Raw genomic sequence first — 72,089 nt, forward strand, 5'->3', positions numbered from 1 at the left:
TATCTTATACCCATTTTCTGCTTATTTTCCAGTTAAATTTAGTTAGAATTTAGTAAGTTTAATTATTCTTTAGCGTTAAAATCCTCTTTGGATGCTACATTGAGTTGTTTTGGTATTTTTATTATTTCAGGTAAAATTCAGATCAATTTGACAGAGTTTTGAGCAAAAAGGAGAATTTATAAAGATGCCGCTTTGGGCGCTAAACGCCAAGCTGGCATTTAGCGCCAACAACCAGCGAACTAAGGAGGGCTTTCTGCCCATGGGGGCGCTAAACGCCACACCTGGTGTTTAGCGGAAAGCAATTCAAACTCAACCTCATCAAAGGAGCATCTTTTGTTGGATTTAGCTCTTAGTTATTATCTTACCTTTTATTTTTGTAATTTTTATTTACAAACAAAATCTTTTAGGTTTAGAATTTAATATTTTATTTTAGTTTTAAATCAAATTAGGTTAGATATAAAAGGGAAAAGATTCACCCTTTAGGAGGATCTTCTCTCTTCGACACTTTCACACTTTTCAGAACCCTTGTTTTCTCTATAAGTCATGAGCCACTAAACCTCCTTGGTTAGAGTTAGGAGCCCTATTTATTTCTATGGATTAAGACTGTTGCTTTTCTATTTTAATTAATGTATTGATTCAGTTTCAAGGATTGCTTTCGTTCTTCATCGTATGAATATGGGTAGAATGACAGTATAACCCTTATTCTATATGTGTTCTTGTGATTCTCGACAGAGTTATCTCACTTGAACAACAGCTTGAAAGCAAATTCCTCCTAAATTGCTAATTACTTGAACTAATCGGGATACGTGACATATAATCCTCTTAGTTTTGGGTAATTAGGGTTTCTGTGGCCATAAACTAGAATTGATCTTAACCCTCTAATCTATATTAAGTGACCAAGACATTGGTAGTTGATTGGGTTAGAGGAGACTAAATCACTAAGACATTAGGGTTTAGTCAATTACAGTTTGCTATGAAACGAATCTTGCATGATTAAAATAGTTGGTAAGAAAACTTAATTCGAATGAATAAACAACTCTGAACCCTTTACTATTTCTCTCACATATTTCACACCATTTTTATTGTTTGCTTTCCAATTCTCTGAATTTACTGTTTAATGCGTTTTACAACCCTCAAAACACAACTTTCTGCTTGCCTAACTAAGTGATTCATTCGACCATTGTTGCTCAGTTCATCAATCCTTGTGGGATCGACCCTCAATCACTTGAGGTATTACTTGGTACGACCCAGTGCACTTGCCGGTTAGTTTGTGGATTTTGAAAATCTGCATCAGATTGCTAAATATTCCATAACGTCAAAAAAGGATGGAAGGAATATCCTCTCTAGCTTACAAAGTATGATAGGAATGTTCTAGTCCATAATTGTGAGATAGTTAATGCTAAATTTCATAGCACACAACTTCCTAAAGAAACACTTATTTTTGTGAGGGTTTCCAGATATTGGTTGGAAGTTCTTTGAATGTGACAAGAAGCAAAGATTCCATGAAGATGTGGCAATCTTGACTATTTAACCTAGCAAGCCTACCCTGTGACACATTTGCACACCTGCTCAAGTTAGATGTGTAACTATCAAAAAACATTAATCCTTTAATTCATGTACAAATATATTTTGTCTCTCCTCCTTCATTAGAGTGAACACCACCTTTGGTTTAGCCCACCGCCCATTATCAAGTATCTTTAAATTCAGATCTGGCCACCTGCAAATGTCTACTACGTCTTACCTAACCTTATTGTTGTCCTTTGTTCGCTCATCGTCCATTACTGTGTGCATGATATTATCAAACACGTTTTTTTCAGTCTAGGGATTAAGGGCAAGTAGTGCATCCGTTTCATTGGAATTCTCTTTAACTGGCGTTTACGAATCTGTTCTCTCTTGACTTAGAACCTTGGTGATCTACAAAATCTGCATTCAATTAGGTCTGCATCCGTCTTGTAGTACAATATACAACCATTCAAACAACAATCGATTTTCACTGCATTTAGACCCAATTTTAAAACTAGCTTCTTTGCTTCGTCGTGGTTTCAGGAGATGCCAATGGATATGACGCATACCAGTTTGTTGCAAAGGATGGCCACTTATCAAAAATATTGGGTATGATTTGACTCTGACTTAATACTCATCATTCTAACACATGCAGACAACTCCGAATGAACGCACCCTTCAAACAAAGGTTTCACAACATATTCTAACAGATGATAAAATTTCTTTACCTCTGGGTTAGGCTCTTCTTCAGCCTCTTCCAATTTCGTAACACCTGTTGCATTAAATACCATCTCGTTGTATCTTTCTTGGTTAGTCTCCCAAGTTATTTCTTCCATGTTTAGGTCTCTCACAACCCGAACCTTCATTGATTGACAATAGAACCTATTCAAATTAGATGCAGACCGGTTAATTCCTTACTTGTCCACTTCTCTGTGTTTCGTGCACATCCAATACTCATCCATGAACCTGTTACGATAGAGGTGAAGCGTTATGTCTGCAGGTCTTAACCACTTAGTCAACCAAAACTTTTGATACGGACACCTAGATATTCCTTCAGACCTAAATTGTTCCATGCTGAAGGCATGCATGACAAACACGTCAACCCTATCAAAGAATTCAGGTTTTAAACTCCCCCGACCACCATTATCCCTCTCATACATCCATAGACGATGACTAGGAATCATAATGAAACACACCCCCTATAATTATTAAATTTTTTAGAAAATTATGCAAAGTGTACTCTATAATTAGAATCACTCGCCAAATATAATTATCATTTTCTGACAAACCAAACATATTTTAAATAATTTAAGTGATAATTTGGCAGAATTTCTCCTTAATTCAGAGACATCCATCAAATAAATATAACAGTTTTCACAGAGAAAACATCTACAAGCATAAATTATAACATACACGCATTCAATAAAACATCAAATCCTTACCGTTCTAGTACGCAACCCCTTATAACTCCACAATTTTTCAGCAAACAAGGGTTTCGAGAAGACGCCATTATGCGACCTTCTCCCACTTCCGTCTTAAAGCTCTATCCTAGGAAAAGTAAGTTCAACATAAAATTTAAACAATTCGTTATATTCAGAGATAAAAAATAACCTGGAATATTACTGCACAAACAACAAAAAAAATAAACTCCAACTGATCTCAGAGAAAATAGTACCGTCCTAATAAAAAGAAAAACGTATTAAATTTACAAGCTGAAACTAAATCAGAAACTAATTTGAAAGAATAAGTAAAACTCATTATTCCAATTAATTAAAGTCTAATTCTAATTAATTTCACCAAACTAACAAGAGATATGACAAAAATAAGCGACATAAGTTTAATGCAATTGAAAGAAACTAATTCACTAAACTCTACTAAAATCTTCTAACAACTCAAGCACTCTTAATCTCACCTAACCTAACCTACTCTAACATTATTTGATTTTTACATCTATTAAATTAAAACAACAAATCCTAATCACACACTTCGTTAAACAAATTTAACCACTGAGTTAACTTAAACCCTAACAAAATGCTAAAGTCATAAATTAATATGTAAAAATAAAATAACCCTACCAACAATAAATCCGATGATAGTGGCTGTAGGGTCTCTTTAACGTGGTGGTGACAGAGACGGTAGTGATGGCGGCGTGAACGATAGCCACGGTGGAGGATGCAACGGGGACAGCAACAGCAGCAGAATCGATGAGATGTGTAGCGACTACTTCAATGGGTATTTCAGGCGGCAGCAATGACGACGACGAGCTCCCGGCGGTGGCGACAGTGACGATTCGACGGAGAGAGAGAGAGAGAGAGAGAGAGAGAGAGAGAGAGAGAGAGAGAGAGAGAGAGAGAGAGAGAGAGAGAGAGAGAGAGAGTGTGTGTGTGTGTGTGTGTGTGTGTTTCGAACAAGTGAAGGGGGAGGGGTTCTGTGTTTGAATTTTAACCCAATTTTACCATTGGATTTTTCCGACGGTAAATCACCAAAACGACGCGTTTCTTTAAATCGTTATACCGGCAGAATATCCGACAGTAACATTAGCACTGTTGAGTTATATTTTCGCACCAATAATTACCATCGGCTTTAGCAACGGAAAATCTCTTCCGATGGTAATCTTTTATGGCGACAAATTTCTCCTCCTTTCCATCGAAAAATCTGACAGTAAATCCGCCGATACAAGTCGACGCTCAATCCGACGGTAATTCTGAAGGTACTCAACGTTTTTCTTGTAGTGACATAAAAAATGCGAGTGTACAAAAATATAACACGAAATCATATGTATTTTTACAAATAAACTACCATTTATACCTATGAACTTTGCGAATACGGACAAAAGTACCCATCAAATAAAAAAACTAATGTTGTACCCATATCATGGGTTTCGTGTGACAAAAATACCAAAATCCTAATTTTTATTGACTTCTTAATAAAATTTTCAAATTACCCCCATCTTTTATCTTCTACCCCAAAATTTAAACTTTCACAACAACCCTCACCACCACCAGCACCTTCCTTACTACTACCTCCCCTCCTCTCTCCACAAAATCTCATTTTCTTGTGGTCGGTTACGCACTCTGCTCCAGTCTCTCCACTATCATCAACAAGTATGCTATCACCCAATTCAACCACCCCGACCTCTTAACTGCACTCCAGTACCTCACTTTCGCTCTCGGCATCTACCTTCTCGACAAATTGGGGTTCCTCTACCACGACCCCTTCATTGTTGACACCGCCAAGCACTTCTTTCCCGCCACACTCGTCTTCTTCCTCTCGTCATCTTCACCAACACCAACCTCCTCCGCCGCGTCGATGTCGACACCTTCATCGTCTTCCAATCTCTCACTCTTCTCCTCGTCGCCCTTGTGGATACCGTCTTCCACCACTTGCCTTGCCCCTCCAAGTTCACATTTTTCTCCCGCGTTGTTATCCTTGCTGGCACCGAGGTATGTCGCCATTGATTCCGCTTTTACCTTTACTATTTATTTTTGGGTTTTTGCTTATCTTATCACAATCACTACTTAGATAGTTTACGTCAAGCACATGATCATGAATTTAGGATTGAACTCTTGGAGTTTTGTTTTGTACAACAATTTGTTCTCTTTTATGATTGCGCCCTTGTTCTGATTTCTTACCGGTGAGAATCTTGAGGTTTTCAATGATTTGAGATCTGGTTCCAGGTTTTTGTTTGATCCCAATGCTCTTATAATTTTGATTAGTTACTTACAGCTTAGCTCACAACTGCTCAGAGAAAACCTCCAAAAAAAAGGAATGATGGTGTTAAAGGGAGATGATGGTGGTGCTGGTGGTGTTGATGGTGAGTGGTGGTAGTGAAGAGGGAAAGGGGAGACGGTGGTAATAATCAGGGAAAGTGTTGGTGGTGATGAGGGTTGTGAAAGTTTGAGATTTAGAAAAGATAATGGGAGTAATTTAGAAATTTTATTAAAAAGTCAACAAAAAATTATGATTTGGGTACTTTTGTCATACCAAACCCATTGTTTTTTGGTACAACATTAGTTTCTTTATTTAATGGATATTTTTGTCAACATTCACAAAGTTTATGGGTACAAATGATAGTTTATTCTATTTTTATATATACACACGTGTTGTGTTCTATACATTTTAAATATAAATCCCCTAATTCAAACATATATTTTATGCCAATAATTGTTTTGATAGTTTTTTTTTTCCCTCATACATAGCATGGTTGAAAACTACATCATTAAATAAAAAGAAGTCAAAGCTGATATTGTGCAAAAAAATAAAAATCTTCATTATGCATTCATTCAAACAGAAATTTCATCACCCTTTTATATCATATTAATTTTTGACTTTTTATCTTAAAAATTCCTTATTTACTAATTTATTTAAAAAAAATAATTTTTGCTTATTATTTCATAATTTTATTGGCAATCTAACTTTACAAGTTCGGATTGTGAAATTAAGATAGAAACCAATTTCACGGTCACTATGAAAAATTGGTCATGACATTAATCAAACACATTAACACAATTTTCGCATTCGCTGCATGTCTTGGAAATAAAGGCGTTAACGAAATTTCGCAGTCAGAAAAAGTGAAATAGAACAATATAAGGTTTCCCAATTTTGCACGTAGTGCCTGTGAAATAGCAAGAGATCAAGGAAAAAAAAAATGACTGGCCTACAAATACTAAATCCTAATTTCTAAATAATTCATTCGTTAATTCTAATGTATTCTCAAGCTCAAATTCTAGTGAACATATAGTTGTGTTTATCCAAATAAAACTATTATATGTAAAGATGATAGTGCATGTCTTGTATGCAATTATTCCATTATTATGCTTACTTGGTGGTTGTAATATTTGATAAAGCTTAAAAGTTTTATTCTAATGTATATCGAAATAATTGGAATTGAACACATAAGTAGAATATCAATTTCTTTCATTGGATGACAGCTAGTGTCCGATATAAAGGAGCGTGATATCCAACAAGTAATAGAGCTTTATATTAAGTTTGTGGATATGGATGGTACTTCTTTGGGGTGACAACATATAGGGTTGCCAACTCGATTCGCAGTGGGTAGGATAGGGTGCGGATATGGTTTTCGTGCGGGTCAAGTAGAGTGCGGGTTGTGTCTCAACTCTATCCAACCAACTCGCACCCTATATATGTATATGTTATATACTTATATAAAAATATATTTTAAGTGGATGTTGAACTAAAGATCTCTCACTAAATGCAAAAGATCTCTAGTCATTAAAAGAAGATCATTAATTGATAATTTAATATTTTTTTTACATAAAAATCAATTTTATTTGAAATTATCATCAAGTTATATAATAATGTTACATCTTTTTTCGTAACCCGCAATTAGGTTGGATATCCGCGGGTTAAGAACGGGTAGGGTTAGGGTTGAGATATTCTCAACCCGCAGGTAAGGTTAAAATTGGCTCAAAACCCTACCATATCCTATCCATTGCTACCCCTATACTTCTTCATTATCGTTCCACCAAGTTTTACCGTTGGGCCCATGTGTAGGACCAAAGAGTTCATTCCTTAAAATCCTAGCAAAACATCATACCCACATCTCAAATATAACACATATTTTATAAAAATTAGGTACTATGAGCTCTAATGTCATGTCAAACCTGAAAGCAGATGCAAGAAAGATGTCAAAAATCTGCTTAAGGTCAGGACTTTATCTTCTTGCCTTGCTTGCCACCAGTCTGAAAGCCTAATTCGCAGCTCTCTAAATCATTCCGAAATAAGTTTGAGGTAGGGGTCTAGCTCAGCTCTAAGCCTAGGATAGGACCACCTTGTCAAGGATCCAACTTCTTTCTATTTGAGTATAATGAGAACGGAGTCTCAGTAAGCCGGGCAAAAACCCACCCTCTAGTCCTAAAGTCAAGGCTTTTTCCAGATTCATCTCATTTTTCAAGCTTTAGGAGAAATTTCTAATGGAACGTAAGAATGAAATGCTTAAACATGATGCTTTTGAAGGAAGTGAGAGTTGAACCCACAACCTCTCTTATGTAATGATATACAATAAGTGAACAACCACTACACTAGTTAGTTAATTTAGTAATTTAGTGCATTAGTTTGTTATTTTTTATGTTATTAATATATATATAAAATTTGAAATGATTGAATTTTATATTTACTTTGAAAAAAGTTGATATTTATGCGGGTAGAATAGGGTAGGATTTAGAACTTTAGAATGCGAATAAAGTTAGGATTGAGAGATTCTCAACTCATGGATAAGATATAGTAAAATTTAAATAAAATTTTCAACCCGCGAGTAGAGTTAGAATATGCTCCAAACCCTACCCTACCCTACCCATTGCCAGCCCTAACTCCAAGTAAGGCAAAGAGTGAGTCTAAACTATCTTCGATAATGACAGCACAAGGACACAAAGTTCGTCCTAACCCAGCTTTATTCCTTCATCACGAATTATCTTACCACCACTGTCGCCACTCCCTAATCATTTTCAAGTTCCAATGACTACTCGATATTCGACCTTAATGCTCTCTATGCAAGAGAACCCGATGCCTTTTGGGCCAGGAGTCCTCAGGTCATCGGTGTTCTTAGTCTCGAGCCAAGCCAAGGAGAAAAATTTTAGGGTGATTTTTTTATCTGCAACACATTGAAACCATATAACTAAATACATGGTTTTTCACCATGAAAAAACATAAAAAGAAACAATTAACCAGAACGGACTCGTTGTACCCGTGAGCACCAAGTTCACATCCAAACATTCTGTTTTTGGATATACATATCAAGTGACGCCCCCACAGAGACCATTGCTCCAATTGGCAGAACCGAAGCTTCAACAATACAACACATAAGAAGCAAGACTCTATACAATTTATAGAATCAAGTTATGATAACTATACAGACCGAGCAAAAATCGTTTGGAATAGCATTACCCATTACAAGGATTACAGGCTATCAAAAAGGGAATTGAACGACCAATTATACAATCAAATCAAACGTATATACAAAAGCATCCCAAGACAAAATTTGTGTTTCTAGCAATCAAACTACAGATGTCAGAATATCTTCTCTCTAGAGTCAACTTCCAAGGCAATTTGCCATGTTTCAGGAATACAACAGTTCGAATTATTAATCGCACAGCGAAGGCCAACCTTGATGACCTCTCCAAATCGCATCGGAAGATGTATTATGATAAATCTGCACGGAACAATTATCACTTTTCCTATGGCTCCAAGTTCTTTATACTAAACTCTAAATCTAAATATTCCAGATTCAACAAAGTACAGATGGTACCAAGAAAAAGTACCAGCAAAAAGAATCCGATTTGATCTAAATCAAAACCGGACAGGAACTCAGTATTCCCTGCCAAAGTTCCTTATCAACTGTTGAGTATTCATACCCCATTTCTTTTACCAGAAAATTCAAAAGAAAACTATGGTCTGGCCGCCAACCCACAGGAGAGAACTCCAAGTTTCCAGTCACAAGTAAACAGGCTTAACATCATTAGCCCCAAAGCTTGTGCTACACTGTGGACATTTGCGGTGTCGACTCCCAGATACTTTCTGGATACATGTACCGCAAAACAAGTGGTAGCATTTTGTAATTACCACCTGACAAAAAAAAAAGGAAAAAGAAAGACAAGTTTAGTAAAACACAAACCAAAATACAAAAAACTAATGTGTATTCAATAGTTACTAGAGGAAATTCTAGTGTTTTCTAACTCCAAGAGTTCATATAATTCTCCCCTCTTCCTTTTGTAGCTAACTACTAACAATTTACCCCACATAATATCCCACCTTGTCCTTAAGGTCAGGACAGATGGACCTACTATAGTGGGCTGCTAATAAATTTTAGCAGCTGCTATCGTTTTCATGTCCATGTTGTACACATTAAATAACCCATTGACAACCCAAAAATCCTAAAACCTTTGTTCCTTTCAACATAGATAGACAAAAAATATTTAAATACTCTTGTACAAAATAAAGCTCCCATCCTCGAATATAAAGCCAAGGAGCGTCAAAGATGACTTCAATCAAGTATTTACCAGCTATAATAGGAGACTATTCTATCCAGCATGTTCACAAATTTTACCCAACATAATAGCTCACAATCCATTCAGAAAGAGGAAGAAAAACATGTACCTCTTTTGTCCGGTCTTGGCAGATACTGCATTTAACAATTTCCCGGTACTCTGCCAGTTCCTCTTGGAGTCTTTCAATCACCGAGCATCCTTCATTCTGTTCTTTAAGGCGCGAAAGCTTTCTCCTAGAAACCTCCAGCTCCTCCTCTATTCTTTTCTTGGAAAATCTAGAACAAGAATGAAATGGTGTATAGAAAGAGAAATTAATTAAAGCATTCCAATCAATCTGTCTAAAGCATACAAATACCGAAATATTTACATTATGAAATACCTTTCTTTCTCAAGTTCAACATGTAACTCCATACAAGTAACTCGACTACTACCAGATTTAGATTGCACCTCTGTAACTGTATCCTTAGCCTGTTGAGATGATCTTCTAACATCCAACAGCCTTCTATGAGTGTTTTCCAAAGTGACAGAACTTTGCATCTTATCCTCTATTAGTCTTTGAATTTGATCTGAACAAAATTTCAACTGCATAGGAACTAATAAGACATCAAGTCTAAATTCATATCTGAAATTCAGTTTATATCAAGATCTATGTACCTGGTCCTCAATTCTCGCAGCTTTTGAATCATATAAATTTCGGGTTACATTTGCTTGCTGGATCTCGTGTTGCATTACCCGCTTTTCCATGACCAAAGAATCTTGCTTTTGTCTTGCCCTTACACCTTCTAAAACAAGCTGCACCATAACAATATTAGCAGGCACCCAATGCAAGCCATGATTTCTTCATACATGCACTTACTAATATTAAGATAGAATAATAAAAGAAAAGATATCTAAACATTTTAATATTTTAAAACTAAAAGGAAAAACATGAGGGGGAGAGAAGTTAAGTTATGCTATGTGCATTGATATGAACATGGATGTCGGTTTGCTATTTTATTCGCAAATGTTGAATATATACAAACTAGTAGGACAAAATGGGTAAGATAGTGAACGATTTACAATGAATAGGACATCATCTTTTAATTTAGAAAGTATTGGCAAATGAAATTTACCATGTATTAATCTGTGACTGACAAGTTTTTTGATAGACAACATATTGAAGAAGTTTGTTCTGAACCTACAGATTTAAAGATTTAGAGTCAACATGTACCAGACTCGAATCTAATTTTTGACTTTCAGCTAGTTCAAAGTAAGCATTCAATGATCCATTTACTCAACAGTCAGCAACAAATCTCAACCCTTGAATTTTGGAATAAGATAAAATATGCACAACCAATTTTTTACTAGAGTAAGAACACCAACAATGCTTTTGTTCTTACTGGCATTGTCAGTATCCGTAACCAAACCATTTAGTGTACACAGATATCTAGTTATGTAGCGCCAGAGATAGGGCTTCAAATTTTGAGTTTTACATTTCTTGGGTCAGCTTTTTAGCTTCAAACTCTTCTCTGTTAGTAATTAGATATTTGGCCGATTAGTAATGAAACCCCATTATATTAATTATTATTATGCATCCAGCACTCAACAGACCTAAGTAAGTGCTCTTATTTGGCACATGCTAATCTTATCTTTGATGTAAAAAAACATTGCTTCAGCTGAATGAGAATAAGAGTTTCCTTTAGAGCCTCATCATTTATGGATCAAGTTATCAAGAGTATGGCTTTGACAAAAATAGATGAGATGCTAATACTGCCACCAAAGCTACTCATTCTAGCACCCAGGAATTCTACTATACTACTTAGGGTAGGTAATGGTTGGTTTAATTGTTGGAAGAACCATTGGGTCGGAAAGCACTCTAATCTATCATTTCCTCACCTTTATTGACTTCCATTACACAACTGACAACACTCCATTCCAACAGTGCAAAGGATTCCAATAATTCCTGGAGCCTCAGCCTCTTTCATAACTTCGATAAAAGAAAGTTCTCATAATTGTTGTTTCTTTTGAGCATCCTTGAGAAAGTGTCCCGCAACTTAAATAAGTGGTCTCTTGATCATTTTATATATGCAAATTCTATTCAGTTCCCAACTCATTCCCTTAATACAACCTATTTGTACATTGATAAACTCATTTTAAAGTCCAAGGCTCCCTCTGAAATCAAATATCTGTGGACAACTATGCATAAGAGAAATATTACCAATGATAATTTGCAATCTTGAAAGCCATAGAAGGCTATTTCCGATGTGATGTCTGTGTTATGTGGAAGCAAATCCAGAACCAATATTAGATTTGATTTGAACTGCCATCTGGTTGAATCTTTATGGAATATTTTTTTGATATCCTAGGTGAGTGTTCGGTCTGCATCAGTTTCCCATTGACTAGGTTCCCTGTGTTTGGGAGAAGGACAGAGGCCAAATCTGTGTCACAATGTTCAATTTACACCACTGTTTGGAATATTAGGTTGGGACATAATCCCTACATCTGAGTATCACAATTCAGACTGAGAAGTTCATCTCAGATTTACAGAATTTGTTTCTTCTTAACTTGATACTAGATCTATGGCAAGCTTTTGCTTGTATGGAGATAACAAACTAACCTTATTAAGTTATTATAATGTTGAAATTACATTTACATAAAACTACAACAGATTTCAAGACAGAAGAAAACCAAGTTACCTTAATATTGTAATCATCCCTCTCAGTAATCTGCTGCAGCATATGCTGGTTTTGAGTCTGTTTTTCATCATATGCTTGCCCAATAGACTGCAGAAAACTCATAGCACCAACAAGAGACCACGTTAACATTGTAAGAGCTAGACAAATTTGGAAACTGAATTCTAAGCAACCATTGTCCTATGCGCAGAGAATTCCATTCTACCACTGAGACAAAATAGCTGACCTCTATTTCAGACAAGTAGGCCTCATTTTCTCCATTTTTTGATCTTAATACAACAGACAGTTCAGACATCTCCCTGAAATAATAAAAATATTACAGATGAATGAGTAACCAGCTCTGAAATTCTAAAATATCAGAATAAAGAAATTTCAATAGAGCACAGAAACAGCTTTATAGAGCTCCTGTCAATGGCATTCACATGAAACATTTAATTCCACCCTACTGACATAAATAATAAGGAAATTCATCCAACTGATTGAAAAAAAAAATAAAAAAGAAAGCCTTAATCCTTGCAAAAGAATTCATTAAGAGAAGTTAGAAATTAGAAATGAAACATCAGAAGACAGAAAATAATTAAAAGGAAACAAATTGGCAAAATAGATAAATAAATATTCAGAGAATAGCAGATTTCAATAACTAATCAAATAAGAGATTAACTTTTTAGAATCTTCTAATTTCTGTCTCATGGCAGCTATCTCAGCTTCAGCAGCAGCCAGCCTTTGTTGAGATTTGGCCTCAGCTTCATTTGCTGTCTTAACACGCAGTTCTAAGCCATGCTCATCAAGAGAAGTTTTCAAACTTTGAATATTTGCCCATGCTCTGTATTCTGCCTCACGGGCTTCCATGATATCCCTGCAGACACAGATCAGTTAGTTTTCCACGTATTCTGTTACAAGCACTAATCAGACCAAGCATGCCAATAACCCACAATAAGAGGAAAGCTCACAAATTTTCACTGTTATGATGCAACCAAATATTGAACATAGTTGTGATGCATATGTTAATTTTTCCAAAAGAATTTAAATTAACATAAATAGTTTTTGAAATCATTCAGCAATGAGTCAATACAATTTGCAAGGCTTCAATGAAATCCAAGTTGACTTGATCTCTCCACTACAAGCCTGGAATTCTGACGTGCTCCAGGAATATCACCTACCTGTTCACTTCTGATGTGACTTCCGCCAATATGATTACCGAAACTTTACAAAGATAAAATGATAATCAACTGCATTATGTTTTTGTCCTCTTAGAGAATATGTATTTAATGCACAGTGTGCTTGCAAGTAGATTGTCAAACCACACCTTTAGACTGTGTTTGTGAGTTAAGCTTTTGGAGAAGGGAAGGATTTGAAATAACTTGTACTGAACCTCAAAATAAGCCCAATACATACAATGATACAATCATATCACAATATCTTGTGCGCTAAAAAAAATAAAATTTCTAACAGCTGCCTGCCTTTCCTTTTCATCTTGGTGGTCAATGAAGTCGCTTAATATCAAAAGCTGCTGTCAATGTGCCTGGTTAAGGGTTCAAAGGTCGGTTTTAAAAAAAGCACATTCATAGTGTCAAAGCACAAACCACTAGCAGCTAAGTGCTTTGACAATTTTCCAATGACATTCTAATTCTTTATGGAACATTCTCGAAATGTTTGGAAAGTTATTGTATTTCAAAATATTTTGTTAGAACTCTACGAAACCCACTTATGCGGCAATCTTAAGATCTGGGTCACATACATAAGAATAATGCAATAAAGAACCCCCCCACCCCCCAAAAAAACCACCAAGAGGGGGCGACCACTCCTACTCTGAAATCCCTAATAAATAATTCAAGGGACCCAAATCCTTGTTTTGAAATTAAGGTTATAGGGACCTCAACCCTTGAGTGCCAAATAGAGGTAACATGGCATGAGCATTTCACCATTCCATGCCCCATACCTCCCTCCATCCCTCTCCACGTTCAAGCAACAGAAAAAATCTCGCAATACCTCTATCACCCAGTCTTCTGTGCAGTTTTCTGCAGTTTGCTTTTGCAATCTGCTTGCCAACTCTCAAGTGGAGTCTGGCTGACTGGCTCACAACATTTTTTGATGGCTCATGTCCTCAACAGTCGCCAATGGCGAATCCAGAAATTTTATAAGAGGAGGGCCAAATTAAATACAAAATAAATTAAAATATAACATAACAAAAAGTCAACAAAATATAATTTATAATATATAGGTCAAAATTAATAATTATATTATATGGAAATCAACGTTCAACTACATACTTTAGGATTTTGGTATTTTTAAATTTGTTCTGCGATATTTCATATAACAAATTATTAATTTACCATCTGAAATAAATTTTGAAGCATTCTCTTTTTCAACATATACAATCATATAATCTGCTAAAAATTCGTCTTCCATCTTGTTTTAAAGTCTTGTTTTAATAATTTTTATTATACAAAAAGTCTATTCAGTTGTTACTGTTGTCATAAAAAGAGTCAAAACAAGAAATTTTTTTATAGTTGTTCCTTTTTTACATTAATCCAAACCTATTTTTTTCAATAACTTTTCAATTACTAATATATTTATACGCTTTTTATTGTTTTTTAAACCTATTTGTTAATTGCTACTAATATATTATAATACACATTATAATTTATACATATTAAGTTACTAACATAACATGTAAATTTTTTTTGTGTAATATACTAAAATATATTTAATCTATAATATATATATATTAATTATATAATAATAATAATAAACTAATAGTACTTATTTTTTTAAAAAAATTGGGGGGGACCATGGCCACCTTAGAGCCACCCTTAAATCCACCGCTGCCAATCACTGTTTGATGTCAGTCGATGGTAGTCATAAGTCGGCAATAATTGGAGAAACAAAGGGGGGCACAGAAGAATATTATAGGTGAGTGTACAAGCTTACCGATTGTGTATGAAGTAAGAGCATAAACCATTAACTAGGTCTAGTTAGGTGGTTGTGGTTTTCTTCTTCCAATTAAAAGTATGGTGAGCATATGAAAATTGTCAAATTACCCATGGGACCAATATCTCCATTGAGCGAAGGCATAGTCACCATCCAAACGGAATCACTTTGTGGGGTAGGGGGCATTTACTCCCCCATCCTAATCCCCATGGGGAAATCCCACATTCAGCCCTCTGTGAGGATTGACACAAATTTCTCCATGCACAGATCCCTACTGCCATCCCTAGTGCTAAACATATAGGTAATAATCCCATTTATCAAATGTTACGAGCATATAGACACATAAATTTGTTCCTTCTTTAGAACATGATAATCTCACATAATTTTATTACTTGTATTAATCATTTGTGTCATTCAATTTATTACAACTTAGAGAGATGCACTTGTTTCTGAAAATATTCATGCGCAAATTCTTCTCATAACGCTAAAACAAAGTTGACAAAAAGATATAAACCATATCAATCATAATAGACCATACAAATTCAAGTTGAGAATTTGAAGTCGAACCTTGAATCAATGGATTCACGTCTAAACATTTCCAGTATAAACTTCAAATCCCGCTCACTCTCTCTCAATTCTTCAACCTACATCAAAAGGAAAGGAAGATGCATTTTTACAAGAAAAGAAAATTGTTCACCTTACATATGTGATCCTATCCAATTTATATGACCTTGTGCATTTTGATGAACCATCTCACCAAAACCTAAAGCTACTAGCACATGAATGGAATTATATATTAACATGCCACCTCACACTAGTCTATAGGGCGAATGGCACTATATATAACTTCCCACCTACATTAGTAGTAAGATGACAGAATGGAACGAAATCAAAATTCAATACCATTTGGTTATTGAAACTACGATGCTATATCATCTCAACAGTTTATGATCTTGGATAAAGACAAGACTGGTTTTATATCTTAACCAATACATTTTTCATACACATCAAACTGATTATGTCCAAGGCAGAACTAACAATTTAATCTATATCTTGCATGTGATAATTCAAGTTAACAACCCTATTATTATAAAAGTGAAATGAAATGGGAATAAATAATACAAAGAACCAATAATGAGAATTAGCATGTCCTAATTTATTTTAATTTCCTTAGTAAACATGTTCCACATAGGACAATCTTGATAATGTATCCTGCACTATCCTGCACCCACTTTATGCATCTTATGGCCTGGTTGGTTTCTGTTTTCATTTTCCATGTTTCCTATTCTCCTTCAGAAAAATCTTTAAAATAGAAAACAATGAAAATAAAAAATGAAAATAGTAATGCTCCTATGTCTTCCAGCCCTGATAAAAGATTGTGGTCACTTGATACATCTGATCAGTATACTTGTGTAATCTTATTTCAAGTCTCTATCACAATCCTCAACAACACCACCTTTCCTTCCTCCTTTATAAACTCCCATATGGAAAATGGAAATCCAAATCTACCTCCAAAATCAAATCCTTTATATGCACAGTTGTGCTTAACAGAACTAATACCAATGACAATTTGCAGGTTAGGAGGCCACATGAGGCCATTACCCCTTATGTGCGCGTGTTGGGTTTGGATAAATTCAGAAATAGTCTCACGTGTTTTTGCACTGCCATTTGGCTGATTCTTTGTGGAATTCTTTGTTTGAGGCTTGCAGGTTCTGGGAGAAAGAAAGAGGCAAAATCTTAGTGGCAATGTGCAATAGATGTCACTATCTAGAGTATTTGGCTAGAGGCTATAGCGCAATTTACACATTTAATGATAGATACCCAGGAAGAGTTGTTTGGAATAGAACTAGGCATTGAGCATCTATCATGTAAAGCATATGGACTCTGTAGAGAACTGTCCCTCTCAGACGTGATCAGAGATTGTAAAGCCATAATTCACTGATGTTATGATTTTCTATGTATTCTTTTAGTTTGGGAGATTTCTTTTCCTCTGCTTCTTTGTATTCCTCTATATATTAATGATTTTTTTTTATCAATATATGTATTTGGTGCTCAATTTCTCTCGCTTTATCTTCTTGGAGTGATAGTGACGAGTGGGTCTTACTGTGAGATACTTTCACGTGTTTCATTTATTTTACTGCTACTTTCACCTTAATTTAGGTGCACCTCTGCTCACACCCATTAAGTATAAACTATTTAAAGCAATTGAGGTGTATAGAACTCTGATATTTATAACAGTCCACTCTTCGTACACATTCTGTTGGTTCTCAAGCCTAAGACATAGTAAATTTTAGTTAGTTCAGCAACACTCCCAAACAATCCTAGCTCAGACACACGTCCGGTCCCATTGACCCACTGATCAAACTATTCACCTAGGCCCCACTCCTCATTGCTCTTCTTAGATGTTAACTCGATGTAAATTTGTTGCAACTTCCCCAAATTACCTACCTTAATGCTACTTACAACTTTGGAATGTAACACTTGTTCTTAAGCCCTGTAAAATCCCCAATGGAAATCACCCATGCAAGCTGGAACTTATGCACAATAACTCCACGTTGTCAAGTTACCTCATAACAAGTCGGCCATTGGCTATATAAGCAAGTATTTTGCATCAAATAAACTCTGATGGATCTACCTAGATTATCTACTAAGAATTTGGCCATGCAAGGACATACTATCCTGTTTTTTTCTTTATTTGATAGATAAGGATATAGTTAGATGGGAAGAATCCTCAAATAGATACAAAAGAACCAGTTAATGTCTGAACAGATAAACCCACTAACAATTCATGCACCAGACTAGGCATTGTTGACTTCTCAGTATCTCACCAACCCTGAGTTAGCCAATATTTTTTGTTCATACAGTACATAAGCAAAGCACTTCCAGCAGTGGAGAAAAACATCTGCCAAAACCGTCAGCAATCTTTTTCATCATGGCTGTTAACTAGTCTAAACTACATAGGACCTGGTCTAGGTACCATGGCATAAACCCTAGTATAGCTTGCCGGACAACATGACTCACCAAATAGATACTTCCCTTGTAATGATTCATTCAAATAAGTTCTGAAGTTCTACCTCAGTTTTCTAAATTCGTCTTTTTTTTGCTTTAACTCTCCCTCTCACACACACATACATGCACACATTGTCTTCTACTTTCTAACCTTATGAAACACTTCGAACAAGAACTGGAAGAATACAATGTCATGTCAAGTAATTGCTCATTATAGAGCACAACCTGAATGAGACGAACTAAAGGACCACACAAACCAAAAGCAGCTAACATTCTTTTATATCAAGTATAAGTAACATACCACACCAAGCAGCCTCTTTATTTCAGCAGCTTGACCAGCAGCCCTAACAGTGAAAACATCACATTCCTTTACCTGTCATTATTAAAGAGGGCAGAAACATTTCAGGGCCCTTGATTTATGCAGCCAAAAAAGTGCAGTTCATAAATAAACTAAACCAACCTTCCTGTCAAGAATATTAGAAATAGACTGCACATCTGCACGCAGAGAATGGATATCTGAAGCTGATTCTTTATACTTGCTTAGTTGACTTTGCATAGATTCCATTTCCTCAGGAAATGAAGAAAGCAAAGATTTAAATTCTCCTATAACTTGATTCCTTCCTGAAGCAAATAGAAATTGATTACCATTTATGAACAATTAAACCACACAACAATAACATTGCATGCTTTATACAAAGGAAGTAGCCAAACCCGGTTCTCTTGCTTCCTCATGCAGTTTATTTTCAATCACATTTCTTTCATCTATCTTTTTCTGTATCTCAGACCGTAAATCAGCCACTCTAGAATCAGCAACTGACACTGATCTTTGAAAAATATCTGCTAAGTCATTTTTAATGTACCATTCCCTCTCCTTCCACACAAGATTGTCTTTCTCAACCTAGAGGCATAAGCAAAATGCAATAGAAACAAAAGGGGGCTATCATAAGAAGCACATCATACCTCATAGGACAATGTCAAAATATCTAAATCTAAATTAAATAAATAAGTAACGACCAGTTACAACCTGTAGTTTCTCGAATAAAGCCTGATACTCGTGAACTTCGGCTTTTGACTTTTCTATCTGATCTCTAACCAATTGGAAGCAATGGGAAGAAGTAATACAATCCAAATTCTTCAACGTGTTCTGATGAAATAATTCCAAGTCAAACATTGTAAGAGAATACATTTAAAACATAGCCTTGCAAAACATAACAGTAGGAAAATACCAAACACATCATAGGTACAAACAATAAACGCAACCTGTAGATCGCACAACTGCTGCAATATTCTTATTCTTTCCTCGTGAAGACCTTTCAGTTCCACTAATCGAGACGAACCTTGGTCCTGAGAAACTAAATAATTACGGTTTGATATCCCAAGAATTTTATAACAGGGCCAAAGAATTCAACAACATTACCAATAGGTCCTTCAGAGTAGATTCCATATCTTGCAAATCCTTTTGCTTGTCTCTGACTTTATCACTAGCAACATGCGCAGTTCCAACATTTAAGACAGGGAGAACTGCCCCCTTTGCTGAATCTCTCTCTGCTTTAAGAGTTAAAAGTTTGCTATTGCTTTCTTCCAGTTCTGCAAGAATGCGTTCAAGCTCCCCTAAACAAATAACAGCAAGACAAATAAATTGCATGTCATATCCCAACCTTGGCTGAATACAATAAAGGGTAAATTACAGTGAACCTCAGTTACTTTGAACCCCAAGACCTTGAAGTTTAGTGTAATTCTACACTCACCTCCCCTCTAGTTCTCCAGCTTACATTCACGACTCCATTTATATAGTGCCGTTAAGATTCTTTCCTAATAAAGTTCGATTTATTTCTCAAATGACAATTGTCAAGATTCATTTCTTAAGTATTGGAATAATTCTTTAATTTCTTCCCCACAAAATTACTTCTTTACCCTTTTTTTTCCAGGTGTCCTTTTCCTCAAATTTTCCATCTATTCTTCTATAAAACTACATCATACCAATGAACCAGGCAGTCCGATTTCCTTCTAAAAATTAAAAAAAAAAGGGCAGCCCCATTGATGTTTTAAAAAAGCGGTATGGCGGCGCCATAATGTTATGGCATGGCGGATTTCTTCCTTGCCGCCATACAGTGGTTACCGCAATGAGTTTTTCACGGACGGCGAAATGGCGACCGCAATTGCAGTGGCAACATGGCAGACCCGCAATAGAAATGGCGGAAATTGCAGGGTTTTTTTGGATTTTTGAAAAAATTGAGGATTATTTTGGTCATTTAGGAAACCCTAAAAGGTTACAACCACCTTCCTCAGCATCCTTTCTTCAGAAAACTGCCTCTTCCTCTCTGACGGTCCAAAAACTCTCTTCTCTCTCTCCCTCTCTGCTCCAGGCTGCTCTGCTGCCGGAAGAACCACCGGCAGCATGCCAGGCAGCACCGTCCAACTCCAGTTCCTCCTTCTCCGTCTTTCCTTTCTGCCGTTCTCTCTGTGTTCTGGCGAAGCCGTCGCTGACTCACTGCTCGCTGCCACTCGCCGCTGCTGCAAGCCACGGGTTCCCTCTCTCTCTGCTTCGTACCTTAGTTTCTGTTCCAGACTTCTGGTCTTCCTACCCTTTCTTACTTTCCCGTTTCCCCATTTATTTACATAAGTTCGGTGCTATAAATTATATTATAAACCTCTCTATTTCCATTTTTTTTTAAATTTACATAGGTTCAAGACAAGCCCGTGACTATAATGTCCCTGCCCCTGCCTCTTATATTCTATGGTGTATTATGACTGATGTTATGCTTATTTGTTTATTTTGCTACTGCATTTGCTGAATTAATTGGATGCCTTATGAGTAGAAAGTTGCTTAAATTGATTAGATTTTATAATTTATTACCTTTTGAGTTTTTCTGTGCATATACATGTATTTTTTTGGCAGTCCGCCATTTCCCACAAAGCGGATTTTTGGCTTGCCGCTATCCGCAATCAAAAACTATGAGCCCAATGCACAAACATCCCGCGTTAACGTAAGTCTGGGGATGGGCCATATCCAGAGGATGTAATGTAGACAGCCTAATCTGATAATTACATATCAATGGCTGCTTCCAAGTCTTAAACCCATGACCTTAGGTCACACGGAGGCAACTCAACCAATTTCCTTCTAATTGATAAAAACAGAAACAGAAGTTAAAAATAAAAACTAAACTCAACAATTACCCAACCATTCTTCCCTTAAAATAAAATTACTAACTTCAAAATATATTATTTTTGGTATAAAAGTTTATCCTGCCTCAATACCAAAGAAACTTAAATTAGATATGCAAGTAGAAAAAATAGATTCATATTTCCAGTAAAATAAATTAAATAATTCTTTCCTCAAGGAGCCGTAGAAGTTTAATTTTATTGTAATTTCCAAATGGCAAATATATCTCCATTTACTTAAACCACAAGCAATTTGCATTTACCTAAATGCGCATTTAAAAAAGCCTTCAGAAGTTTGGCCTAGCTCAGTTATATCCATGCCAAGACTAAGAGCTAGTTTGGATAGGTCCATAAGTAACTTTTTTTACCTTTTAACTTATGAAAAGTTATACTATTAATGTTTGGTACAATTTTCAAAACCAAATTGTAACTTTCTAAAAAGCTATTTAAGTGCTTATGGAGAAGCTAAAAAAAAGACTTCTCTTATAATAAAAAGCTTTTTATTACTCTTCTTTTAAAATAAGCACTTTTAAGACGGAAAAACCAAATACGAAATAACTTATTTATAAGCTATTTTTAGTATAAGTATTTATTGTTTACGCTCTTTTTTCAAAAGGAGCTTAATTAAGTTGCTCACCCAAACTGGGCCTAACACTCCATTAGTAAGCCCCAACAGACCACCAATGACCCAGCCTATATTCATCCCTAACAAGCACCACACATGTCCTACTTAAGAGCAATTCTTTATGATTTTCCTTATGAAGAAATTGGTTCTAACATTAAAGCAGCAATCTTGAGGCAGTGTGCTGCCTTTCACTCCATCAACACAATGTGTTGAATGAGTACAAGAGGACAAGAGTAACAGAAGTAGGAAAGGAAGAGTACAAGAGGACCACCGGATTAGTGAGTTTACACTGAAGTTGGGATAACTGAGAAATAGAGGAAGAAAAAGAAAGGTGTGCATGCCAACTTGAAGAACTTCACCCTCCCAAGTGTGCAGAAAAATGAGAGAAAAAGGCGAAAGAAGCAATTCACCATTATATCCCCAACAAAATCAATCATACAAAAATGGCAGTGTCCACACCAAATTTAGTTTCGCTTAAACAACTAATTTAAAACAACTTTTATTATTTTGGTTTCCGAAGAGTGTTCCTCGTCCCTATTACCAGGAAAGGGTTTAATCCCCTTTCAAGCATAGTCAAGCTTTCTCTCCCAACTGGTGCTCTCTCCAAGAGTAGAACTTGGGTTCTCCGTTCTCCTGGCGCTGTAGTGTGCAGCTACACCAGCACCCTTTCTTATTTCTTAGTAACATTGCTACAAAATAATTCTTAAATTTGTGTAATGATTTAAAAACTGAATTAAATGACATCTATTTTTTAGTACAATAAGGGCATATATGTCATTTTAACACCACATGTACTGTCTCTTCATTTTCACTTTCTTTCCTTTTCCTCAAAACACATAAAAAAGATGACATTTTTCCTTCCATGTATTGTTCCTTCATTCTCTCCTCACCTAAAGAAACCAAAATGGCACCCATGCCACCTCACCCACAAACCTGCTGTGTTTAGGTTTCTTTTTATGGCTTTCCTCCCGCATTGTCACTAAGGCCATTTCAGAAAATTGTAAATTTTCATTTCATTGTAAAGAAAGTATTAAATATTGCAACAATATTGAGTTTAACATTTTCTTCTACATTCGTTTGTTCTATTTTATGCACTTAAACAATATGATATTTTTCCTTAGTTACTGTCTTCCTTTAGTTGATTCTGCTGTAAAAGATAAAAAGAATTTACCTACCCCTATATATCATTGCATATGCAACTCAACAAAGTTCATCTTCGGACAATCATTTAGTCATGCTGTTCTCATTTTCGCTACCATAAACCAGAAGATATTTTCCCAGTACTTACTTTCTTCCTTTTGGTTCAAATTTCTATGGTCAAATACAAAAATTAAAATTGAAGGAAAAAAAAACAAAAAAAATTACCTAATCACACACCATTTATTCTTTATCTCTTAAATTAAGCCAATTATACGTTCTACAAGTATAACGACAACTGACAAATTGACCCACTCCATCCCCCAGACAACGACAGAAAAAATAAAACCAAAAACAACTTGAAATAAAGTGGAGATAAAAAATAAATATATATCATAACACAAGAATTTACCTTTCAATTTACAAAGTTCTGCTTTATTTTTGGCATCAAGATCTCTACGAGCTTGGAACTCACTTGCTAAAGACTTGTGCTTTAAATGCAATTCACTGAATGCTGACCTTAAATTTTTAACTTCCCCTTCTAAATCAGCGGAAAGCTTCTGCCTGTATGAAACTATAAACAGGCAATGTAACCAAGAAAGCTAAGAAACTGCTCCGACAGAATAAGCCTAATAAATAATAAATCACATACAAATATACTCATATCTTACCATCTCCTGGAAGCTTCTTCAGTACTGCAGTATGCAATCCATCCTTCAAACGCCAAAATTTATGAATAGTTGTAACAACGTTTTTCAAAATGCTTTGTTCTTTTTCGGAATTCAATTGTCTCTGCTCTTCCACCTGGTTTGCACAGTTGTAAGTGGAAGAGCTTTCAGTTGCACCAGTTTGCATCAGTCTGCTGAGAAAAACATCATGAACAGTTGATGGACTATCATCTGCAATGCAGATCAAATGACCTTGTTAACCAACCATTTCCAGCCACATACAGATGTCAATACAAATTCTGAAACTATAAATCTAATCCTAAAAAGAACTGAGATCTTAACAACTGGTAATACTACACCAGAGAACAACATTTTAAAAAAACATAAAACAAAATACCATGAACTACAAAGCACAAAATTTACACCCAAATAGTACACACCCCCTAGTAATGACAACAAAATTTACTTGAAAAGACCAAAAAAAAAAAGGAACTACCCTATAGACCAATGGTTGAGGTCAAGAACTTGCATGGTTTCTGAAAAGCTTTTGAGCTGCGTTTGGAAGGGAAACTGAGACTGAAAGACAGAGACCGACAACAAAGACTAAATTAAGTCTCTGAATTGTGTTTGGTGTAAAATGTACTGGACTCAGTTATGTCTCAATATCATGTTTGGTTTAAGATAAATATGAAGATTGAGGGATAGATTTAGAATTTGAATAATTAAATGAGAGTATTTCTGAAAAGAAATATTATTAAAGTTTTAGTCTTTGTCTCTAAAAATTTCAGTCCCCTGTATTCCTATTTTTTGGAGGTACTGAAGGGACTGAAATTTTGTGTTCCGGGACTGAAATTTTAGTTATAGTCTCTGATTACCAAACACAATAGTCAGTCCCAGTCCCAGTCCCCCAGTCTCAGTCATAGTCCCAGGACACAAATGCAGCTTGGTAGAATAATCAACTAGCCCAGTCAAGAAAATCTGTCACTTAGCAGGATAGTTGATTCTTAAAAGTAATCAGCAATAATATTTGATGTTTCAGCATTAAAGGCATAACAAAAAATTCATAATAACACCAATAACTTGCAAAACTTAGATGGACATGGCTGGAAAAGCTTGAACATGAGATATAGAATCCTTAATGGGAACTATTTGTGCACCTGCTTGGTGAAAGAATTAGTTGCTCTGTTTCCGGAAATGCAAAAGATTGATTGTGATTGGTATATTTAAAAAAATGAGTTTCAGTTAAGGAAACACTATAATTTCTTCAGTTTTAAGTGAGGGCAAAATTGGAACTTAAATAGATTAAGAGAATAGAAACCTAAGAAGTCTGAGTGAGGAAAAAATAGCAAACTCAGATTAAAAGGATCGAAAAGCAGATATTACTTAAGAGCATGTTTTGTGTAATGTCCGACGCCCCCCCACCCAAAAAAAAAAAAGAAAAGATTGTTGCCCTGAATGTTTGGTTTCACCTGTCACACTATGATACTTATAGATCATAATTATGAAGGCCAACAATTAGAACCCCAATAGAGTTGCATCCCACTTACATTTGCAATTTCGGATTAGTAATAAAAGTCTGAAATTGAAAGAGATGTATTATGTAACTATGCCTTTTAAAATAACTACTTCTATGAAAGAACTTGCTAGCAATCAATGGAACAACTTCGAATTTATTTTATAATCCTTTCTAGCAAAAAGGGAAACTACAGCTCGATAATAATGTAAACCAAAAATGAGTATTTTCAAAATACATGTGATTAAATGAATGACTACATGGCATTGTCTTGCAGCACAAAATCATATAAAAGAATAAGAAAGATCAAGTGACCTCACCGCTAGCAACGGCGGCGTATCTTGAATCCAAGTTGCAGATATACTCTCTCGAGCGTTCAGAACACGATGCCAAGTCATTAACCAGCTTTGTGCAGAAAGCGGATATTGCCCAGCAAGTGATTGTGATATAAATCATTAGACAAATTAAAGCATGGAATATTTGAACTTAAGGAGTAAAAAATGAAACACAAAATAAATTACCTGTTCCCAGTTTTTCTTAACCACTGTTAAAGCAGAGTCATATGACTGTTGCCTCTCCTTCATTTGAGAAAATTTATTCTCAAGAGCTGTATGCTCTAGCTTCTGTGTTTCTAATTTCTGCATAAGCTTTTGATTTTGAAACTGAAGTACAGCAATATCAAGCTGTAATAAGAGAGCCGTAAGTTCAATTAGAATTACCCATGCAGGTTATTACCTTAGTTCTTCCCATATGCAGGATTGTTAAATTCGATCTATATGAAGTACTAAATACAGTCCATAACAACATTTAAATAAAATCCAACAACGTAGTAACCTTTTCAGAATTCTAATCGTTATAGATAAGCACGAATTCATAAAGAGATAACAATCAGCATTTACACAGACACAACTTTCTCTTTTCATAATTATTCGGCAGTATACACGAATGATACTCAAGCAAACAAAGGAATCAAACAAATGATCATATAGCAATGTAAGTACTAACTCTGCAAATAAAGAGTAGCAGATCAATCCTCAGTTCTAGTGGAGAAGTTTTTTTCTTTTTTCATCTCAAAAGATAAGAAAAGAATTGGTAGGATCAAAAGAAAAGGCAACCTTTAAAACATATATCTTATATCCTTAGCATCCAAAAGCCAAAACAAGGGTATTGCAACCAATCAACAGAGTAAATTGGCAAGTGTAAACTGTAACTCTATTAGTCTATTAATTATTCATCAAAAGACAATCATGCGTGTCAAAAAGTAAAATAGGCAATGCAAATGGTTATAACTATTAAGCGTTTCCTATAATATAAAAGTAGTTTCAGTGTACATAGGTTCACACCACATACAAGTAGTTTCAAAAGAAGAAAACATATATTAAACTCTATGCCTAGCCAGTCAAATTCAAGCAACAAACATCAACTAAAATTACAAGGACAGCAAGGAAACTCAGGACCCGCCCCTGGGGCCGGGGCACCCGAAAGAAAAGAAAGGAAAAAAAGAAAATCCATGGAACATTATGAACTGCAAAATTTGAAGCACAAGCTTTAGATACACAAACAAATAAATAAAGATCATAATGGTTTCACCTTTTTGTCTTCAGAAATGGGCAAGAAGGGCAGCTTCTTGGCAGTAGCAGGTGCTGCCGTCGGTGACAGGGAGCTAAAGTGACGCCGTTTTCTGTCTGACTCACCCATGCTGCCCATTGAAAACATAAACACACACAAACCCTAGACACGCCCACTCACACCACTCACATCACACAGAATCCAATTAAACCTAATTCAAATCCTTCACATAGTGCGCCAGCAATTCCCAGATACAATCAGAAACTATAATTCCAAGACAAACACAAATTAAACAATCCTACAAAACCCTAATTCAAACCCCACCCAAACAAGGAGCATTCATAAAAAAAAGAAAATTAATAGATGAGTTTTTATAGCTGTCTATATATCTAACTCTCTACTTCGAGACCATGTTGTTGTAAGGAAGAAATCTAGGGTTTCAGTCTCCGCGTGTATTATTACTATTTCCCTCTTCTCTGTTGGTCCTTTCTCAATTAAGTTCTCTGCATAGCCATTTTCTTTCTCTCTGGAATGCGAAGGAGGAGAGAGAAAGTTAATGTTTTAAAGTATTTGTATTTTTCTGTGAAGAAATGGCATCGCGTGTAATTTCCATAGGAATTGAAGGATATTTTCGTAATTTCCTATACACGTCTAAACGGCATTTGTACAAAGTGCATGAACGTCGCCGGAGGGATTATTTGATTTGATTATTTGGGATATTCTAAGCTCTTAAAAACCAGACTTGTATCTTGAGTTAATATTTAAAATAATTTCTGAAATTTGGGGATAGATTTAATTTGACGCCTAAAATTTTAATTGATTCAATTTAAATTTTCAAATTTTAATAAGTGATTTATGTTAATTTTGCTGTTAATTTCTATTAACGGCACATTTATTTGAAACATTAAGTGACACGTGGATCTATATGTAACTTGATAAAATTTTGTTGACATAGAAAAAATTTGTTTAGACTTAATTTAGCCACTTTTAATGAACATAAAACTCTAATGAGTGTCAAATTCCCAAATTGATATTATTGTTTGGGTGTTGAAAAAGTTGATGAGGTGTACCAACCAAGGTTCCGAAAGCTACAACAAGTCTCGTTCACATGGAAGTTTGGGAAGGAATCCAAATCGAGCTAGAGCTAGAAAGGTTCCACACTTGTGTGGTTGTGGGATGCGTCCCATTCTTTGCTGGTCTGGAACAGAAGCAAACCCAAAAATACCATTTTTTAGATACCCAAACTATAATGTAAGTTCTTGAATTGCTTCCTTCTTGAATTTACATCTTCTTTTTGTAATACATGCATAATTTATTTTGTGGTTGTTGTTGTGACAGACCTCTAGAAAGAGATGGTGTGGATTTTTTGTGTGGGTAAATAGCGAGAAAAAAGAAGACATGACTGAAAGACATGAAAATGAAAATAGCATTGAGCATTAGAAGATGAATATGGGTTGAATGATTAGTACAATAGAAGCTGAAAATTAGGATTTTAAAAGTATAAAATAGTATTTTAAGTTTTTCTTTTGATTTGTTTGTAGTTGTAGTCATTGGCTATGACTTGGATGTAGGAAAGTGATGAATGAAATTGAATTAATGTCACTATAATTATGTTTTTTTCAATACAAATCTGTTTTATAAATTGTATGTTGTGACTAAACTTGCAAATTCAGTGAGGATATTACAAATATGTACGATTCTGTAAATTGGAAGTTGTGACTAAATCCGTAAAAATAAAATGGTAAGGATAAACAAGAGACTGATCAAGTATATTATCAATCTGCAAATAACATTAATGAACTAACTTGTCATATATATACCAAATCTCTAAATTACAAAATAAATTATAATAATAAACCTTGAATTTGATTTCATGGTCAACCATAGTCATGACAATGACCATTGTAACACATGATAAACTAAGAGTGATGTTTAGAGTATCATCATTACAGACACAAAACAAAAAGGCTATTTAAAAAGTTTCAAAACACAATCCTATACAAGATATGACAAAAGACATAAATAACCACTGACACAAACTTCAGCCACAAAACAACCTTAAAACACACAACTTCATATTACATTTATCAATTCATTCACAAAAGACAATATAATTTAATCTCTATTTTTTCCTTGGTGCTTTGAAGCTCGAAGTGGGGACAAATTTCATAAATTCTGTCAACTTTGACGCTGTCTCAGAACTAGCTCCTTCCATTGGGTCCACACCTGGAGTTGCTCTTCTTTTATGCGGTAGCTTATCTAGCCTTGTGAGTGGAGGTGGAGGTGGAGGCACCTACATGTAATTGGAAGTATTTGATAGTTTATGAATAAACACATGATATTTTCATACATGTAATTAATTAATGTGTTATATAATATTACCTGCTCTATAATTTCTGGCTGTGAAATAGTGGATTGGGTGATGTCAATCTCTGAAGCCTGTGGAGCATCCACAGTTTGTATACCAACAGTTGTCGCAGTATCATTAGGTGCATTTGCGTTAGCTTCATCTTGGGATTTGGATTTAGCTACAACAGCTGCTGCAACAGCAAGAGCATAGGCAATATCATCAACTTTTCTATGAGCACAGCTTCTTTTAGTGTATCCTTTAACACCATGGTAGCTACAAGTGAATTTTTGGTAGACCCTCTTTAACTTTGTTGCAGTTTTAGACTTCTTACTGCTCGAAGGCTCCTCATCAATGTCCTTTCTCCTTTTCTTTTTAAAGTTTCTTGGCCTTCTCCTAGTTTTAGGTGCTTGAGACTTGTTGTATTCAGATTTTTTCCATAGTTCCTCATCCGGTATTGGATTTAAGGAATGCATGTATGTAGCCCTATATGCCTCCATAGTCATACTACAACAATTCCGGTAGATAGCGGCAGAAATTTTGCGGCAGTTTTATAAAATCACCGCAAAATGACAAACTGCGGCGCATATCACGGCGGTTAAGGATGGGACTGCAATCAGCCTTGTATTTAGCGGCTGTTTTTCTAGAACCGCCACTATATGTAAAGTTCGGGTGAATTATCATTTTACATTTTGCGGCAGTTTTCTTCCAACCGCTGCAAAATGCGTATAACCACATATTTCAATGTTTTCTTTAGTAATAACCATCTGGATATAATCTAGTTAAGTTAACAGTACTATTTTAAACTACATATGTTTAAATCATTGTTACTTAAACTCGTAACACTTTTTTTGAATTCGTTTTACATAAAAATGTTCACAAGTTAAATAAGCTATATATGTTAACTCATGTGAACAAATTTACCAATAAGAAAATAAAGTCATAGTCTAAATTTATAAAGTTAAAATAAAGTTATAACGAGCATAAATTAAAGTTACTCCTCTTTGAAGTTATGCCTTACTAAACCTAAATCAAGAAACTCTAAAAGTAGATAAACATGTAAAACTGCAACCCAACTCATTAAATTAAGGGAATCAACATAACTCTTATAATAAAAGATCAAAATTTCTCTTCAACATCGTATTGACCTGGCAAAAAATACTCTGTCAAGAATCTATGGGCTTCACATTTTACAGGATCTGATATTTTATCTCCATATCATGGCTTTTTGTTTAGATTAAAGCACCTTTTCTTAACATGTATATCATCTTCTCTTTGTAGGTCTTCTAAAGTTTCATTGTCTTCTTCCAAAATCTTATTGAGATCAAACTGCATGGATCTGTCAATTCCAACAGAGGAGATATCATCTAAATTATCTTCTGAATCAGACTTTTCTCCATCTAGACTGTCAGGAACTATTTCTCCAGAATATTCAGGTAATACTGAAAATATCAACATGCATACAACAAAATAAGTATACTTAGAAGAAACTGAGAACTCCCAACTCATTAGATACTGACTTGGAAAAAAACGGATGACAATATGCTAAGACAATTTTAAAAATAAACGCAAATTATCGATAATTACCATCTCCCTTGTTGGTAGTTTGGGCAAACTTCTTAGGCAGAAGCTTTGTAACGAATGTTGTGCTCGCAAAGGATGATGAAAAGTCTTCAGTTTTCATTTGTCCTGTTTCACCGTCTTTTTATGTTCACTAATATTTAAAAAACGTAACACTATTAGAATTGATAACTGAAACAACATTAAAGATTTAATGTAAACTATCTTTTGACGAAAAAAATCGTTGAAAGAAACGGAAAATCTGCTTTTACTCATGAAAATTCACAATACAATAAATACTTAACTGCAAATCGAAAATACACCAAGTTTTTTGTAACCAAAGAAAACAACGTACAACGTTGAGTTTATTTAACTTAGTTCATGATACAAAGATCCTTTTTAAATTACGTTAAAATTCTTCATATAAGCATTACACAACATCATCAATATTCTCTAAAATATTTTCTGTGGGGTCTTCTATATCATCCTCCCTTATCAACTGTAAATCTCCAATGTCACCTTCCGCTGACATGTTCAACCATGGTTGTGGAGAAAAATCAACTTTAGCTTTTTCATTCTCTTCTCCCATGTCATACAAATTTTATGGTTTTATATGAACCACAACACTCCATTCCTTAGCTACTTCATCGTCCACATAGTATACAAGCTGAGCTTCTGAGACCAATATGTACGGTTCATCTTCTTCTCGATCACCAGTGTGTATCGGACGAGAGAAATTAACGCTGGTAAGTCCCAAATGGTCTTGTTTGATGCCTCTACTGGTAGTGGTATCAGCCGAAACACATTTGAACAATACCACTATGAAATGACAGCTATAATTCAATTCAAGTATGTCCACAATTTTTCCGTAATACGGAACACTACCAACAGCCATTCTATTATCACGCATGCTTGCATAACTTCTTATATTAGATGATACATATACTCCACTATTTTGGATTTTCAGCCCGTCTTCCTTTGTAATAGTTCTAAACTTCTACCCGTTAACGTTGTACGCCCCAAAACGTCTTGCCTGAATCATGGGACCGCACGCAAGCAACTTCATTTCTTTCGAATGAAGCGTACTTTCCATTGGAACCTGGAACCACATAACATTCATGCTTTATATTAAAATCGGATTTCATAAGTACTAATTCTAGGCTAAAAACACATTGGTCAGGTTAATATTCTATCAACCTCATGCTTGAACCACCGAGGAAATTATGATTGCACAACACTGTCTATCTTAGATTGCGACCTTGTTTGAGCCTGTAAGCTTTACTTTGTCTTTTCCCTAAATGTACTTTATGAGAGAAAAGAAAATTAGTCCAACTAGTCATTGGGAGAAAAGAGTCATATTGGTGTTTGAAAAATACATGTGTATACTTACTCAACAAACGGAACCACGGCATCGCAGTTGACTAGCACATGACTATGTGCTTCATGTTTTTCCATTCGAGTGAGTTCAAAATGCGAAACATCCCCTAATGCCTTTCCAATAGCTGGGAACATAGTTTCCCCTGAATTATGTGTAACAACAACGGGTTGATCATCAACTCGCCCTGGTTGGTTGATTCTAGTATTAATTTTATCCAAATATCTAGAACAGAAAGTCAGAATTTCCTCAGATAAATAGCCTTCTGCAATTGAGCCTTTTGGTTGTGCCTTGTTACGAACATATTGCTTTAAACGTCCTAGATACCTTTTATATAAATACAACATAATGCTTAGTATATATACAATTAATTCAACTGATTGTATTAAATGGGTTTATCAGCAAGCTAACCTTTCTATTGGATACATCCACCGATAATGTACTGGTCCACCAAGAGTTACCTCATCAACGAGATGCATCGTGAAGTGAACCATGACGGTAAAGAAGGATGGAGGGAAAATCATTTCCATCTGACATAGGGTTTGCACAACATGATTCTGAAGGTCAGCAAGCTGCATAGGGTTTATGGCTTTCCCACAAAGTTCTTGGAAAAATGATGACAAAATTGCAATCACATTGGACACCAGACTCGGAAGTGCATTCTTCACCAAAATTGGAAGTAATTATTCCATCAGAATATGGCAGTCGTGACTTTTCAACCTAGACAACTTGCGCTGTCGCAAATCAACACAACAAGCAACATTGCTAAAGTAACCATCTGGAAAGTCCACATTCTACAGAGTCTTCAGAAATACATCCCTCTGTGAATTTGACATCGCAAATATTGTAGAGGGATATTTACCACCTTCGCCCGGTCACAATTCAGGCCTTATGCCCATGCATTGTAAATCTTTGTGAGCTTTAAGATTGTCTTTTGATTTGCTGCTATCATTTAAGATGGTGAAGACCACATTGTCACATATATTTTTCTCTATATGCATCACATCGAGGTTATGACGTAACATCTAATCCTCCCAGTATAGGAGGTCAAAGAAAACACTCTTCTTTTTCCAATGCGAGTCATTTTCATCCGCATCCTGACCATTGCGTCTTTTTTTGGATGTCGCAGTTGAAATCTTCCCAAATGAAACGTGCACATTAGACTATTGCCTCAATACATCTGTTCTGGATAATTTCTTCGATGGATCTTTACCTTCGACCTTCCCATCAAATCTATTCCGGTCTAGTCTGTATTTGTGTCCCAGATTCAAAAAGCGGCAATGGCCCATGAAACATCATTTTTGACTGTCTTTCAGCCGATGTGGCTTAATGTCCAAGTTACACGTAGGACACGCTAACCCACTGTGCGTATTCTAGCCAGATAGGTTTTCCAATCCTAGAAAGTCGCTGATAGTCCACATTAGTACCGCACACATGTTGAAAGTGTTTCCCTCTTTTGCATCATACGTTTCAATGCCATCCTATAATTGCTTCAACTCATCTACCAAAGGCTTCAAGTAAACATCTATGTCGTTACCTAGCATTTTTGGCCCAGGAATAAGCGTGGATAGAATGAAAGATGTATGTTTCATGCAAAGCCAGGGCGGAAGGTTATACGGAATAAGAATCACGGGCCAGATTGAATACTTTGTGCTCATATTCCCAAGAGAATTAAATCCATCACTCGCCAAGGCTAGGAGAACATTGCGCAGATCCTTCGAAAAGTTAGTATACTTTGCATCAAACTTTTTCCATGCTTCAGCGTCCCTTGGATGCCTAAGCAAACCATAATTATTACGCGCCTCTTTATGCCATAACACGTCAGTTGATGTCTTACTGCACATGAATAACCGTTGCAGTCGTGGTATGAGAGGAAAGTAACGAAGAGTCTTGGCTGCTATAGGTTTCCCATTTCTCTTCACAGGTACATTGAGCCTAACAATAGAGCCCTTTTTAATCTTCTGCTTCCATCTTGAATACCCAAATCGCTTGCACCTGGTCAAGTTTTCATCATCACCGCGATACAGCATACAATCATTTGGACAAGTATCTATCTTGGTGCACTCAATACCCAACTTTCTTATTGTCTTCCTGACTTCATACACTGTCTTTGGAAGTTTTGCTTGTTCGAATGCGTCCCGCAGTAAGTCAAGAATCATGGTCATTGCCTTGTCACTCACACCGTACATACACTTAATATGATAAAACTTCACTAAGAACGATAATTTGGAGTACTTTGAGCATCCAGGATAACTCCTGCTCTCCATTTGATAGTAGATCGTTAAAATCCCGAGCCGCGCGACTTGGACCTTCATATAAGTATGGCAACACGTCTTCATCATCTTCGGCATGTTCGATTATTGTTGTGTCTTCACTCCCATGTTGCAGCATGAAATTGAATGCCTCGTTGACCATTTGTGCATTTGATTCACTTGGGATATCGAATTTTCATCTACTCGTTCCAATTCAGATCTCTCTTCAACCGGCTTCTCACCATGACGCAGCTAAATAGTATATCCAGGGAGAAATGGTCATAACAACAGATGGTCGTATGCATCCTCTCTCTTGTTTGCATAATTTGAAACCCACATTTAGGACATGGACACTTTATCATGCCATCAGAGGATGCATTCGCAAATGCAAAATCCAAAAAACTGTTCAATCCTTGCCTATATTCCACACTATTTCGTGACTTTGAAATTCAGTTTTTATCAATATCTATTATAGTAGTAAAATATAACGAACTAATTAAGAGTGACAATATTTAAAATATCTTGCATTCACTTACTACTATTTTAATAAGAGTAGATGTGACCAATAATATTTAAATAAAATACAACAACCAATAGTCTTATTCTAATCTTTTTATGGTTTTGACATTGTTATTAAATAACATTTTTGTCTATGTACCTTAAAGAGAAAAATGTGTAGCTAATGTTTTTATTAAATATTTTATTACTTCTACTTGTTTTACGTAAATTTTTTATAAATAAAAAAGACTAATATCAGTATTTTCAAAATAATAAATTTATCCTTTTTATACATAAATACATACATCTTTTAAAATTAACGTATTATTAGAACCATTCTATTCAAATTTCAAATTATAGAAATCAAATTTAAAATATCTTGCATTTTAACTTTGGACCTTTTAATCATTTTCACGGTATCTATTTTGATTGAAAATGATTACTAAATATGCGGGTTGATAAATAAGATTAAAAAGTGATTATAAATGCTTTTTCAAGTTTGTTTTATTAAATTTTGTGAGATTTGCTCCATTTGAAATAATTAATAAAATACAACAGTTCACCAGGCACTATTGTTTTTGTTCAACTTATAAATTTAATTATAATCGTTGAAAATATATTATAAAATTTTTTTAAGTTATTTAATATGTAAATTGTATAAAATAAACAAATTTAAATTAAAAAATAAAATTAAAAAATATTAAATTATTATTATGTGTAACAAAATTAATATAAAAATTTACCATTATTATGTAAAGATTAGTTATCTATAAATATTATTAAATTTATTTATTTTTTTAAAGATAGCAACCTTTATATTGTTATTTTTTTTCAAATAATTTTATGAAATTAATTTTTATATTGTTTTTAAATTATAAATTTGAGATAAAAATTAAAAATTTCCCTAATAAATAATAAATTATTAATAAATACAAATAAAGATAAAGATTTTATATGTTATTTATTTTTTTTAATTTATAGAATAATGAAATTTAAATTAATTTATGTATAATACTAAAATCATTTCATTATTATAAATATGTAATAATCAAGATAAAAATTTATAAATATTTGTAAATTTATTTAGTTTTTAATCTTATTTAATTCGAAGTAGATATAAAAATTAAAATATAGAGAACTCTTATTCTCGCATCATTTTAAATGCTAAAAATTTTTGCCTTTTAAATTTATAATCAATATCTTAAATCATCTTTAGTTTTATTATTCTTTCAAAATTTTTTATTTTTATTTTTATCGTTTTTTTACCGTTCTCCATACACATATTTATCATTATAATTTTTATTAAGCGGAATAAAAGAAGGAAGAGTACTACATGTACTCCGTAGATCAAGAAAAAACGATGACAGCATGAGTAGAAGTTATGTGTAAACAAAAATAACGTCATGGAAAAATCAGAAAAATTAACTGATAATTATATTTTTGACCAAATTTTAAGATAGCAGTTATATTAATCATTGTTTATTAATAGGATTAAGATGAAAAATCGAAAATTAGACATCAAACTCCCTTATTCTTTTTATATATTGTTATAAAAATGGTTTGAGAAAGGACAATTAAACAAGGAGAATATTTCAATTGATTTTTATAATTTGATTTATTATTATACCATAATTAGTTGTAGTTAGTTTCTCATATTCTAGATTGAATAAAAAGTTAAACTTAACCATAAAAAACTTCTTCAATGCATCAAAAAATATTTTAGACATTTAATAAGACATGAGTTACCCTTTATAACTAGAAGGATATGGTAGAATTCATCTCATTTGATACTTTTCAAATTAAAAAAAGTGTGACCACTAGTATATAAATTTAATAAATTGTACAATATGAAAATAATAATCTTTTCAAGATTTTAAGAGGATATTATTCAAAATTTTTAACCGTCAAATCGGTTAAGAAGCAGACAGTTGAACCGAACCAAGATTTGACCGGTTCGATTAAAAAATTTCCCAAACGGCACCATTTTTTTCAAAAGGGATTTGCAGCGTCGATATTGCTCCCTAACTATTCATTGCAGCTTCCTTCTTGAAAACCAAAAGAAACCCTAGCCTCCAAATTTCAGAGGCTGACACGGCAAACATAGCCTCCACTCAATCACTCATCCTCTTTTAACCGTTAATCCTAAAGTCCTCCCCATTCTCGAGATTCAGCCACTCGTCCTCAACATTCATCATCCACCCACCGCATGCAGTTGCTCAAGCACTGGGCATTTTACTCTCCTTGGGCACAGGTCGGTGCGCATGCACAGGTTGCAGAAAATAGAAGTTCTGTGCGCACGCACAGGTACGTGCGTACGCACAGGTGCCTTGTTTTGCAAAATTTTTTTTTTCAAAATCCAAGGTACCAAGCCTTAGTTCAATCAAATCAAAAACCAAAACATGCAAGAACCCATAATATCATGGTCCAAACCAAAATTAACATATCTAAACTCAAAATTAAACTAATTCTAAGCTAACCAAGCATAACAAAAAGCAAATAAATCAAAATATATACAAAAAGAGAAGAGTTAGAACAATGTTACCAAACACTTTTATTTAATGTCTTTAAGTTAGACAATTGGGAGAGCCCTTGCTATGGTGGCTTGTGCTTGAATTCCCCACCAATACTAGAATGTCCAATGCCCTCTGAGATCCCAATCCTAACCATAAACAAGACAAGCAACAAGCAAGCTATTTTACATATTAACATATTTACAATAGCCAAAAATATACACCATTGCAACTCCCCGGCAACGGCACCAAATTTGACAAGAGAATTCTCGCATGGTTCGGAATCAATCAAAACTAGAATCAATTCGTTGGTAGCATAGTCCAAACCAACAATGAATTCTCAAGATCAAATAATAAATTCAATACAAAATATAAACCGAGAGTATTTAGCCCCCGGGTCGTCTTCCCTAGGAGTTGCAATGAAATGTAATGTTATTGGCTATGAGAGAGCAAGAGCATGGAAGCATGTGGATTGGGAATGAAAGCAAGAGCAAGCAAGAAATGTAAATAGCAAAAAAGTAAATAGAAAGCAAGAAAGGCAAGAAATGTAAATAGCAAGGAAGTAAATGATCATGCAAGAAATTAAAGGAAAGCAATTAAAGGACTCTTGGTAAGAATTGGGGAGTTTAGGATTCCTATCCTAGTTGTGGACCACAAACATAGCAATTGTGTGGGATCAATCCAAATCAATCAATCCTCCTTGAGAATTAGTCAAAAAGCCATAATTGATTTCAATCCATAAGTCCTAGTCTACGCACTAATTGCTTAGTGAAAGACTAGCGTCAATGGAAACCAAATCAATTAATTATTCCCACACAATGCAGAATGGACATCCACAACTCAGTTCTACCCAAATATCCAATTTCTCAACCAAGAATGTGAAAACTAAACATGAAAGAAATTAAACATCAAAGCAATAGAAGTCAAAAGCAATTAAATGAAAGCAAGTAAAAGTCAAAGCAATTAAATGCAAAGCAAGGAAAATTAAAGTGCAAGAAACCTCTTGGCAAGTAATTGAGAGCTAAGGCTACATATCCTAGCCATTGACCACAAACATGGCAATTGTGTGGAATCAATTTAAACTAGTCAATCCTCCTTGAGAATTAGCAAAAGTGTAATTGATCTCAATCCATAAGTCCTAGTCAACTCACTAATTACTTAGTGAAAGACTAGCGTTAATGGAAACCAAATCAATTAGCTATTCTCACACAATGCGAAATGGATATCAATGACTCAAGGATCACCAAAGCCAACAAATTCAAGCCAAGAGGGAATAAAAACTATGTAAAAACTAAGCCAAGCATTTTATCAAACACTTGGTGTGCATGAAAATAAAATAATATTAAAATACATTAAAATGAATTCTAAAGCTACCAAAGCAAGAAAATAGCAACAACAACTAAAGAAAGCCATAAATGAACCTAAAACATAAATTTGCATTAATTATAATAAAAATAACAAAAGTGTTCATAAAATAGAAAATGACATAAAAGAGAAATTAAGAAGAAGAACTAAGAGAAGTAAGACAATAAAGTAAAGAAACATAAATGAAACTATATTAAAACAATAATTAAAGACAGAAATTAAAGAAAATTAAACTAAACCTAACCTAATTCTAGAGAGAGGTGGGAGCTTCTTTCTCTAGAAACTAAGAGAAAACATAATAAAAACTAAACCTAATTGCCCCCTTCATTCCTCTTCACTTTGGCCTTAAATAGCTTCAGAAAATGAGTTGGATTGGATTTTGGAGGCCCAGAATTTGCCCCCATCAATTTGCATTAATGAGCTCACGTGCAGGGACCTGTGCGGACGCACAGATGTGTGCGTCCGCACACATGCTGAATTCTGACTTGTGCGTACGCACAAGTACCTGTGCGTACGCACATATAGACTTACGTCCATGATGAGCGGATATTTTATACGCTTTTTGGGGATAATTTCATATAGTTTAGAGTATGTTTTAGTTAGTTTTTAGTCTATTTCTAGTAGTTTTTAGGAAAAATTTACATTTCTGGACTTTACTATGAGTTGTGTGTTTTTCTGTAATTTCAGGTATTTTTCTGGCTGAAATTGAAGGAGCTGAGCAAAAATCTGATTCAGGCTGAAAAAGGACTGCTGATGCTGTTGGATTCTGACCTCCCTGCACTCAAAGTGGATTTTCTAGAGCTACAGAACTCGAAATGGCATGCTTCCAATTGCATTGGAAAGTAGACATCCAGGGCTTTCCAGCAATATATAATAGTCCATACTTTGCACAAGGATAGACGACGTAAACCGGCGTTCAACACCAGTTCTCTGCCCAATTCTGGCGTCCAAGCGCCAGAAAAGGATCAAAAGCTGGAGTTGAACGCCCAAACTGGCATAAAAACTGGCGTTCAACTCCACAAATAGCCTCTGCACGTGAATTACTTAAGTCTCAGCCCCAGCACACACCAAGTGGGCCCCAGAAGTGGATCTCTGCATCATCCATCATAGTTTATCCAAATTTTGTAACCCTAGGCTACTAGTTTAGTATTTAAACAACTTTTAGAGACTTATTTTGCATCTCATGACATTTTAGATCTAAACTTTGTATTCTCTGACGGCATGAGTCTCTAAACCCCATTGTTGGGGGTGAGGAGCTCTGCTGTGTCTCGATGAATTAATGCAAGTATTTCTGTTTTCCATTCAAACACGCTTGTTCCTATCTAAGATGTTTATTCGCGCTTAACTGTGATGAAGGTGATGATCTGTGACATTCATCACCTTCCTCAAACCACGAACGTGTGATTGACAACCACCTCCGTTCTATATCCGATTGAATGAGCATCTCTTAGATTCTTTAATCAGAATCTCCGTGGTATAAGCTAGAACTGATGGCGGCATTCATGAGAATCCGGAAAGTCTAAACCTTGTCTGTGGTATTCCGAGTAGGATTCAAGGATTGAATGACTGTGACGAGCTTCAAACTCCTGAAGGCTGGGCGTTAGTGACAGACGCAAAAGGATAGTAAATCCTATTCCAACCGGATCGAGAACCAACCGGTGATTAGCCGTGCTGTGACAGAGCGCGTGAGCGTAGTTTTCACTGGAAGGATGGAAGGTAGCCATTGACAACGGTGATCCACCAACACACAGCTTGCCATAGGAGGACGTGCGTGCGTGAACAAGAAGACAGAGGAAAGCAGAGATTCAGAAGACAAAGCATCTCCAAAACTCCAACATATTCTCCATTACTGCATAACAAGTAACCTTTAATCCATGCTCTATTGTTTACTCGTAATTCAACTGATAAACATAATTGACTTCCTGACTAAGAATTACAAGATAACCATAGATTGCTTCAAACTAACAATCTCCGTGGGATTCGACCCTTACTCACGTGAGGTATTACTTGGACGACCCAGTGCACTTGCTAGTTAGTGGTACGCGTTGTGAAAAGTGTGATTCACAATTCATGCACCAAGTTTTTTGGCGCCGTTGCCGGGGATTGTTCGTGTTTGAACAACTGACGGATTATTTTGTTGCTTAGATTAGGAAAAATCTTTCCTTTTTTGGTTTAGAGTCTTTTATTATTTATCCCTTGTTAAAATACTTTAAACTTATAGCTCAGTTATTTAGAACGTGGTGTTTATGTTCATGATAATTGGCTATCATATTTTTTTAAAACCTTTTTCAAAAATAATTTTTCTATTAAATCCTGTGCCAAACTTTAAGTTTGGTGTTTTCAAAAATAATATTTCTTAAAATTTTTGAAGGTCCCATAACTCATTTGGCTAGAGCGTTAATTTGTGTTCTTGGTAATTGGGTTAGAATCTTTTATACTCTTTTCAAAACCTTCTTTTTCAAAAATATTTTTTCTATTAAATCTTGTGCCAAACTTTAAGTTTGGTGTTTTCTTGTTGATTTCCCTTTGATTTTCGAAATTTTTGGTTTGGTTTTCTAAAAATTCTAAGTTTGGTGTTCTTCCTTCATGTTCTTGTGTTCTTGGGAGTCTTCAAAGTGTTCTTGAGTTTCCTTGTGTCTTGATCTTAAAATTTTTAAGTTTGGTGTTCCTTGGTGTTTTCCCTCCAAATTTTTCGAAAACAAGGAGCATTAGATCTAAAAATTTTAAATCTTGTACTATCTTATTGTTTTTCTCTCTTCTCACTAAATTCAAAAAAATATCTTTTCAAAATATCTCTTCTAACTTCCTAACTTCTTATCTTTTCAAAATTTGTTTCAACTAACTAACTAACTTTTTGTTTGTTTCTTAACTTTTTCAAAACTACCTAACTAACTCTCCCTCTCTCTAATTTTCGAAAATATCTTCCCTCTTTTTCAAAAATTTTTTTTATTAACTAATTAATTTCTTTTTTTTATAAACGAAAAAAAAATTTTTTTTTTCAAAATTCAAATTCTTTTTAGTTATTTTATTTTATTTAAGTATTTACTTCTTATAAAATAAAATAAATAAAAAGGTAAATCAGTCCAAGTTATATCCATAGATCCATCATGGACATAAGTGGAAATGAACAGTCCAGGAGGACTCTGGGGTCATATTCTAACCCCTCTACTGCTTCGTATGGGAGTAGCATATGCATACCCTCCATTGGAGTTAGTAGCTTTGAGTTGAATCCTCAGCTCATTATCATGGTGCAGCAAAGTTGCCAGTATTCCGGTCTTCCACAGGAAGAACCTACAGAGTTTCTGGCACAATTTTTACAAATTGCTGACACAGTACATGATAAGGAAATAGATCAGGATGTCTACAGACTATTACTGTTTCCATTTGCTGTAAAAGATCAAGCTAAGAGGTGGTTAAATAACCAACCTAAGGCCAGCATAAGAACATGGAAACAGCTGACAGAAAAATTCCTGAATCAATATTTCCCTCCAAAAAGGATGACACAGCTAAGGCTGGACATCCAAGGCTTTAAACAAGGAGATAATGAATCTCTTTATGATGCCTGGGAGAGATACAGAGAGATGCTACGAAAATGCCCCTCTGAAATGTTTTCAGAGTGGGTTCAGTTAGACATCTTCTACTATGGGCTTGCAGAAGGAGCTCAGATGTCTTTAGATTACTCAGCTGGTGGATCTATCCATATGAGAAAGACAATTGAAGAAGCTCAAGAGCTCATTGATACAGTTGCCAGGAATCAGCATCTGTATCTAAGCAGCAACCCTTCCATGAATGAAGAGGTTAAAACAGTAACTGCTGAATTCAGTACTGTAAAACAAGCTGCTGAATTCAATCAGCAATTAGATTTTCTAACAAAGCAGCTAGCTGAATTCAAAGACAGGTTACAGGAGACAAGGATAGCTAATATACATATGGAAGAACAGTTTAAGCAAACAAAGCAGCAGCTATCAAAGCAAATAGCAGAAGAATGCCAAGCAGTTCAATTAAGAAGTGGGAAAACATTAAATACCCCACCTCAAGGCATCAAAAATTCAAGAAATGAGCAACCCACCAAAGATTCTCCTGAGGACAGTAAGAGCCCAGGGAAAAATAATTCTGGCACTAAAACGCCAGAAAATGGGTGGAAGGCTGGCGCTGAACGCCCAGACCATGCCCAAAACTGGCGTTCAGCGCCAGAAACAAGGCAAGATTGGCGTTCAACGCCAGAAATGGGCAAGAATCTGGCGTTGAACGCCCAAATGGGGCAGAATCCAGCGTTGAACGCCCAACAGGGGCACATTTCTGGCGTTCAGGCGCCAGGAACAGACAGTGAGCTGGCGTCTAACGTCACTCCAGCTTCTGACTCTGGCATTCAATTGCCAGTGAGGGATCAGACACACACAAGTGCTGACAACAACCCCTCTAAAAAGGCTTCTTTAACCACTAAGGTTGAGGAATATAAAGCCAAGATACCTTATCCTCAAAAGCTCCGGAAAGAGGAGCAGGATAAGCAATTTGCTCGCTTTGCAGATTATCTAAGGACTCTTGAAATAAAGATTCCATTTGCAGAGGCACTTGAGCAAATACCTTCTTATGCCAAGTTCATGAAAGAGATCTTGAGTCATAAAAAGGAGTGGAGAGAAACAGAAAGAGTTCTCCTCACTGAAGAATGCAGTGCAGTCATTCTGAAAAGCTTTCCTGAAAAGCTTAAAGACCCTGGGAGTTTTCTGATACCATGCATATTAGAAGGTGATTGCACCAAGACAGCTTTATGCGATCTTGGGGCAAGCATCAACCTAATACCTGCATCCACTATCAGGAAGCTTGGCTTAACTGAAGAAGTTAAACCAACCCGGATATGTCTCCAACTTGCTGATGGTTCCACTAAATACCCATCAGGCGTGATTGAGGACATGATTGTCAGAGTTGGGCCATTCGCCTTTCCCACTGACTTTGTTGTGCTGGAAATGGAGGAGCACAAGAGTGCCACTCTCATTCTAGGAAGACCCTTCCTAGCAACTGGACGATCCCTCATTGACGTCCAACAGGGGGAAATAACCCTGAGAGTCAACGATGACGAGTTCAAGTTGAACGCTGTCAAAGCCATGCAGCATCCAGACACATCAACAGACTGCATGAAAGTTGACCTTATTGACTCTTTGGTAGAAGAGATCAACATGGCTGAGAGTCTCGAATCAGAGTTGGAAGACATCTTTAAAGATGTTCAGCCTGATTTGGAGGATTCAGGGGACATGAAAGAGCCTCTGAACTTTCTTCTGAAAGAGGAAAAACCTCCTAAACCAGAGCTCAAGCCACTGCCACCATCCTTGAAATATGCATTTCTAGGAGAAGGTGACACCTTTCCAGTGATCATAAGCTCTGCTTTAAATTCACAGGAAGAGGAAGCACTTATTCAAGTGCTAAGGACACACAAGACAGCTCTTGGGTGGTCCATAGGTGACCTTAAGGGCATAAGCCCAGCTAGATGCATGCACAAAATCCTACTGGAGGATAATGCCAAACCAGTGGTTCAACCACAGAGGCGGCTAAATCCAGCCATGAAGGAAGTGGTGCAGAAAGAGGTCACCAAATTACTAGAGGCTGGGATTATTTATCCCATTTCTGATAGCCCCTGGGTGAGTCCTGTTCAAGTCGTCCCAAAAAAAGGAGGCATGACAGTGATTCATAATGAAAAAAATGAACTGGTTCCCACAAGAACAGTTACAGGGTGGCGCATGTGTATTGACTACAGAAGGCTCAATACAGCCACCAGAAAGGATCATTTTCCTTTACCATTCATAGACCAGATGCTAGAAAGACTAGCAGGTCATGATTATTACTGCTTTTTGGATGGCTATTCAGGCTATAACCAGATTGCAGTGGATCCCCAGGATCAAGAGAAAACAGCATTCACATGCCCATCTGGAGTGTTTGCTTATAGAAGGATGCCATTTGGGCTATGTAATGTGCCTGCAACCTTCCAGAGATGCATGCTCTCTATTTTCTCTGACATGGTGGAAAAATTTTTGGAAGTCTTCATGGATGACTTCTCAGTATATGGAGACTCATTCAGCTCCTGTCTTGATCACCTGAAACTTGTTCTGAAAAGATGCCAAGAAACCAACCTAGTTTTAAACTGGGAAAAGTGTCACTTCATGGTGACTGAAGGAATTGTTCTTGGGCATAAAATCTCAAACAAGGGAATAGAGGTGGATCAAGCAAAAATAGAGGTAATTGAAAAATTACCACCACCTGCCAATGTTAAGGCAATCAGAAGCTTTCTGGGGCATGCAGGATTCTATAGGAGGTTTATAAAGGATTTTTCAAAAATCGCAAAACCTCTAAGCAATCTGCTAGCTGCTGACACGCCATTTGTGTTTGACACAGCATGCCTGCAGGCGTTTGAAACGCTGAAAGCTAAGCTGGTCACAGCACCAGTCATTTCTGCACCAGACTGGACATTGCCATTTGAGTTAATGTGTGATGCCAGTGATCATGCCATTGGTGCAGTATTGGGACAGAGGCATGACAAGCTTCTGCATGTCATTTATTATGCCAGTCGCGTTCTAAATGATGCTCAGAAAAATTACACAACCACAGAAAAAGAACTACTTGCAGTGGTTTACGCCATTGACAAGTTCAGATCATACTTAGTAGGATCAAAAGTGATTGTGTATACTGACCATGCTGCTCTTAAATATCTACTCACAAAGCAGGATTCAAAACCCAGGCTCATCAGATGGGTATTGCTTCTGCAAGAGTTTGATATAGAAATAAGAGACAGAAAAGGGACAGAGAACCAAGTGGCTGATCATCTGTCCCGGATAGAGCCAGTGGAAGGGACGCCCCTCCCTTCTCTTGAGATCTCTGAGACGTTTCCTGATGAGCATTTATTCGCCATTCAGGAAGCACCATGGTTTGCCGATATTGCAAACTATAAAGCTGCAAGGTTCATACCCAAGGAGTACAACAGGATACAAAAGAAGAAATTAATTACTGATGCAAAGTACTACTTGTGGGATGAACCTTATCTCTTTAAGAGATGTGCAGACGGAATTATCCGTAGGTGTGTGCCTAGAGAAGAAGCACAGAGGATCCTGTGGCATTGCCACGGATCTCAATATGGAGGCCATTTCGGAGGTGAGCGAACTGCTACCAAGGTCCTCCAATGTGGCTTCTATTGGCCCACACTCTATAAAGATTCCCGAGAGTTTGTACGTAATTGTGACAGTTGCCAAAGAGCTGGCAATCTGCCTCATGGTTACGCCATGCCTCAACAAGGAATCTTGGAAATTGAGTTGTTTGACGTATGGGGAATTGACTTCATGGGACCTTTTCCACCATCATATTCAAACACTTATATTCTGGTGGCAGTTGACTATGTATCAAAATGGGTTGAGGCTATTGCCACACCCACCAATGATACTAAAACAGTGCTGAAGTTCCTCCAGAAACATATCTTTAGCAGATTTGGTGTCCCTAGAGTACTAATCAGTGATGGAGGCACTCACTTCTGCAATAAACAGCTTTACTCTGCCATGGTTCGGTATGGAATTCGCCACAAAGTGGCCACACCATATCATCCACAAACCAATGGGCAAGCTGAAGTCTCTAACAGAGAATTAAAGAGAATCCTGGAACGGACAGTAAATACCCGTAGAAAGGATTGGGCACGAAGCTTGGATGATGCTCTGTGGGCTTACAGAACAACATTCAAGACCCCTATAGGGACCTCTCCATACCAACTCGTGTATGGTAAGGCATGTCACCTGCCCGTGGAACTGGAACACAAGGCCTACTGGGCAACCAGATTCCTAAACTTTGATGCCAAACTAGCAGGAGAAAAACGATTGCTCCAGCTAAATGAGCTAGAGGAATTCAGATTCACAGCTTTCGAAAATGCCAAGCTATATAAAGAAAAATAAAAAAAGTGGCATGACAGAAAGCTGTCATCTAGAATCTTTGAACCAGGACAGAAGGTTCTGTTGTTTAACTCTAGACTCAGGCTATTCCCCGGGAAACTGAAATCCCGGTGGAGGGGACCATACGTGATTACAAGTGTATCACCATATGGTTATGTGGAGCTTCAAGATATTGATTCTGATAAGAAGTTCATTGTCAATGGACAGAGAATCAAGCATTATCTAGAAGGCAACATTGAGCAAGAATGCTCAAGGCTGAAGCTAGATTAAAAGCTCAGCAAGGTCCAGCTAAGGACATTAAAGAAGCGCTTGCTGGGAGGCAACCCAGCCATGGGGCAACAATCCTCTAAGCATTTTGCCCTATTTTTATTTTTATTTGTTTATATAAATTTCACTGACACTAAGGTAAAGAATCATTTGCATAAGTTTACAGGGTTACAGAAGGAATCTACACACAAAACAGAGATAGGGAGCTTACTGGCAAAGAAAACGCCAGTGAAGGCCATTTTGGGCGTTCAGCGCCCAAAATGGGCATCCAGTGGGCGCTGAACGCCAGTAAGGATAGCTATCTGGCGTTCAACGCCAGAAAAGGGCAACAACTGGGCGTTGAACGCCCAGGAGAGCAGCATTTGGGCGTTCAAACGCCAGGATGGTGGGGAGGAGCTCTCCTTCTACCCATCTCCTTCTTTTTCTTTTGCTTGAGGACAAGCAAAGCTTTAAGTTTGGTGTGCTTATCCGTGATCACTAAGATCATGGCCCCTAAAGGAAAACAACCCACTCCAAGAGGAGCAAGGGCGTGATTTAAAGGAACTGAAGCGCCAGAAATTTTCTCTTGAAGGACCAAGCACCTCACAGACTAGAGGAACATCCACTTCCCAAACCTCAAGGTTGTTGAGTTCTAATCTTAGCCTTAACTCTGTGATAACTGTTCTTATTTTAATTTTACCTTAGGAGTCATATAGTAGTAATTAGTATCTATTTTGATTTTATCTCCAATTAAGCTATAGTTTATTTTTCTCATCATCAGCAAACATGAATAAAGTAGTAGATCTTTTGAATAAGAAGCAATAAAATTTCGAGTTTTAATAAGAGAAATTCTAATTAGTTAAATGTGGTGGCAATGCTTTCTGTCTTCTGAATGAATGCTTGAACAGTGCATATATCTTTTGAATTTGTTGTTTAAGACTGTTAAATATGTTGGCTCTTGAAAGAATGATGAACATGAGACATGTTATTGAGAATCTGAAAAATCATAAAAATGATTCTTGAAGCAAGAAAAAGCAGCAAAGAACAAAGCTTGCAGAAAAGAAAGAAAAAAAAAAGAAGAAAAAAAAAGAGAGAAAGCAAGCAGAAAAAGCCAAAGCTCTTAAAACCAAAAGGCAAGAGCAAAAATCCAAAACCCTTAAAACCAAAAGGCAAGGGTAATAAAAAGGATCCCAAGGCTTTGAGCATCAGTGGATAGGAGGGCCAAAAAGGAATAAAATCCTGGCCTAAGCGGCTAAATCAAGTTGTCCCTAACCATGTGCTTGTGGCGTGAAGGTGTCAAGTGAAAACTTGAGACTGAGCGGTTAAAGTCAAGGTCCAAAACAAAAAGAAGAGTGTGCTTAAGAACTCTGGACACCTCTAATTGGGGACTTTAGCAAAGCTGAGTCACAATCTGAAAAGGTTCACCCAGTTATGTGTCTGTGGCATTTATGTATCCGGTAGTAATACTGGAAAACAAAGTGCTTAGGGCCACGGCCAAGACTCATAAAGAAGCTGTGTTCAAGAATCATCACACTAAACTAAGAGAATCAATAACACTATCTGAATTCTGAGTTCCTATAGATGCCAATCACTCTGAGCTTCAATGGATAAAGTGAGATGCCAAAACTGTTCAGAAGCAAAAAGCTACTAGTCCCGCTCATCTAATTAGAATCTGAGCTTCATGCAAAAAAACTCTGAGATATTATTGCTTCTCAACCTACTAGTCTTCTATTTTATTTGTCTAGTTGCTTGAGGACAAGCAATAGTTTAAGTTTGGTGTTGTGATGAGCGGATATTTTATACGCTTTTTGGGGATAATTTCATATAGTTTAGAGTATGTTTTAGTTAGTTTTTAGTCTATTTCTAGTAGTTTTTAGGAAAAATTTACATTTCTGGACTTTACTATGAGTTGTGTGTTTTTCTGTAATTTCAGGTATTTTTCTGGCTGAAATTGAAGGAGCTGAGCAAAAATCTGATTCAGGCTGAAAAAGGACTGCTGATGCTGTTGGATTCTGAACTCCCTGCACTCAAAGTGGATTTTCTAGAGCTACAGAACTCGAAATGGCATGCTTCCAATTGCATTGGATAGACGACGTAAACCGGCGTTCAACACCAGTTCTCTGCCCAATTCTGGTGTCCAAGCGCCAGAAAAGGATCAAAAGCTGGAGTTGAACGCCCAAACTGGCATAAAAATTGGCGTTCAACTCCACAAATGGCCTCTGCACGTGAATTGCTTAAGTCTCAGCCCCAGCACACACCAAGTGGGCCCCAGCACACACCAAGTGGGCCCCAGAAGTGGATCTCTGCATCATCCATCATAGTTTATCCAAATTTTGTAACCCTAGGCTACTAGTTTAGTATTTAAACAACTTTTAGAGACTTATTTTGCATCTCATGACATTTTAGATCTAAACTTTGTATTCTCTGATGGCATGAGTCTCTAAACCCCATTGTTGGGGGTGAGGAGCTCTGCTGTGTCTCGATGAATTAATGCAAGTATTTCTGTTTTCCATTCAAACACGCTTGTTCCTATCTAAGATGTTTATTCGCGCTTAACTGTGATGAAGGTGATGATCTGTGACATTCATCACCTTCCTCAAACCACGAACGTGTGATTGACAACCACCTCCGTTCTATATCCGATTGAATGAGCATCTCTTAGATTCTTTAATCAGAATCTCCGTGGTATAAGCTAGAACTGATGGCGGCATTCATGAGAATCCGGAAAGTCTAAACCTTGTCTGTGGTATTCCGAGTAGGATTCAAGGATTGAATGACTGTGACGAGCTTCAAACTCCTGAAGGCTGGGCGTTAGTGACAGACGCAAAAGGATAGTAAATCCTATTCCAACCGGATCGAGAACCAACCGGTGATTAGCCGTGCTGTGACAGAGCGCGTGAGCGTAGTTTTCACTGGAAGGATGGAAGGTAGACATTGACAACGGTGATCCACCAACACACAGCTTGCCATAGGAGGACGTGCGTGCGTGAACAAGAAGACAGAGGAAAGCAGAGATTCAGAAGACAAAGCATCTCCAAAACTCCAACATATTCTCCATTACTGCATAACAAGTAACCTTTAATCCATGCTCTATTGTTTACTCGTAATTCAACTGATAAACATAATTGACTTCCTGACTAAGAATTACAAGATAACCATAGATTGCTTCAAACCAACAATCTCCGTGGGATTCGACCCTTACTCACGTGAGGTATTACTTGGACGACCCAGTGCACTTGCTGGTTAGTGGTACGCGTTGTGAAAAGTGTGATTCACAATTCGTGCACCAGTCCACTATAGCAAATTGCATATCATTTTGAAGCCCTAGACGTTAGCTTTCCAATGCCACTGAAACTGCCTCATTTGGACTTCTGTAGCTCAAGCTATGACAAATTTAGTATAGAGAGGTCAGGGCTGGCAGCTTTCCAAATCTCATTTTCTTCATGATTTCTCCCCTTTTGGATGCTCTTTCTTCACTTCTTCAACCCATACTTGCCTTGGAAACCTAAAATCACTTAACAAATACATCAAGACACCACATGGGATTAAAGTGAATTAAAATTGACTAAATTAAGAACAAAAGAGCATGTCTTCACTCTCAAGCATAATTTAGGAAGAAATCTCAAAAGCATGCTATTTAGATAAATAAATGTGGGTTTATATGATGAAATCCACTCAAATCAAACCAAAGGATATCATAAAATATGGACTCATCAATTCCCCCACACTTAAACCAAGCATGTCCTCATGCTAAACCAACCAAAAGGAGATGAATGAAGGGGTAATTATTAATGCAACTACCTATATGCATGTAACTATACTAAATGCTATCTATATATCTACACTATGATTCCTATTGTGTTTGGCAAAAGCAAATAAAAGAATCTCAATCAATACATAGTAGATCTTTAGGGCCAAGACAAGAAAATATAGCAATATAATCAATGTCCAAAGATTTGATTTGAAATTTTCAAAATTAAGTTCAACAACTTGCAAGAAGATACAAAATAAGCAATGGAAACATGGAATTGAGCAATTGAAACCCTCACCGGATGTGTTTACACTCTAATCGCTCAGTGTGTAGGGTTTAATCACTCAATCCTCTTTTAATCATGTTTCTCAAAGATTTGCAAGTCGTCTAACAATCAACTTATATTTGATGAATGAATGCAAATATCATGAGAACTTTTGTGGGTTGTAATGGGGCTTAGGTAAGGGTAGGATTAATATGGTTAAGTGGGCTATTAGATTGGATCTTTGATTAGCTCAAGCATCTCACATAATCCTATATATCATCCTATATACATAACAAAACAATCCTAGCTACCCATTTATCCCTTTCTCACATTCACTCATGCATGCTTCTTTTCAATTCAACCACCTATGCATCTCTTATTTTCATTCTTATTGTCATTTCTTTTCTTTTCTTTTTTCTTTTTCTTTTTTTTCTCTTTTTTTTTCTATACAAAGTATATACACCAAATTTTTTTCTTTTATCAACACAAAGAGATGCATATGTCTTACTTAACAGATGCATGAGTGTTTACTCATTTTCCAAATATTCTCAATGAACACCCAACTAACTTTCTACCAATGTTTCCCACAAATTTCCCCACACTTGATTAACACACACACTCAAACCCAAGCTAATCAAAGATACAATTCAAGGACATTGATGGTTTTTCACTTAGGGCAAATGATGTGCTTAAAATAAGAACAAAGGAGAATTAAAATTCTCAAAAGTGGTTTACAAAGGTAGATGTAAGGGTTGGCCATATGGGTTAAGTGAGTTTAATTTTAACAATGGCCTCAATCATACTAGATGCATTCAAAACAACAAATAAAGGACATAAAGATTCAAGCAAATCTAAGATTACAATCATAAAGGAGTATAACACACAAGAATAAAAATTTGTAATTGAAAATATGCAACCACACAATTTAAGCTCAAATCTCACTTGGTATTTTGTTCAAGCTCTTTCCTATGTCCCATAACAAAGAATACTTCAAGCAAGTTCAAAAACATGATTTCAGATCTAATCAATGGAATGCCCAAAAAGAGATTTCTTGAAAATTCTTTGTTGTTTTACCAAACTTATTCAATCTAACATGCAACATGCAAGTATGTACTACCTTAATACTATAAGCATTAAAGAAATATTTACAAACAAGCTAAACCAAACAAAGTGCAAATAAGACAAAAATTGCAAAAATTGAAGAAAAAGGACAAAAAGAGTATTGCAAAGTGTCTAAGGAAAGAAATTTTACCCCCTTGAAGTTAGCGATCCTCCCCCACACTTGAATAATGCACGGTCCTCCGTGCATGCATACAATCCGAGGAATGAAGGGCTTTGAGGCTCCACCTTCAGCGGGTGGGCTCCGGGGGCTCCGGGTTGCTTTGTATACAAATAAACAACAATTGAGAAAAAGTAAGATGTGTGGTATGATAAAATGCAATACGTGTATTCTAAATGCGCGCACAATTTAGAACACAAGACATTGATCGGGTGAAATAAGAACCACAAAAGCAAAAGAAACAGCATGTTCCTCAATCAAGTAGTCCTAGGTTGCAAGTAATAAATAAGCAAAACTTAAGGCACAAATAACCTAGATAACCACAACTAAAGTGAATTGAGTATAAAGTATATTGGATAGTGAGATTGTGCAAGTGAAAGCGCAAAGTGAATAGAGAATAGCACAATCAACAATAACCAATTCCATGATGAAAAGAGACTACTTATTCATCCTTAGGAATAAGGAAATAATTACATATATAAGGTGCTTGTTATAAAAAGTGACAAGTCATGATAAGAATCAAGTCAAGTCAACTCAAAAAAATGCAAAGTATTAACAAGGAACAAATACCTTGTTATGTGATTATATTCACTTAAGAACCATGATGACTAAATAGCTCAACTCAATTCACTAAAGTAAAAGTGCACAATTCAAGATGCCAACCAAGGATAAAGTCTAATGCATATGGTAGCTACAACATATGAATCAAACTCACAATTCAATTAGGCAATTAAACAAAGAGTTAGTATCCAGTGCACATATTTATCAAACTTAAAACTAAATTCAAGCAAGAAGCAACCCTATAATCATCAATCAACACTTGCAATTTATTCAATTAACAAACAACTAAACAAAAACTCATATAATTACCGAAATAAAAATAAAGTGCAAACAAAACAAAGTAGAGCAAGTAGAAAAGAGGACAAAAGCAAGAGAAGAGATGGGTGGAAGGGAAAAGAAGAGAAGAAGTGGCGAGAAGAGAAGAAAAGAAGTATAATGGGTGAAAACAGGGGCGTGCGTATGCACAGGTATGTGTGTGTATGCACACAAGGTGGAATAAGGGAGGGTGTGCGAGCGCACGGCGTGGTGCGAGCGCTACGAACAGAAGAGGAATTAAGGAGTGTGCGTGCGCACAAGCCGGTGCGCACGCACAGAAGACTTTTTTAAGGGTTGGATCATGTGGGCGCGCGCACACAGGTCCGTGCGCGCGCACAAGAGCGTAAGGGGCAGGGGTTCACGCGCACAGGCTGTGCCAATGCTCCCACCAGAGTGGTTGCAAGTTGGCGTGCGGATGCATGATGAGTGGATAATTTATACGCTTTTTGGCATTGTTTTTAGTATGTTTTTAGTAGGATCTAGTTACTTTTAGGGATGTTTTTATTAGTTTTTATGTTAAATTCACATTTCTAGACTTTACTATGAGTTTGTGTGTTTTTCTATGATTTCAGATATTTTCTGGCTGAAATTGAGGGACTTGAGCAAAAATCAGATTCAGAGGTTGAAGAAGGACTGCTGATGCTGTTGGATTCTGACCTCCCTACACTCAAAGTGGATTTTCTAGAGCTACAAAACTTCAAATGGCGCGCTCTCAACGGCGTTGGAAAGTAGACATCCAGGGCTTTCCAGCAATATATAATAGTCCATACTTTGTCTAAGTTTAGACGATGCCAAAGGGCGTTGAACGCCAGTTCTACGCTGCAGTCTGGAGTTAAACGCTAGAAACATGTCACGAACCATAGTTGAATGCCAAAAACACGTTACAACTTGGCGTTTAACTCCAAAAGAAGCCTCTGCATGTGTAAACTTCAAGCTCAGCCCAAGCACACACCAAGTGGGCCCCGAAAGTGGATTTATGCATCAATTACTTACTTCTGTAAACCCTAGTAACTAGTTTAGTATAAATAGGACTTTTTACTATTGTATTAGACATCTTGGGACGTCTAGTTCTTAGATCATGGGGGCTGGCCATTCGGCCATGCCTGAACCTTTCACTTATGTATTTTTCAACGGTAGAGTTTCTGCACTCCATAGATTAAGGTGTGGAGCTCTGCTGTTCCTCATGATTTAATGCAAAGTACTACTGTTTTCTATTCAATTCAACTTATTCCGCTTCTAAGATATTCATTTGCACTTCACTATGAATGTGATGATCGTGACAGTCATCATCATTCCCCCATGAACGCGTGCCTGACAACCACTTCCGTTCTACCTTAGATTGAATGGATATCTCTTGGATATCTAATACAGGGGACCGAGTCTGAGTTATTAGTGTCTTCGTGGTATAAGTTAGAACCCATGGATGGCCATTCCTGAGATCCAAAAAGTCTAAACCTTGTCTGTGGTATTCCGAGTAGGATCTGAGAAGGGATGACTGTGACGAACTTCAAACTCGCGAGTGCTGGGCGTAGTGACAGACGCAAAAGGAGGGTGAATCCTATTCCAGTATGATCGAGAACCTCTAGATGATTAGCCGTGCCGTGACAGAGCATTTGGACCTTTTTCACAGAGGATGGGATGTAGCCATTGACAACGGTGATGCCCTATATAAAGCTTGCCATGAAAAGGAGTAGGAATGATTGGATGAAGACAGCAGGAAAGCAGAGGTTCAGAGGAACGAAAGCATCTCTATATGCTTATCTGAAATTCTCACTAATGATTTACATAAGTATTTCTATCTTTATTTTCTGTTTATTTATTATTATTATTCGAAAACTCCATAACCATTTGATACCCGCCTGACTGAGATTTACAAGATGACCATAGCTTGCTTCATACCAACAATCTCCGTGGGATCGACCCTTACTCACGTAAGGTTTTATTACTTGGACGACCCAGTGCACTTGCTGGTTAGTTGTATCGAAGTTGTGACAAATAATGAATTAAGATTAGAGCACCAAGTTTTTGGAGCCATCACCAGGGATCACAATTTCGTGCACAATGCACACGTCTGTGCGGCCGCACAAAAAGCACGAAAAAGGGTATGTGTGCGTACGCACGATTAGGTGCGTACGCACAGGTCGCAGAAAGCAGCTGAGCGCACGCACAAGGCGTGCTGGCGCTGCGAACAGAGGACAAAATGATACGTGTGCGTGCATACAAGTTGGTGCGCACGCACAGGTCACAGAAAATAGAAGTTCTGTGCGCACGCACAGGTACGTGCGTACACACAGGTGCCCTGTTTTGCAAAAAAAATTTTCTTTCAAAATCCAAGGTACCAAGCCTTAGTTCAATCAAATCAAACACTAAAATATGCAAGAACCCATAATATCATGATCCAAACCAAAATTAACATATCTACACTCAAAATTAAACTAATTCTAAGCTAACCAAGCATAATAAAAAGCAAATAAGTCAAAATATATACAAAAAGAGAAGAGTTAGAACAATGTTACCAAACACTTTTATTTAATGTCTTTAAGTTAGATAATTGGGAGAGCCCTTGCTATGGTGGCTTGTGCTTTACTTTCCCACCAATGCCAGAATGTCCAATGTCCTCCGGGATCCCAATCCTAACCATAAACAAGACAACCAACAAGCAAGCTAGTTTACATATTAACATATTTACAATAGCAAAAAACATACACCATTGCAACTCCCTGGCAACGGCGCCAAATTTGACAAGAGAATTCTTGCATGGTTCGGAATCAATCAAAACTAGAATCAATTCGTTGGTAGCATAGTCCAAACCAACAATGAATTCTCAAGATCAAATAATAAATTCAATATAAAATATAAACCGAGAGTATTTAGCTCTCGGGTCGTCTTCCCTAGGAGTTGCAATGAAATGTAATGTTATTGGCTATGAGAGAGCAAGAGCATGGAAACATGGGGATTGGGAATGAAAGCAAGAGCAAGCAAGAAATGTAAATAGCAAGAAAGTAAATGGAAAGCAAGAAAGGCAAGAAATGTAAATAGCAAGGAAGTAAATGATCATGCAAGAAATTAAAGGAAAGCAATTAAAGGACTCTTGGTAAGAATTGGGGAGTTTAGGATTCCTATCCTAGTTGTGGACCACAAACATGGCAATTGTGTGGGATCAATCCAAATCAATCAATCCTCCTTGAGAATTAGTCAAAAAGCCATAATTGATTTCAATCCATAAGTCCTAGTCTACTCACTAATTGCTTAGTGAAAGACTACCGTCAATGGAAACCAAATCAATTAATTATTCCCACACAATGCAGAATGGACATCCACAACTCAGTTCCACCCAAACATCCAATTTCTCAACCAAGAGTGTGAAAACTAAACATGCAAGAAATTAAACATCAAAGCAATAGAAGTCAAAAGCAATTAAATGAAAGCAAGTAAAAGTCAAAGCAATTAAATGCAAAGCAAGGAAAATTAAAGTGCAAGAAACCTCTTGGCAAGTAATTGAGAGTTAAGGCTATCTATACTAGTCATTGACCACAAACATGGCAATTGTGTGGAATCAATTTAAACTAGTCAATCCTCCTTGAGAATTAGCAAAAGTGTAATTGATCTCAATCCATAAGTCCTAGTCAACTCACTAATTACTTAGTGAAAGACTAGCGTTAATGGAAACCAAATCAATTAGCTATTCTCACACAAAGCGGAATGGACATCAATGACTCAAGGATCACCAAAGCCAACAAATTCAAGCCAAGAGGGAATAAAAACTATGTAAAAACTAAGCCAAGCATTTTATCAAACACTTGGTGTGCATGAAAATAAAATAATATTAAAATATATTAAAATAAATTCTAAAGCTACCAAAGGAAGAAAATAACAACAACAACTAAAGAAAGCCATAAATGAACCTAAAACATAAATTTGCATTAATTATAATAAAAATAACAAAAGTGTTCATAAAATAGAAAATGACATAAAAGAGAAATTAAGAAGAAGAACTAAGAGAAGTAAGACAATAAAGTAAAGAAACATAAATGAAACTACATTAAAACAATAATTAAAGACAGAAATTAAAGGAAATTAAACTAAACCTAACCTAATTCTAGAGAGAGGGGGGAGCTTCTCTCTTTAGAAACTAAGAGAAAACATAATAAAAACTAAATATAATTGCCCCCCTTCATTCCTCTTCACTTCGGCCTTAAATAGCTTCAGAAAATGAGTTGGATTAGGTTTTGGAGGCCCAGAATTCGCCCCCAGCGATTTGCATTAATGAGCTCACGTGCAGGGACCTGTGCGGACTCCGCACACATGCTGAATTCTGACTTGTGCGTATGCATACATAGACTTACGTCCACTATAGCAAATTGTATATCATTTTGAAGCCCCAGACGTTAGCTTTCCAATGCCGCTGGAACCGCCTCATTTGGACCTCTGTAGCTCAAGCTATGACCAATTTAGTATAGAGAGGTCAGGGCTGGCAGCTTTCCAAATCTCATTTTCTTCATGATTTCTCCCCTTTTGGATGCTCTTTCTTCACTTCTTCAACCCATACTTGCCTTGGAAATATAAAATTGCCTTGGAAATATAAAATCACTTAAAAAATATATCAAGGCACCACATGGGATTAAAGTGAATTAAAATTGACTAAATTAAGCACAAAAGAGCATGTCTTCACTCTCAAACACAATTTAGGAAGAAATCTCAAAAGCATGCTATTTAGATGAATAAATGTGAGTTTATGTGATGAAATCCACTCAAATCAAACAAAAGAATATCGTAAAATATGGACTCATCAAGCCACTTCTTCTTCAGTTGCATGTTTATTTTCTAGTGAATTTTAAAAATTATGAGCTCAGGTTGTGTTCTGAAATTGGTTCCTGAAGGTATTATATAAGTTGAAATATTATAAAATCCTAATTAATGCTTGATTCTGGTAAGTTTGAAGGTGTCTCTTGTTGTTAGTTTTGATTTAACCATCTTACCCACTTTTTCTTCTATAAATTGGTGGGAAATTCTTGGTATTGATTAAGGTTCGTTTATTTTTAGTGTACTCCCAATTCTTTTTGGGATTAACTTTTGCCAAAAAATTGTTTAGAGAAGAAATAAATTATGCATCTTTAATTTCAAAGAAAGATTACATGAATTGAAAAAGCTCAATTGTCCGGATAAGTAGCTATTGGTTTAGTTAATGAATCTGAGATTGTTAAGTGAGATATTCTTATAATTCAGATAATTTTATAAATTTTACTCGTTATTAAACTTTGGCCTCTGATATTTGTTTTTTTAAATTTAACTGATGCGTTGTATTTATAGTATATTATAAAATTTTTATTGGAATTATACTTTTAAGGTGTATTTTTTATAAGTTATATCAGAATGTGTATATTTTTTTATACTTATATATAAGTTGTTTTATAATTTTTTTTATACTTAGGCCTTTTTTTTTCTAACTTTTGGTACGCAATATTTAATTTGGTTTGAATGTTATTGGAAAAAAGTATAAAATAAACGATACATGAAGGCATTTTAATATGTATATTTAATTATAAGACATATACAATACCGATTTATTATAATATTAATAAATTCATAAAATTTTCATAAATTGTTAAGTCTTGGGTACAAGTGGTTAAAAAAATTTTAAATTATATAAATTCATTTTTTTATTAAGTATGATTTTATGTGCATATGTGGTCTGTAATTTAAATGCGTTTTTAGAAACTATCTACGTATGTATACGTTTTGTGTTGGTATTTAAAAATTGATTAACGTTTTATGAATTAATAAATTAACAAAATATATAAAAAGATCAAATACAAAAAGGAAACAACTATAAAATGGACTGTCAAAAATATATATGAGGATGAGATAAAATTTAGGTTAACCTGGTCGAAGATCTATTCAACCTATTGTGGTCAACACCTTATAGATATAAATATGTGTCTTGTTATGAAGTGTTTGGTGTGGAAAATGAGGCCTTCAAGTACCTGATAACAAAACAAAAAACTTCAGGGTGTGGGACTAAAAAAAATTCTTTTAAAGAATTAACTCATAAACCACAACAAAAGAATGCAGCACCGAGGTACATTGGAGGTGCATATAATTGAATTAAAAAATTAACCTTAAAGGTAAGGATATAAAATAAAAAAAATATATTAAAGTTAATTATAAATACTCTTTGGAGAAGGGCACAACAGATTCAGCATTAGATAAGTCTGTAATGCTTGAGAAATAATATGCTAATGATAATGTGTAATCTTGCAGGTTAATAGTTGTTATCAGGTTTTCTTACTTTGAAGTAACATCTTTATAGAGCATTTTGTAACACCCTACCATACAGAGACTTATGCTTAAGTCATAATTCAGAGATGGCAAGGTATTACGACCTCTAAAACAAAAATTTAGTACGTATAGTAGTATGAATGATTGATTATAACTAGGAGCCTTGTAGAAAAAGGGGTAGACAAAAACCGCAACTCGAAAGCGCAACACTCCGATCACTAACACAACGAGCAAAGGATAAGCTAACGCAAGATCGTATATATAAAGAGTATCAAAAACAGGAATATCAAGACTCAAAATCCGGCGGCGAAGATAACCGGTTCGAGCATAGCAATATATACATATAATAAAATAAGGGAAACCCCAAAGGAAACCCAAAGGGACACAAATACAGAAATCTAATCTCCAAAATCCCCCTCTAGAAGGAGTCATCACAGTTTGTATTATTTAGTGGAGATAAAAGTATCTAAACAAAATATATATCCCAAAACAGAGTCCCGAGAACAAAGGATCTTCGCTAATCCAGAAGTCTCCAGCATGCCTCAACGAGAAGCCTCGCGTCCTGCATCTGAAAACCACAAAATCCGCATGGGTGAGAACCAGAGGTCCCCAGCACGGTAACAGCTTCCACATATATAATACATAATAATAGAGGAAAGCCGAAGGCAATCCTAGAACTTCCTCCAGATAATATCAAAGCTTATAAACAAGCTAAACCGTAAGTGGCAACTGACTAAAGATTCTTCATTCTAACTAATACTTCCCTTTCCAATTCCTTCAGACCTCCCAACCACCAGCAGGAGTATAATATAGCAAACACAGTTATATCAGACAAGAGATTTACAAATAAGAACAATTAAGACATTTAGACAAATAGCAAGTAATATGCAGTCAAATAGGCAATCTCAAACAATTCATGTAGTATGCTTATGATGCATGCCTGTCCCTAGTAGCTGATGATATCATCTGTCGGTTATAGAGCCAACCCGACAAGTCCTGGTAGCTAACCATTGGACTGACCCTCTGTCGCGCATCCCCAACTCGAGTTATACTCGTCATAAACATGATCATAATCATGATCCATATCCATCACCCTCACTGGTGAATATTTATCCATCACCATCACTGGTGAATATTTACGGGGGCGAGCTCATCCGGGCCTTTCACAGTGCCCGGCCACACTTACGACATTGGGTTAACAGAGCTTCGAGTCTCAACCTGGAGCACGTGGTGGCTAGCCACTGCTACTACCCAGGGAAACCCTCATCTCCGATGGTGGAAGTGCAAACATTCACAATTCATTCAACAGCATATATGCATTTATACTTAGCCATAATCATGGCTCCGCCGTAACACGGTAATAATCTAGCCATCCGGCTCACGGTTAAATCCATAACCAGCCAATTCATTAACAATTACGGCCCTTCGGCCCATGGCACAACAAGCACTTCCACCGCCATCCTCCGCATCTCACATAATCATCTTTGATCCTCAATGATCATTCATTTTTCCCCTTGCTTCACTCGCAAGTTACCACATTCACTAGCCCTTTTTCTCATGCTAGGCATATCATAATGATTTAAGACATACGTGGTGAGATCGGAGGCTTAGAAGTATGAAATTTGGCTTTTAAAACTCAAAAATCAACTTTGGGATGAAAACAGGTCCACGCGTACGCGCACTCCACGCGCACGCGTGGATGGCCTTAAAACTTCATCGACACGCAAGCGTCATACGCGCGAACGCATGGATTGAAAATTAGCAAAACGACGCGCACGCGTCAGCCACGCGTACGCGTGGGTACTCTTGCGCCCCAGGCACAAAACTGGCACAACTCTGGCACAACTCTCTGGAAAATGGCTGGGCATTGGGTGCAGCACATTCGGCGCGCCCACGCACATCACGCGCATGCGTGGATGGCGCTTCCTGGAAGAACGGCGCGTACGCGCCAAGTGCGCCTACGCGCGGGGGGTCATTCTGCTAAAAATTTTCTAAGTTAAAAACTGCAGAATTCACAGATTCAACCCCCAATCTTCCGACGGACATAACTTACTCATTTTAAATCGTTTTTCACCCGTTCTTCAAACGGCATGGACATCCCGGATCCAATTTCATTTCTAAACAGATTTGGCACAAATCAGAGATCCGTAGTCCAAGTTATGTCCCATCAAAGTATGCCCAAAAACCATGTTTTCATACAAAACCACAAAGTGCCATTTTCAAAACAAGCCACTTTCAACTCTTTTCAAAATCAATCAAAACATGCCAATTTCAACCCTTCTCTTTGAAATAATTCAAAATGTACCAAAATCAACAACAAGCCATCCTCAACTCACATATTGATATTTTACCAAAATTTCCAAAACCACATCCAACCATTTTAACACTTCTCAATCAAACGGCTAAAGGACAAACACAATATCATGTCATACATCCTTCCTCATCCCAATTTCCAATAATACCATTTCCAATCAACAATCACTATACATAATCAACATCATACTCACCATCAACATGGTACCACCCACCAATTCAACCTTAATCATTCATCAAGCATATATCACAACATGCATTTCTCATATATCACACAATCAAGGCATCAATATTCATAATCACATATATGAACACATCATATATCTCAACCATTCAACAACATCAACAATCCAATGTCTATCTTAGGGCCTCTAGCCTAAGTATTTCCTACCACATTACATATTAGATACGGGAAACCGAAACCATACCTTAGCCGATTTCCCAAGCTCAACCGGAGCACTTCCAAACTACTTGTCCACAAGCTCTCAAGGTATCAACACCTCCAAGAACAGATTTTTATCACACAAAACCCTCTTTCAAGCTTTCCAAAATCACCAATCAAGCTCCAATATTCACATATACACAACCTAAGCCACAATCTCATCTCTCATTCAAATCCTTCTCAACACAGAACCACTCTGCAGCTCCCACCATCAAACCAACCAGAAAACTCCATCCAAGTATTTGGTAACGCTGTTGGACAACTGTCAGGTTTTGGTGAGCCAAATGAAGAGTATGAGAGGAGGATTGCAGAATTAACTGCTAAGATAGAAGAAGAGCAGGCAAAGAGACATTCGATAGAGAAGGTTTTAGGTTATATAATCCAACAGCAAGGAGGTAATTTGCCAGCTGACGTTGCTGCAGCGCTGGATTATTTGGGCAGTACGCCGACCTCGTCACGCACAGGGCCATCTTCATCTGGCAACCATGACCCACAACAAAAATTTTGACTTCCAATCAACGTTATTAGACACTATTAAATTTAAGTTGGTTTAGTGCTTTTTGTTTATTTTCTTCAAATTATGAAATTTTACTTTATATTGAATCATGCACTTATGATAATCTCATTATATAAGTTATGTTTGCACATATATAATTTGGTTTGTTATGTTATTTAGTTGTTTTATTTGGTTGGAAGTTCTTTAAATTAATCGGTAACTAATAAATTAAAGTTGCATAAACATACTATTTTAAAAGAGGCAAAATAATTAAAAAACCTAGGATTTTAATGAAAATCCTGAATTTGGCAGCTGTTTCTAACCACCGCAAAATAAGCATATTGTACGTTTCCCGGCATTTAGCGGCGGTTTGTAACTACCGCGAAACCATTTTTATTATGCGGCGATTATTCCAGCGGTTAGCTAAAATCGACGCTAACTGTTTACCCTCGACCTATCTTCCAGCGTTTGGTTTAATCGCTGCAATATGGCCCCAGAACCGCCACAAAATGTCAGTTGTGTTGTAGTAACCAATGATGACAAAAGTCCTTAGGGTTTTTGTTTATCCTTGAAATTGTTGCACATGCATGGACACACGGCATGCCTACAGATTCAAATTTTAATTAGTCATAATCTAAAACTCTTAAATGCACAAGTTAAAAATGTTAACTAAGAAATCATGTTGGACTTGTTATCTACCAGAATCTACAAGTGCAGATGCTTTTGCTTAAATCAACCGCCATGTTAGTAGGCCATCCGTGAATTTCAAACCTTTGATAGGCATCATCTCCACACCATATAGGTGCCATTTTTGTGAGTCTTTCCTGATCTTCTGCAGCCGGTTTTGTTGGATTGGGGGCAGCTTGCCAATATGGTGAGATAATTTCACTTTGTTTTTGGCAATTGACCTCATTGCAAACATCCGAACCTCCTCTAGTAGTGTTATAATTGGCTTCGCTCTGAATTCCTTAATTCTTGAGTTAAATACCTCACAGCCATTGTTACAAATTTTGTCTATCTTTGGTTCATGACTGAAAAATGCTCTTGTCCATGACTCTTTAGGCCACTTGTCCAAGTATGCCCATGTTTCTTCATTTCTCCTCGCCTAAGCATCTTCTGTTCAAACCCGTGGCGGGTAATTTCCCTAGCACAGTCCCACAACATGCCTCTCAACTCCAACTCCTTTCATTGTTTATTGAAATTCTTCCATAAATGCCATACGCAAAACCTGTGGTGAACCGTAGGCAGCAATTCCTTGATAGCTGGTATCAACCCCTAAACCAAACAGTAAGAATAATTTCAATATTGTGCCTCATATTGGCCCCCGAAATACAATTCATGAACTCAAACTGATCCTTAAAATAATTTTAATGAACTATTATTGAACCCCACAAAAAAAAATATCATGTTCTTTGTATTCCAGGTCTATAACAATGTGTAATTAGTAAACAAGTTGTATAACAATTTGTAAACAAGTTGTATAATTTACTCCTTAGATACTCTACCAGTGTATAATTGAAACAAGTTGAATTTGTAAACAAGTTGTATAATTTACTTGTTGTATAATTTACTCCTTAAGTACTCTACTAGTTATAATTGAAACAATTGAATTTGTAAATAAGTTGTATAATTTACTCCTTAAGTATTCTACCAGTGTATCATTGAAGAAATTATTATTATTATGAAGCTCAAGTTACGTACCTTTTGCATGTCCGATATAAAGCTCCGTTTATCTTGTTCATAGTCACCAAGGTCTTCAAGAAGCAATTCCAGAAACCACCTCCAGTTCTCCTTATTCTCGATATCTACAATCGCCCAAGCAATCGGATATATATGAGTGCTGGCATCTTGCCCCACAGCTAAAAGTATTTGTCCCTCGAACTGCGTCTTTAAGAAAGCTCCATCTAAACCAATCAATAGTCGACATCCATCCTTGAACCCCTTTTTGCAACCATCTAGACAAATATACATTCTTGGAAATATTGGGTCGCCTTTAACCTGTGGAATCACTCCAATTTTGACTGTTGACCATAGATGCTCTTAAGCAATGTCTCACCATAGTCTCTAAGTCAACCATACTGTGCGGCTACATCACCATGCACCGCATTCCTTGCATCTGTTAAAGCTCTAATCAAGGAGGACTTGTTCAAATTCAGGTCACATCTCCTCTTGAAATAAGCCGTTGCCACACAATGCTTCAAGTTAAGGTATTTCCTCAACTTCTTAACTAAGTTCTGAGCAAGCCACTTCTTATTTGCTGCCCTGTTTTTGTTCATCCTAAAACATGTTCATTGTTGGATGTCTTTAACTGCCAGCATGTCTCCTCATGGTCCTTAGATGCATATGCAACTCATGGACATTTAACTTCTTCATTCTTCCACTTGTAAACTGCCCTCATCATGTAGCTTTCATTTCTTCTGAATTTTATTTTCATTCCAACTTGGAGCATCAGCTATCCAAACCGAGCACCTTGTGAGAATATTGGAAAGATGTCATCACTTATTTCGTCACTTAGTTCATCTTCAAAATCTGAGGGGGGGGGGATTTAACTCTTCTGATTGCTAAGAGTCTTTTCCATCAGAGTCATCATGCATTGGATCATATGCATCATAATGTGAACCATCGTTGTTCCCTAACACTTGTAACCAGTCCACCTCCTCATCAGAATTCTCTACTATAATTCCATCATCTTCCACTAACACTTTCTCTTTCCCCTTTTTCCAGACAGACCCCGGTGCATGCTTAAACTTCAAATTCCTCTTCTTTGCTTCAGAAATTCCACCATCAATATTAGAGTCACTTGAGCCTTTAAATGGGTCAAGCTTATATAGGTTGTCTTCTACAGAATCATATGAGTCACTACTACTGTTGGTTTAGTCTCCACCATCTTGACTTTCTATTATTTTACTTGCTGATCTAGCAGATAATCTGGTAATAGCTTTGGTCTTGGCAGAATTAACTGAAGTGGGTTTGGGTTGGGGATTGTTTGTAGGCTTAGTGGTTGTGACTTTAGATGATGAGGGTTTGTTCTTGGGTTTGGGTTTGGTTGCAGATTTAAATGATGTGTTGTTGGCCTTGGCAATCTTGGATGTAGTGAGTTTGGGTTTGGATTTGGGTTTCATGTTAGTGGTGGTGGATTTGGTTGAGGTGGGCTTGGGTTTAGATAAGTTAAGCCTGGGTTGATAATTTGGGTTGGGCCTGGGCTAGTGCTTCAAGTTGGGTTTGGGCTGCTGATTCTTCATTGGGCTTCGTAGCTGAGACATCATTTGGGCTTCTTATTGGATTTGGTGTGGTGATAAGTGCATCCTTGTCTTCTTCAGGAGCAATGAAAGTAAGCTCTATTTACTCAGGTACTTCATCATCATGAGGTTGGGAAATTCCATGCTCAAAATATAAGTGGACTCTTCCTTGGTTCATTCTTGCAAGATAGCACATCCCTAACAATTTCTTGTCATGTGAAAATGCTCTCAGTCCACTCTTTAAAGGTCTACCAGGAATAAGCCACCAACATTCAACAATGTCAATATAACCAAGCTCCTTGTAGTAATCCTTTAGTGAAAATAAATCCAATCTATCTTCATCTAGTCCAGTTAATTCATTTGTATTGTCTCCTTCCTAAACTACACTGCCATCATTCTTTGTAACAAAGCTGCCTCTGTGATGATAAACAATGGTCATCAAATTACCCATCTACAAATCTAATTCAATAATTAACAACTTAACTTGAACATCCAAGGCCTTTTATATCATGCATCAGCTGACTCTACATTAACATGCCAAGCAATCTTTTTTCAGAATAGAAAACGTAAAAATTCATATACAAAAGTGATCCCTGTAACAACAGCTACACAACTTTTGGCTATCTATAATTAACAGCTACGCATTATCACATTGACAAACATAATCTATTTACTCATTCATGAATTTTTCATTTTATATTTTCAGAAAAAATATCATTACAGAAAATTTAACCAAGTTATTTGTCAAAAAAACACAGTTAACACTAATCACAGTAAAAGCTCAGCTATTAAAATCATCTATAAAGAGAAACTGGTACATAAAGAAGTGGTAGCCTTCACTAACTTGGATGTACTTTCACAATGCACCCAATCCATTTGAGCATCAAATAGAGCATAAATCAATGGCCTGTAAACCCCAACTAAGAGAAGACACAAAAATAACATTGAACCCAAACGTAAAATGCTTGCGTTACTAACCTTTTTGGGAGAAACGGTAGTGCGCATGTTCTTCTTCCTACTCCTAGCAAACGGGAACGCGTGCAATGAGCTTTGTCGATGACCTACACTAGCAAGGATATTGATCTTCCACAGTATGGTGCATGCAAGAGATTGAAGAAGAAGAAGAAGAAGAGTTTCCTATTTGAGTGGTTTGATCATTGGTGAAGCGTTGTTGAATTTTAACTCCAAAATGGCTAAAACGATATCGTTTGAAGAGAGATTACACACCAAGAAAGAAACAACGTCATTTAATAAGGCTAGGTGTCAGGCCCACGTGTCACTTAACGTTCCAGGTAAGAATGCCATTAATGGACATTAACAGAAGGGCTAACGTGAGTCACTTATTAAAATTGGAGGTTCAAATTGAGTCAATTAAAATTTCAGGGACCAAATTGAGTCTACCCCCAAATTTCAAAGGTCATTTTGAGTATTTACTCGTGTATCTTCTGCGAGTGAACAAACTAAAAAGTATTAGTTCAAAGATTTATTAGTTTTATCGGGTTAAGTAGTGGTTTAATCAGAATAAAATAAAACATGTATTATTAATTGAGTTTAATTTTGATGCACTGACAATGTAAAATATTTTATATAGTCTTGTAATTACATTTGTTCGTTTGGATCACTATTCACGCAGTTAATATAAAAAATAATTATTTTAACATTATATAATTAGATGCATATATAAAACAACATTACACTATTAATTATAATTATTTTGCACATATGCTTGACTAAGTTATATACAATAAATAACATTAATGAAGCTTATCAAAGATCAAATATTTATTAAATATTTTCTTTTAGTTTAATAAGATAAGAACAATGTAGCCATATTTAGCAATAGAAATTAACATTAAATTATTTTTATAAATTATGGACTATTTAATTTAAAAAATGTTAGGGAGTGAACGGTTTATTTATTTTGTGTTGGGTAAAAACTAGTTTAATCAGTCATTTTCGTTCTCGATTTTAGAGAACATTTTCAAAAATTTTTAAAATCTTAAAAATAAAAAAAAATATTTTCAATTTTAAAAAATATAACATAATTTTTTTAGAATAAATATTTTATTTACAGATATAAGTAATTTAGTTTAAAATGTTTAAATGTTTTAAATGGTTACGTTTAGTTTTGATAATAAAATAAGATAAAACACTAAGAGGACATAAAAATTAGTGTTTTTATATTTTATTTGGTGGTAAGCTAAATATAAAATAGAACAAGTAATAAAAAAATTAATTTATCTTCATTTTTTCACACAAAAATTAAATAAAAATAAAATAATAAAAAATATGTAAATTCTATCCAACCCACCAAATTTTAGAGGATAAATTATCCTTAACACTACAAAAAATTTGGGTAAAAATGGCAGTTTTTTTGGGTAATTACGGCGGTTTGAACCGCCATTATTACCAAGTACGGCGGTTTTGAAAAATGCCATAATTCAGAGCGCCATTTTGGTTATTACGGCGGTTTTCTAAAAATCGCCACAATTTCCTGAGGTTAAAATGGCGGTTTTCTGCTGGGTTAAAACGGCGGTTCAAACCGCCATTATTTCCAGGTTAAAATGGTGGTTTTTTACTGGGTTAAAACAGCAGTTCTAACCGCCGTTATTTCCAGGTTAAAACGGCGGTTTAAGGGTTGGTTAAAATGGCAATTTAAACCGCCATTATTACCCTCACATAATGGCATTTTAGTCGGTTAAAATGGCATTTTTGAACCGCCGTTTTTACCCTACTAGTGGCATTTAAGTTAGTTAAAACGGCATTTTTGAACCGCCGTTTTTACCCTTACAGAGTGACTTTTGATTGGTTAAAATGTCATTTTTGAACCGCCGTTTTAACCCTAACAGTGACACTTTTTTATCGTTTAAAAATGCAATTTTTACCCTCGTTTTTATCGTGTTAAACAAATAACATTTATTATTAGAAATCATAATCCATAAACAAAATATATATAACTCAGAAATAAAGTATTAAACATAGTATACGATTTTTTAGTATTAGAAATCAAAAGTAATAACTCCTATACAAAGTATCAAACATAACATAATTTTTCAACTATAAATGTCATAACATGTAACTCTTAATACATAAAATCTCCATATTTCATGCTGCTCTATTGCTTTTTCCAGAAGACCTACTTTTTAACTATTTTGGCGATGAAATCTCACTCTCTTGATTCAATTCCTACAACAAAAATATAATTTGAAAACATAATAAACAAAATATTAAAGAGAAATAGTAAAGCCAATGGAAAAAGAAACACATAAACCAAGATAATAATATTATTATTTGTCAGGATTGTGCAGTAAAAAAGCATTATACAGCAGTTGATCTTTCCCTTCCACTTATGCATGCAATTTCAATTTTCATTCGTTTCTTAGCATTTTTAAAGTATATATTCCATGTTTATAAAATGTAGCTAAATAGAGAAAAAGAAATAATCAAATATTACCAGATACAAGCCTTCTGGCTCTGGGAACAAGAAGACTCCAGTCTATAGCATAGCCTTCATATTTGTGTTTATGTTTATAAAGCGGGGCCTGATTAAAAACCGCAGCAGCTCCTTGGGCACCCTCTGTTTCTGACTCTGCTAGAGTATTCAGATGAGAGCTTAAGTCCCTAACCTACAAATCAACAAGTATATTATTGTCACAACAAAATGGTCAATGACTTTAGAAAATAACAACAAAATGGAAAGTTTATGAGGACTGGACGTGTCCTTGGAATTGCTATGATAAATGTTTTGTAGTGAAGGGAATATATCAGAAATGTTTCTCATTTTATGAACTGCTATATTCTTTAAAACTTATGGGGTTACTATTGAAGTAATACCTTATCATGTCACATCTCAATACTTCAACACAGATCATGTAAGGAGCCTTCTCCCTAGAATTCAAGAGAACAACTTCATCTTCAGGAATATAAAGCACACGGTACATGCCCTTTCCCAAAGAAAAACAAACTCCTAGGAATAAGGAAAGCAAGATTCATAGATAAATAAGAACCAAGTGAACCCATAAATAAAAGAATGCATACACACAAATTACACACAAAAAATGTGAGTTTAAAAGCAAAGAACTAACAACAGCCAACAATTCCTTGAGTGCACAAATGAAAAGTTGATTAACAGTACCACTAAAAAAATGGCCCCCTCAATAAACATCAGAATGGAAGTTTCTAAACATGCAAAGCAAGGCAACTAAAGAAGTATGAAAATTGGTGCCATTACCACAAGGAGAATTTCTCAGATTAGATTTTGGGAATAAGATGCCATTTGATTCTGTTTGGACAAAACACATGACAAATAGTAAATCCTTTCAGCATCAAAGAACAATATTAACATCATATCATTCACAGTTAAGAAGTACCTCCAGTATTCTGTGCCTCTGTCAAATATAAATTGATCTCTGCTAGAGACTTAAAAGTTAAAACACAGAAACAGCAACAAATAGATGTCAGAAGCCAATGATGGAACAGGTTCAAATAAGTAAATATATACATACATATTATCATTAAAAATATAATAAATAAGTACAATCAAATTAGCAATGAACCTCTTAGGAAGATAATGATCTAGAATCACAATAACCAATAAATCTGGAATCTGCATTAAAAATAAATAAATAAATAAATAAATAACCAAAGTTGAAGAAATGTATATATAGAAGTTAAAGAAAGAGATTAATTATTACCTAATAAGAGAGAAAGAAGAAGAGATTGACATGTGTTGAGGAATTGAAAATATTTTAAGTCTTCTTGTGATGTAATCAATGAAAGAGAGGCATGTTGGTGGATTCATCTTCCACTCAAGAGTTGAAAGTACCAAATTTAAAAATTATTTAGAAGATTCATTCAACTAATTTATAGTATAAGCATACTTCAATATCTATTGTACTTAATACAACTTTTTCTGAAACCTGCTAAATTGATATAATTAAACTAACATATTATAAACAAAAGATCACATTATAAAATGGAGTGTAAACTCTCATTTGTTATATAATCCACGTTTTATCTTATCTCTTATGATCATTTTATCACGAGTAGCATTAAGAAAAAGTAAAATTAATTAAAATGCATTATATAGATTTCTATATATAACTTCTCCTCCTACAATAACTCATTTTTCCTTGGGAATAATAATAAGAACGATGAGAGGCACAAATTAAAGCCATATATACGACCATAGCAAGAAGCTAAGAAAGTTTTCATTGGACTAATATAGGGTGGCTAAGAAGATTACATGGTAAAAGTAAATTGGCGAAATTAAAAGAACTCATATTCATATAACCTTAATGCTAATACTTAAACACAAAGTAGACAAGTAATAAGTAGATAATTAATTAAAGATATATATTTTATAATGTTATATACCATTATAAACAATTAAAGCCCGCAATGTTATATACCATTATAAACCGTTACCAATTTACCTTGATGAGGGACGAGATCTCTTGCCATTGTTCTTCTGAAGGATCTACTCCAGTAGGATTGTGAGCACAAGCATGAAGCAGAAAGAATGAACCATCTGGTGCATTCTGTATAAGAAGTAACAATTCTAAGAGGTTAAAAGTATAAATTACTAGCAACATTTGATCTAAAAGTTGACCTACAAAGAAAAATCTGAAGAATGAAGGTATTATACCTTTATGATAACAAAATATTTTATCCTGAGAGAGACCTAAAATATCAGACCTACAATGGAATTTAAACTTATCAAGACCATACTACCTCACACATATAATGCAAATCCTTCAATACTACTAAAGCAATCCAAGTGACTTTGTAGTACAAATTGATCACATACGCACATTATTGTTTACTTTGATGAATCTTGAATCATGCATATCATCTATTATAATTCTTCTAATAATCAAGATAGATGCATAAAATTAAGACATGTATGTGTTATTGATCTGAATTCTTCTAAAGTTATAGCTATATATATATATGATGTCTGTGTGTGCGCCTAAAGTTATTAATGAGAATTCATATCAAGATATATAAGGAAGCAAACATTAGTTTGTGTTTGGGTCCACAGCATTCAGATCAGAGATACAACAAAGGAAATACCAAATTAAATCTGTATTCATTCATATATAAATATTACACAAATTCACTATGGACTAATACCACTGGCAGAAGAGGTAGTTCCATGTGACATATTACTATATTATATTATAATATTAAATAGAAGCTTAGAAATGAGACCAGGGAGAAAGAAATTAAAAGGGCTGGTTCCGTGAGATATAATAATCTCTTCATGCCCAAGTTTGATCTTCA

At 35.8% G+C, this 72,089-nt stretch overlaps 2 protein-coding genes, 1 long non-coding RNA gene and 1 pseudogene across 6 annotated transcripts in view; 1 reads left to right on the forward strand and 3 right to left on the reverse strand.

The window, feature by feature from the left end:
• Window positions 1-4,109: 4,109 nt before the first annotated feature.
• Window positions 4,110-5,331, forward strand: LOC112757687 (GDP-fucose transporter 1-like; annotated as a pseudogene).
• A 3,095-nt stretch (window positions 5,332-8,426) lies between these two features.
• On the reverse strand, window positions 8,427-27,389 carry LOC112755293 (E3 ubiquitin-protein ligase BRE1-like 1). 2 transcript variants are annotated; one of them, XR_003814963.2, is made up of 20 exons: window positions 26,814-27,374; window positions 25,745-25,906; window positions 25,544-25,628; window positions 23,714-23,941; window positions 23,455-23,616; window positions 19,536-19,729; window positions 19,379-19,462; window positions 19,143-19,262; window positions 18,830-19,016; window positions 18,579-18,739; window positions 18,420-18,491; window positions 15,677-15,753; window positions 12,840-13,034; window positions 12,405-12,477; window positions 12,182-12,268; window positions 10,161-10,298; window positions 9,886-10,088; window positions 9,616-9,781; window positions 8,781-9,084; window positions 8,427-8,671 (listed from the first exon to the last, which is right to left on the reverse strand). XR_003814963.2 is itself a non-coding variant. In XM_025803278.3 (19 exons), the coding sequence occupies exons 1-19, from the start codon at window positions 26,937-26,939 to the stop codon at window positions 8,953-8,955; spliced, it is 2,652 nt and encodes an 883-aa protein (XP_025659063.1). In that variant the 5' UTR covers window positions 26,940-27,389; the 3' UTR covers window positions 8,427-8,952. The 2 variants fall into 2 exon arrangements, 1 of the variants encoding a protein (XP_025659063.1); XM_025803278.3 differs by having other exon boundaries at window positions 8,427-9,084; window positions 26,814-27,389.
• A 4,696-nt stretch (window positions 27,390-32,085) lies between these two features.
• Window positions 32,086-34,425, reverse strand: LOC140180283 (uncharacterized). The gene is made up of 3 exons (XM_072220741.1): window positions 33,580-34,425; window positions 32,486-32,736; window positions 32,086-32,401 (listed from the first exon to the last, which is right to left on the reverse strand). The coding sequence occupies exons 1-3, from the start codon at window positions 34,423-34,425 to the stop codon at window positions 32,086-32,088; spliced, it is 1,413 nt and encodes a 470-aa protein (XP_072076842.1).
• A 34,311-nt stretch (window positions 34,426-68,736) lies between these two features.
• The window catches only part of LOC112755294 (uncharacterized), a 6,054-nt gene continuing 2,701 nt past the window's right edge, over window positions 68,737-72,089 (reverse strand). Inside the window, exons 5-12 of one of the 3 annotated variants that reach the window (XR_003178968.3) lie at window positions 71,452-71,501; window positions 71,240-71,344; window positions 70,361-70,410; window positions 70,175-70,223; window positions 70,036-70,086; window positions 69,639-69,771; window positions 69,259-69,430; window positions 68,737-68,990 (exon numbers count right to left, since the gene is read on the reverse strand). This is a non-coding gene — a long non-coding RNA (uncharacterized lncRNA). Of the gene's footprint in view, window positions 68,991-69,258; window positions 69,431-69,638; window positions 69,772-70,035; window positions 70,087-70,174; window positions 70,224-70,360; window positions 70,411-71,239; window positions 71,365-71,451; window positions 71,502-72,089 lie in introns of all 3 variants that reach the window. The other 2 variants (XR_011874594.1, XR_011874595.1) reach the window with 2 other exon arrangements.

Source organism: Arachis hypogaea, chromosome 16 (genome assembly GCF_003086295.3).
Source record: "Arachis hypogaea cultivar Tifrunner chromosome 16, arahy.Tifrunner.gnm2.J5K5, whole genome shotgun sequence".
Lineage (NCBI taxonomy): Eukaryota > Viridiplantae > Streptophyta > Magnoliopsida > Fabales > Fabaceae > Arachis > Arachis hypogaea.

Bases quoted from the DNA above. Each gene is read 5' to 3' on its own strand.
- LOC112755293 (XM_025803278.3), bottom strand. From the start codon at position 26,939: ATGTTTTCAATGGGCAGCATGGGTGAGTCAGACAGAAAACGGCGTCAC. The intron at 18,740-18,829 runs GTTTGGCTACTT...TATTTGCTTCAG, and splicing joins TGAGGAAGCAAGAGAACCGG to GAAGGAATCAAGTTATAGGA. The intron at 9,782-9,885 runs GTATTTCATAAT...TTCTTGTTCTAG, and splicing joins GTTGAACTTGAGAAAGAAAG to ATTTTCCAAGAAAAGAATAG.
- LOC140180283 (XM_072220741.1), bottom strand. From the start codon at position 34,425: ATGCCGAAGATGATGAAGACGTGTTGCCATACTTATATGAAGGTCCAA. The intron at 32,737-33,579 runs GTAGATGAGTTG...ATTTTGGTGAAG, and splicing joins ATGTTTACTTGAAGCCTTTG to AATGCACTTCCGAGTCTGGT. The intron at 32,402-32,485 runs GTTAGCTTGCTG...TTTATATAAAAG, and splicing joins TGGATGTATCCAATAGAAAG to GTATCTAGGACGTTTAAAGC.